Source organism: Erinaceus europaeus, chromosome 10, assembly GCF_950295315.1.
Source record: "Erinaceus europaeus chromosome 10, mEriEur2.1, whole genome shotgun sequence".
Taxonomy (NCBI): Eukaryota; Metazoa; Chordata; class Mammalia; order Eulipotyphla; family Erinaceidae; genus Erinaceus; species Erinaceus europaeus.
Window position 1 is genome coordinate 80,043,037 of NC_080171.1, and position 72,089 is coordinate 80,115,125.

The 72,089-nt window shown below is 39.2% G+C and overlaps 2 protein-coding genes and 1 long non-coding RNA gene across 3 annotated transcripts in view; 1 reads left to right on the top strand and 2 right to left on the bottom strand.

Annotated features, from left to right (window-relative positions):
* Positions 1-17,486: 17,486 nt before the first annotated feature.
* On the top strand, positions 17,487-60,466 carry UGCG (UDP-glucose ceramide glucosyltransferase). Its single transcript, XM_007529509.3, has 9 exons — positions 17,487-18,112; positions 46,468-46,609; positions 49,978-50,080; positions 50,746-50,847; positions 51,070-51,182; positions 53,985-54,163; positions 55,796-55,882; positions 56,881-57,070; positions 58,072-60,466. The coding sequence occupies exons 1-9, from the start codon at positions 18,015-18,017 to the stop codon at positions 58,240-58,242; spliced, it is 1,185 nt and encodes a 394-aa protein (XP_007529571.1). The 5' UTR covers positions 17,487-18,014; the 3' UTR covers positions 58,243-60,466.
* Positions 26,957-28,923, bottom strand: LOC132540906 (uncharacterized). Its single transcript, XR_009552078.1, has 2 exons — positions 28,202-28,923; positions 26,957-27,606 (listed from the first exon to the last, which is right to left on the bottom strand). It is a non-coding gene; the product is annotated as an uncharacterized LOC132540906 (long non-coding RNA).
* An 11,139-nt stretch (positions 60,467-71,605) lies between the features above and the next one.
* The window catches only part of SUSD1 (sushi domain containing 1), a 325,163-nt gene continuing 324,679 nt past the window's right edge, over positions 71,606-72,089 (bottom strand). The window contains exon 16 of the mRNA XM_060199941.1: positions 71,606-71,878. Within this exon, the coding sequence (XP_060055924.1) occupies positions 71,711-71,878 (168 nt within the window). The 3' untranslated portion in view covers positions 71,606-71,710. The remainder of the gene's footprint in view (positions 71,879-72,089) is intronic.

The window sequence follows — 72,089 nt, forward strand, 5'->3', positions numbered from 1 at the left end:
ATTAACTGTAAACCCCATCAATAAATGAAATACCACCTCAACCCTGTGAGAATGTCATACATCAAAAACAATAGCAGCAACAAATGCTGGAGAGGTTGTGGGGACAAAGGAACCACCCTGCACCACTGGTGGCAATGTAAATTGACCCAATCCCTGTGGAGAGTAGTCTGGAGAACCCTCACAAGGCTAGAAATGGACCCAATAATTTCTCTCCTAGGGATATATCCTGTATAAGTACCGTGACTAACGGATTGTGTCACTGGAGCTTCGAGATATATCCTAAGAACTTCATAACACCCTTCCAAAAAAGATATGTGTACACCTATGTTCATAGCAGCACAATTCTTAATAGCCAAACGCTGGAAGCAACCTGAGTGCCCAACTACAGATGAATGGCTGAGCAAGTTGTGGTATATATAACACAATGGAATACTACTCAGCTATTAAGAATAATGAAACCAGGAGTTGGGCAGTGGCGCAAAGCGCAAGGACCGGTGTAACGATCCCTGTTCAAGCCCCCGACTGCCCACCTGTAGGAGAGTTGCTTCATAGGCAGTGAAGCAGGTCTGCAGGTGTCTATCTTTCTCTCCTCCTCTCTCCATTTCTCTCTGTCTTATCTAACAACAATGACATCAACAACAATAACAATAATAACTACAACAATGAAAAACAGCAAGGGCAACAAAAGGGAAAATAAATAAATAAAAAAATAATAATGAAACCACCTTCTCTAACCCATTTTGGATGGAACTAGAAGGAATTATGTTAAGCTATAAAAGCATGGAATGATCCTACTAATAAACAGAAGTTGAGAAAGAAGAACAGAAAGGGAAACACAAAGCAGATTTAAACAAGTTTGGAGTATTTCATCGGGGTAAAAACTCTGGGGAGAGGGTAGGTTAGATTTTTAGCTCCACTACAGGCAGTAGGGACACAAACCTTTGATGACTAGGAATGGTGTTAATATATAATCCTATTAATATATAGTCTTAAGTATCACTAATCAATATGATACAGGAAAAATTGAAAGAATGCCTTGAACTTTTTAATGAATTGACTTCAGCTCAAAATATATATTCCTTCAATCTAAGCACTTACGGCTTCAAGTTAGTAAGCTGGTTGAATATCAACACTGGACTTAAGTTGCTAATGCATTTCTAACAATAGCTTTTTTTAATATTTATTTATTCCCTTTTTTTGCCCTTGTTGTTTTATTGTTGTAGTTATTATTGTTGTTCCTGTTGTCCTCGTTGTTGGATAGGACAGAGAGAAATGGAAAGAGGAGGGGAAGACGGGGAGAGAAAGATAGACACCTGCAGACCTGCTTCATCACCTGTGAAGTGACTCCCCTGCAGGTGGGGAGCTGGGGGCTCAAACTGGGATCCTTACATTGGCCCTTGCGCTTTAAGCCACCTGCGCTTAACCTGCAGCGCTAATGCCCGACTCCCACCTTTTTAAAAAATAATATTAAATCACCTACAATTTTAGACCAGGGAGATTAGAAGCAACTGGTCTTGTCAGTATATGAGATACAATTATCTGTAAATAGCATTAAATGACATAAATCACGTTAAGATCTTGTATGGAACCTTTGCTTATTTTCCTTCATGCTTTTTTTGATCCATACCATTTGATATGCTGATCTCAACCAAATCAATGCAACCAGTGCCACCTCAACATGTTTCACTTCAGATTGTATCCAGGGACACCAGGCCTGGGATGTCAACCCTACAGCTCCAATACTTGGGTGAGACCTTTCCTAGCTCACAGGACTCCTTAGTTCCATTTTGGGTGGCACACCTCCTAATAAAGTTATAAAACCTAGATATAGACGAGGGCCCATGAGATAGGGCACATCTGCATATGTGTCCATAAGTTAAGGGAAAATATACACCTTAAAGTAAAAGAACACAATAGTCTACAGTGACTCAGTAAGTATAGCAAGCAAATAAAAAGACCTAAAAAAGACAATATAAAGTACTTAATCAAATATTTTCTACTAAGACCTAGATACCCCCATCACCTATGTCCTATTGCACTTCCCTCAATCACTCTAAGATTAACCCTTTCAAATAAAGTAAGAACTACAAAAACAGGTTAAAGGCAAGAGACCAGCATACTCTTAATGATGACCCTTTTGGTCACTACCAGGCCACCCCATCATCTGGGGCCCCAGTCAGGGAATCCTGAGATTCCCACAAAGAGATGATGAGCCTCAACCTCTAACAGATCCCTCTTTCCATTACTGGTTATATCCAACAAGAGAAACATCATACACCCTCTTGTGGGCCTTGCCCTCAATATAGAATAACAGTGGCTACAATTGCCCCACTCTCTGCCACTTGAGGAAAACTGGTCCTGAAATGAGTGCAGCTTAGAATGTTTCTAGCTATGATCATGGAATATGAGCTCAGCCTGACAAGCATGAAGAGGTTACACAGGGCCCTATGCTGAATATGAATAGATATGGGCTCCAGGTAAGATTTTTATCTTTTAATTCTACTTCCCATCCTGAAATGTTGAAACCTTTCACATCTATATTAAAAGTTGAACTAAAATTAGTTAAGTTTTAATTAATCTAGCTGTAATTTATTGCTCTAATGCACACTGGACCAATTTTATCTCTATGTCACAAAACATAGATAATAGTTATGACAATAAAAAATGATAAAGTATTGGAGTCAGGCAGTAGTGCACCTGGTTAAATGCACACATTACACTGTGCAAGGACCCACATTCAAGTCCGTGGTCCCCACCTGCAGGGGGAAAGCTTCATGAGTGGTGAAGCAGGTCTGCAGGTCTCTCTCCCTCTCTATTTCCTCCTCCCCTGTCTCTATCCAATAATAAATAAATAAAAATATTTTTAAATGATAAAGTATTATAATTGTGATCTGGTCAGGAATCCTTTTGCATTTGGTCTAAGGATTATGTGTTAGATTTATTTATTCAACATTTGCCAACTTTCTAAATGTCCATTGGTTATTTCTTTCACTTACTCCATCAGTAAATATGTGTACCCTGTTGGGCAGTTTTAAATTTGGAATCAATAGTACTAAATAAAATATACATAGGCTTCTAAGCTAAATATGGTTAATATTAATCAATGGGGCTTATAGTCAACAGTATTTATACGCCTTCCCCATATTTGGGAGCTACTTTCTTCCCTGATTCAGCTTTCTAGCCCTTTTTCCAGCCAAGACATCATCTTCACAGACAACAACTTCGGTCCACCTGCATATCACATGTCAGGCTCAGCAAAAAACTTGTGTAGTCATGGGCATTTTGGAATATAACTAAAATAAGTCTACTAGCTATCTTCAAAACGGAGACCCCAAATCTTTACCTGTAATATTCCAGCCTTTAGGTTTATGATTAGTCAACAACTTGTCTGGCTTTATATGTTAACTCTTTTTTCAGCCACTAGGTTCCAGATGCTACCATGATGCCAACTGGATGGACTTCCCTGGGCAGACAACCCCACCAATGTGTCCGGGATCCCCACTTCCCCAGAGCCGTGCCCCACTAAGGAAAGAGAGAGAGAGGCTGGTAGTCTGGATTGACCTGTCAATGCCCATGTTCAGTGGGGTAGCAATTACAGAAGCCAGACCCTCCACCTTCTGTACCCCATAATAACCCTGGCTCCATATTCCCAGAGGGATAAAGAATAGGAAAGTTATCAGGGAAGGGGATGGCATATGGAGTTCTGGTGGTGGGAATTGTGTGGACTTGTACCCCACTTATCCTATAGTTTTGTCAGTGTTTCCTTTTTATAAATAAAAATTTTACAAAAAGAAAATATAATGGCCTCTATGTCCATGGTATAAAGCTTTCATTATGAAGTGAGAAAACAGAAAATAAAGACATAATTCCATATATATTTTGAAAAATCAGGGGAGTCGGACTGTAGCGCAGTGGGTTAAGCGCAGGTGGCGCAAAGCACAAGGACCGGCATAAGGATCCCGGTTCGAACCCCGGTTCCCCACCTGCAGGGGAGTCGCTTCACAGGCGGTGAAGCAGGTCTGCAGGTGTCTATCTTTCTCTCCTCCTCTCTGTCTTCCCCTCCTCTCTCCATTTCTCTCTGTCCTATCCAACAACGACGACAACAACAATAATAACTACAATAATAAAACAACAAGGGCAATAAAAGGGAATAAATAAATAAAATAAATAAATTTTAAAAAATAAAAATCAGATATAATTAGTACTTGGCAGAAAATGAAAACTATGTAACTTAAGATTAAGTGTCTGTTAAAGGGAAATATCTGTGGATTCCAGAATTTAAAATCCTCCAGGCAAGCAGTCAGGGTTCATTACTCACTTGAGGTAGAGAAAGATAAAGACTGAAATGAACTCATAAGATATATAGTCATGGGGGGTACACGGTAATGCAGCGGGTTAAGCACACATGGGAAGGGCAAGGACTGGAGTAAGGATCCCAGTTGGAGCCCCTTGCTCCCCACCTGTGGGGGGGGGTCACTTCAAAAGCAGTGAAGCAGGTCTGCAGGTGTCTTTCTCTCCCCTTCTGTGTCTTTCCCTCCTTTCTCGATTTCTCTCTGTCCTATCCAACAGCAGTAGTAACAACAATAACAAGGGCAACAAAATGGGAAAAATGGCCTCCAGGAGCAGTGGATTCATAGTGCAGGTGCTGAGCCCCAGTAATAACCCTGGAGGCTATATATATATATATATATATATATATGCAATTGGAAGTAAACAAATTTAATTTTAATGGAAATATTGAGGGCTTGGTCACTGGTCACTTCCATATCACCAAAGCTCTTGCAGGCTTTCTCAGGACCTTGCCCTCACTCAAAGTAGTGATGGTAGGGACCACCCCAGTCTCCAAAGGGAAGCTAAGGTATCATGCCTACCACTCAAGTAAGACTGATCCCGAAATGAATGCAGCCTGCAATGTTTCCACCTGTGACTATGAGCTACAAGCTCAAACCAACAAGGACTCAGGTTACATAGGTTCCTGTGCTAAATATGAATATATATATGAGCCCTGGGTCAGGTGGATGGGGCAAAGAGTCATTTTTTTTCAAGAATGGAAACTATTCTCATCCCTAAACCAATTTTCTAGCCCTTTTCTCTACTCTTGACAGTATCTTTTCAGACAATAATTTTAAATTTTAAAATATTTTATTTATTCCCTTTTGTTGCCCTTGTTGTTTTTTTGTTGTAGTTATTATTGTTGTTGTTGATGTCATCATTGTTGGATAAGACAGAGAGAAATAGAGAGAGGAGGGGAAGACAGAGAAGGGGAGAGAAAGATAGACACCTGCAGACCTGCTTCATCGATTGTGAAGCAACTCCCCTGAAGGTGGGGAGCCGGGGGCTCGAACCGGGATCCTTATGCCAGCCTTTGCGCTTTGCACCACTTGCGCTTAACCTGCTGTGCTACCGCCCAACTTCCCAGACAATATTTTTATCCAACTCTGTCGTATGCTTTACATTGGTTTGTTCTAGCCCTCCCCCGCCAAGAGAATTGGATCAGTCCTGCTAATTTCACGGGCCCGCTTGGCCCTGCCCCAAGGAAACCCGCCAGAGTTCCAGAGTTTCAGAGGGTTCCCGAGTACGAGAGTTCCTGCGTTCCTGAGTTCGAGAGTTTTAGGGTTACAGAGTAAGAGAGAGTTCCACAGTGGAAGAGTTTCAGAGGGTTCCCCAGTACGAGAGTTCCAGAGTTCCAGAGTTGGAGAGTTCCTGAGTTCAAGAGTAAGAGAGAGTGTTTGTGCCGCCGCAAAGAGACAGCAGAGTTCTGTTTGTTGATTAGTTTGTCTTAGTTTATGAATCGTTGTTCCTGAATAAAGAAATACAGCTTCCCTGCCCAGCCGTTGTCTCCGCATCTCTGTTACCCACCGTGAAGCTAGCCAGCCCGGCCAGAGCTTCCGAAAATTTTAACAACACAACTCCATGTTAGCCATCAAACTCAAGCAAAAATTTATGATAGTTTTGGGCTCCTAGGAACATGCCTAAAATGTACATCCTAGATTCCTTCCACCCTAAGATCTCTATTCTCATTTCTCTGTTCCTACTTTTTGGTTGCTGTCCATTAATCATTTTTTCCTGCTTTATATCTTTCGCCTTTCAACCACCATGTTGCAGATGCTATCATGATTCCATCCTGACCTCTCCAATGTGTCCTGGAACCTCACCCCCCAGAGCTCTACCCCACTAGGGAAAGACAGAAACAGGCTGGGAGTATGGATCAACCTGCCAATGCCCATGTCCAGTGGAGAAGCAATTATAGAAGCCAGACCTTCCATCTTCTGCACTCCAAAAAGAATTTGACTCATACTTCCAATGGGGGACAAATTACATGGGTGATAGCAGGAAGATGACCAGAGGGCTCTGAACTCTAACTCTATCAGGACCCAGAGAAAAAAAGAAATAGGGAGAGACATTTGGATGTGTGTGTTTGACTTGGAAGAGAGATGGGACCATGGGGGAGGGGAAGGGTCAATATATACAAATAGACAGATGCAGAAATAATAATTAACTCATATCTACAGTCATAAGAGAACTGCTGTATCTTACAATGGAGGGGTTGGGAGTTCATAACTCTTGTGGTGGAAACCATTCAGAGTTGTATGCATAATATTATAATTCTGCAAATCAATATTAAAGCACTAAAAAAAACTTTGTAGTCAAAAGTAGTTCAATAATAATAATAATAATCAAAAGGAGAAATATGTAAATTTGAGGCATGCCAGTACCACAATAAAAAATAAATTTCTTAGGAGTCAGGTGGTAGCAAGGCGGTTTAAGCGCAGGTGGTGCAAAGCGCAAGGGCCAGCATAAGGATCTGGGTTTGAGACCCCGGCTCCCCACCTGCAGGGGCGTCGCCTCACAAGCAGTAAAGCAGGTCTGCAGGTGTCTGTCTTTCTCTCCCCCTCTGTCTTCCCTTCCTCTCTCCATTTCTCTCCCTCCTATCCAACAATGATGACATCAATAACAACAACAATATAACTACAACAATAAAAAACAAGGGCAACAAAAAAGGGGAATAAATAAATATTAAAAAATAAATAAAATAAATTTGTCTTAAAGGTTCTGCATTTGGTTTGTAATTATATGGTATGGTTCTTTCCTTGTATTTGAAGTTAATCACTGAAGCTGGGAAGATAGTTTAGCAGTAGAACACAGGGCCTGCATATATGAGTTCTCAGTTTTGATCCCCAGCTCTGTACATGAAGAGCTGAATGTACTCTAGTTTTTTTCTCCCCTCCCACCAAAAAAATAAACTAAAAAAATTTTTTTTACAAAGGAAGAAAATCCCTTACATGCACAGACATGATGCCTCTATAGGGATATAGTAAGTTATATTTTTGTTAACCCAGTCAGCAATTAAGTATGCAATATACTATGTCTAACTGTGAAAAGCTCTTAGCATAGCATATACATAACCACATAGCATACACATAACCACATTCAACATGTGTAAACTGGTGGGAGGGGTGACTGGGTCATGCTGTTCTTTTGTTCCTCTTTCAGAGAAGTACATCCTCTTATTTCATAAAATCCCTTTTCTTGGTTTTCCCTTTCCAAGGCATTTCCTCCCTCCAAGACTATACTAGATAGACATGCTCAGTGATAAGCAACTTGATTCCAAATCATCACTTACAATTTTTGAACATCTTTTGCTACTTACACAATGAATGAAACAAAAATGTGTTGGGAACTTTGAAAAGGTTTGAAAACATTTTGGTAAAATTTTTACTCCCCTCTGCTCCCCCAGAGCCCTGCCCCACTAGGGAAAGAGAGAGGCAGGCTGGGAGTATGGATCGACCTGTCAACACCCATGTTCAGCGGGGAAACAATTACAAAAGCCAGACCTTCCAACTTCTGCATCCCACAATAACCTTGGGTCCATAGTCCCAGTGGGATAAAGAATAAGAAAGCTATCAGGGAAGGGAATGGGATACAGAGTTCTGGTGGTAGGAACTATGTGGAGTTGTACCCCTTTTATCCTATGGTTTTGTCATTGTTTCCTTTTTATAAATAAAATTTTAAAAATAATATATTAATACAAAAAAATTTGCTCCCATGCATCCATAAAAGGAAAAAGCCTACATCAGCCACATCCATAATTTCAAAATACAGCAAATGAACATCTTGATCCTTCTTTTAATTAATTTGTTAATTAATTTCCTGTCAGCACTGGAACATCATCACTCTGGGTTGACTTTTATGGATACAGAGAGAGAGAGACAGAAAGGGAAAGGCACCAGTGCTACAAAACTCCCCCTAGTGTGGTGGGTTCTGAGCTTATGTTCAAAGCTAAATTGGGTAAAAAGCAGCACAGGACAGGCACCCTCCCTCTTTACTTTCTCATATGTTCGAACATAAAATTATGGTAAAATTTCAAAATGTCCTATCTTCTATATCAATCAACTAGGCCTTAGCTAAAATTAATGCTTTATTAATACTTACCAAACCCCCTTTTCTTTTTCTTTTTTTTCTTAATTTATTTATATTTTTAAGAAAGGACAAATTAACAAAACCATAGGGTAGGAGGGGTACAACTCCACACAATTCCCACCACCCAATCTCCATATCCCACCCCATCCCCGATAGCTTTCCCACTCTCTATCCCCCTGGGAGCATGGACCCAGGGTCATTGTGGGTTGCAGAAGGTGGAAGGTCTGGCTTCTGTAATTGCTTCCCCATGAACATGGATGTTGACTGGTCGGTCCATACTCCCAGTCTGCCTCTCTCTTTCCCTAGTAGGGTGGGTCTGTGGGGAAGCTGAGCTCCAGGACACATTGGTGGGGTCTTCAGTCCAGGGAAGCCTGGCCGGCATCCTGATGACATCTGGAACCTGGTGACTGAAAAGAGAGTTAACATACAAAGCCAAACAAATTGTTGAGCAATCATGGACCCAAAGGTTGGAATAGTGGAGAGGAAGTGTTAGGGGGGTAACTCATTGCAAACTCTAGTGTACTTCTGTTTTCAGGTATATATTTTGCACTAGTTTATGGATACGTGTGAACATGTGCTCTCTCTCACAGAACCTGGTCTATATCTAGGTTTTGGGACTTTGTTTAGAAAGTGAACCACCGGGGATGGAATTAGAGAACACTATGAAAGGAAAGGTCTCACCTGAGTAATGAAGCTGAAGGGTTGTCATTCCACACATGAAGTCTCTGGACACAGTCTGAGCTGAGGCATGTTGAGGTGGCAATCGTTGCATTGATTAGGTTGCGATCGGCAGATGCAATATTATTTGATATGGATTGGGAGAGGCATGCGGGAAAGTGGGCCCCATCCTAAGGTTCCAGGACTGGGGGAAATATAGGCTCTATAGTGGAGATGTGAGGTCCCTGCTGTCTTAGGGTTCTAAAAAGACAACGGATAGTTAATGTTATCATCACATTATTTGGTAATTGGGTTAACTTTGAAAAGTCCTTTTGTTAGGGTTTGCTGTATAGTACCCAGTATCTTGTATGTAGCTGTGCCATTGGTTGCTTCTGATCTACTTGATCTAGGCTTTTGAGGGAGTCCGCGTATCAAATACACAGCCTATATATTAGAAAGACTCAGTCTGTGTTTTAAAAACTTCGAGACATACAATTAAATTTTCCCCCTCTCATATTAACTAGTGATTTATATGACCCACTTTAATAGGAGTGTACATAAACACCATTCCCACTACCAAAAGACTGTGTCCCATCCCACCCACCCACCCCCACCCGTCACCGGCCCAGGAAGCTGCATGTCTACCCCTCACCACAGGGTTTTTACTTTGGTGCCCTACTTTCAATGTAATCAGATCCTGCTTTTAGTTTCCCTTTCAGATCTTCTTTCTCAACTTCTGTTGATGAATGGGATCATCCCATACTCATCTTTATCTTTCTGACTTAGCTCACTTAACATAATTCCTTCTAGCTCTGTCCAAGATGGGTCAGAGAAGGCGGTTTCATTGTTCATGATAGCTGTAACCAAACCCCCTTTTCAAGCTAAGAGGCAAGATGACAATTTTTTTTGTCTCCTGTTTCTATGATATAAGGCAATCAAGTGATAAAAAGTTAAACAACATTCTCCCTAAAAAAACAAAGTTCTACCTTATTTTCAGTTTCAAAAGATGACTGTGAAACCAAAACATGTTTATTTCATTTTAGCATCCTGATTTTTACAATTTCTAAAATCACATTACCTGACCAGGAGTTGTGATTTTTTTAAAAAAATTTTATTTGTAAAATGGAAATATTGACAAGACTATAGTATAAGAGGGGTACACTTCCACACAATACCCACCACCAGAACTCTATATCCAATCTCCTCCCTTGAAAACTTTCCGATTCTTTATCCCTCTGGGAGTATGGACCCAGGATCACTATGAAGTGCAGAAGGTGGAAGGTCTGGCTCTGTAATAGCTTCCCTGCTGAACATGGGCATTGGGAGGTTGACCCATACTCCTAGCCTGCCTCTCTCTTTTCCTAGTAGGGCAGGAATCTGGGGAGGTGGGGCTCCAGGACACACTGGTGGGGTCATCTGTTGGGAAGTCAGGTTGGCATCACCTGGAACCTGGTGGCTGAAAAAGCGTTATGATATAAAGCAGAACAGATTGTTCGACTAACCATGAACCTAAAGGCAAGAAATTGCAGGTGAAGACTTGGGGCCTCCATTTTGGAAAAGGCTAGTAGGTCTATTTTAGGTATATTCCAAGGGGCCCACAACTTTACTAGTTTTTGCCTGAGCCTGACATCTAATATGCAAGTTATTGTCTGGGGAGATGGTATCATAGTTGGAAAAAGGACTAGAAACCTGGATCAGGGAAGATAGTAGCTCCCAAATACAGGGAAAGTATGTAAATATTGTTGACTATAAACCCCATCGATTAATCTGGGGCCCATATTCAACACAGGAGGCTATGAAACTCCTGTGTCCCTGTAGGTCTGAGCTCACATTCTGTGGTCACAGCTACGAACATACAGGCTGCACTACTTTCAGGATCCATCTTCCTTAGGTAGAAGGTAGAGTATGTTGTCCAACCTCCCGTTCGAGAATTCCCTACCATTGTTGATCCACATTGAGGGCAAGGTCCTATAGGGGCCCACAAAGGGGTCATTATGTTGTTCTTGATGGAGATGACCAGTGACAGTGGAGAGAGGGATCTGTTAGAGGTCTAGGTCCATCATGTCTGTATGGGAATCCCACAACTCCCTGACCAGGACCCCAGGTGAACTAAAGATTCATCACTAAAGTATGCCAGTCTAAGCTAAATATATATATTTCATATAGACTAGATTCTGAAAACTTTGCCTTATGTTAATTATGATATCATGATGAATTTTATTCTGAGTATTTTAAAATAATAAAAATAAATTGGCATTTATTCTTGATCTTTTTTATATGACAGAAAGCTCCACTTACACCTTGAATGATATATGTATGTAAATTACCTTTCTAATCTTACACTTTGTAAAGAATATATTATTTCAAGATATGAAATTAATATATATATATTTTTAATATTTATTTATTTATTCCCTTTTGTTGCCCTTGTTGTTTTATTGTTGTGATTATTATTATTGTTGTCGTCATTGTTGGATAGGACAGAGAGAAATGGAGAAAGGAGGGGAAGACAGAGAGGGGGATTGAAAGATAGACACCTGCAGATCTGCTTCACCGCCTGTGAAGTGACTCTCCTGCAGGTGGGGAGCCAGGGCTCAAACCGGGATCCTTACTCTGGTCCTTTCGCTTTGCACCACCTGCGCTTAACCCCTGCGCTACAACCTGACTCCCCTGAAATTAATATTTTTTTAAACATTTTTTATTTACTGGGGGATTAATGTTTTATAGTCACCAGTAAATACAGTAGTTTGTACATGCATAACATTTCTGTTTTCCACATTACAATACAACTCCCACTGGGTCCTCTGCCATCCTGTACTCTCCCCCCCAACCCATCCCAGAATCCTTTACTTTGGTGCAATACACAAACTCCAGTCTAATTCTGCTTAGTGCTTTCCCTTCTGATCTTGTTTTTCAACTTCTGCCTATGAATGAAATCATCCCATATTCATCCTTCTGTCTCTGACTTATTTCACTTACCATCATTTCTTCAAGCTCTATCCCAGATGGGCTCAAAATGGTGAAATAACCATTTTTAATACCTGAGTAGTATTCCATTGTGTATTAATATTTCCAAGGAGGTAAAGGTATCTTCACTTTCTCTTTATTATTTATCTTTCTCCTTTTGCCATACTTTTCTAATTTTTATTTTATTATGATTTTTACTGGGGCACTGCTCAGTTCTGGCTTATTGTGGTGCTAAGGACTGAATCTAGAACCTCAAAGTTACAGGCTTTTTGCTTAGCCATTTTGCTATCTCTCCTGCCCCTGTACAATTATTATTTAACTTCATTTATTTCTGATTGACTAAACCATTTATGTAGAAATATTTTATCTATAGAATATTACAGTTTGTGTAAAAACCAAAAGTGGTAGAGTATCATATACTTCTGTGAAAGTGTGGTGACTTGTAAAATAATTCTTATGCATATGGTTACTTTTATATACATAGAACTAAGAAAACAAAGTGATCTAAATGAAATTGAGTAGATGAACTCTATTAAGGACTAACAAAACTTTCATAGAATTTACATTAAGTCTTCAACTTGTTTACTGTCTTAGATTATTTTGAAATAATATAGTTCATGGAATCCCTCTTAATTGAAACTAAAGATGTAAGAAAAAGAAAGAACAATGTTTGTTGTGTGTCTTAGCAGAAAAATACATGATTTTGATTTATCTCTAAACTTTTTTGTGTTTATTAGTAGTTTAACATTGTTTTACAAAATTATTTTCACGTTTTATGCGTGTAAGTTACCAGTACTTTTTTTTTTTTAACTAGAAAAGCAAGGGTGAGGGAGAGAGACTAAGGTCACAGCACTAAACATTCCTTCAATGCAGTGGGGACCAGGTTTGAATTTGGTTAGCAACCATGGCAAAGCAGGTGCACTACCCAAGTGAGCTATTTTGCTGAACTTACATATATCCATGTACCAGGGTTAGGGGCTTGAGGCCAAAACTATAAATCCACTGCTCCCAGTGGCCTTTTATTTTTTTTCTTTATTTCTATTTTATTTGATAGGATAGAGAGGTATTGAGATGGGAGGGGGAGACAGAGAGGATGAGAGATAGACAGAAACCTGCAGACCTGCTTTACCAGTCCTGAAGCATTCCCCCTGCAGGTGGGAAGCAGGGGGTCAAACCAGGGTCCTGTGCATGGTAATGTACATGTTCAAATGGGTACGTACCATCCAGTTCCCATATATTATATATATTTCTTAAATATTTATTTATTTATTCCCTTTTGTTGCCTTTGTTGTTTTATTGTTGTAGTTATTATTGTTGTCGTCATTATTGGATAGGACAGAGAGAAATGGAGAGAGGAGGGGAAGACAGAGAGGGGGAGAGAAAGATAGACACCTGCAGACCTGCTTCACCACCTGTGAAGAGACCAGATCCCCCTGTAGGTGGGGAGCTGGGTAAGCCACCTTTACTTAACCTGCTGCGGTACCGCCCGACTCCCTACATTGTATATTCTTAATAGACTTTCCTACCTCTCACTTGGTAAAATTCATTAATACAGAACACTGGCTACTAAACCAAGTAGTACTAGTTACATATTGATAATCTATATAATATTTAAATAGTCTCAATACCATACTAACTTATACAGGAACATTGACTTTGGAATCTGACAGACCTGGCTCTAAACTCTGGCTCTCTAGCTAATCAGGTCATTTGTGTAGTTAGATTTACCTTTTGGAGTCTACAGCCATACCATACTGAACACGCCTGATCTCACCTGATTCACCTTTTTGACTTCTAGTTTTACATCTCATGACTTCTGTGAAAATCAAAACAGTATTTTAATTTTTTTGCCTGGCACATAACTTATGTTCTTATGTTTAGTAAGTATTAGAGTCTCAGTTTATCTTTACCGTGTCAGTAAACCAGTCAAATTTGTTTACACACACACACACACACACACACACACACACACACACACACACACACAGTAAAGGTTTTAACATTATAATCTCTAGTAAATAGCCTGAATTGTACTACTAGATAAAAAGAAAGCAATTTCAAAAAAGTTTAAAGGAAAATTATTGGTATATTTATATGGAGCATATTTGGAACTTATTTAAATTTAGTTTCCCTTAGAGATGAGCATTATTGCCTCAAGCTAGAACATTGCGGATTTAAAAAAAAAAAGGAAAATGGTGGGTTAAAAATATGAAATTTGGATATAAAAATGAGTACAAGATGAAGCATTTTAATTAGTCATTTGGATATGAGTTAGCAAAACAGCTGAGAATTAAATGAACTTTAGTGAACTTTAGGCACTCCCCTGGACCACACCCACACATACAAACACTCTTCAGTTTATTTAGACCAGGCCCCTGAACAGACAGTCTGGCTTGAACCTTTGTATTATTTAAACAGTATTCACAGTAATATAGTATCATAGGACCTGAAGACCTTTAAGAAGTTACCATTTCATGAGTAACAAAATGAAAGTAAGTTAAGCAGCTGGATTGATATGTAGACAATGTTTCTCTTCTAATTTTCTAACAGTTGGGAATTGGAGAGGGGCAAAGATTATGTTGTGTCATTTTGGTATTAGCATCACACATTTCGGGTTAACTGATTCTCAATTTTGTTTTTTGAAACCTCAAGTTTACCCAATTTCTGGAAGATGATCTTTTTTTAAAATATATTTTTTATTATTAGATAGAGACAGAAATTGAGAGGGGTGGGGCAGATAGGGAGAGAGACTGAGAGACACCTTCAGCCCTGCTTTACTACTCATGAAACTTTCCCTCTGCAGGTGGGGAACAGGGGTTTTAGGGTCTTTGTGCACTGTAAAATATACATTTAACAAGTACTCCAGCTCCTGGCCCTGAATATGATCTTTTTATTAAGAAAAAAATGTATAGGATTTACAATATACAGTATATCTTAGAAAATACACATTTGGCAGAGGAGGTGGCTCAGCAGTAGAGCACAAGACTTGCAAGCCTGTGTCCCCATGTTCCACCCTGGGTACTGCATATGCCGAAGTGGTGCTATGATCTTTCTCAGTCTTTCTCTTTTCTGAAACAAATACATCTTTTCAAAATAATAAAATAGTAGCACATCAATCAATCAAAATTATAATATTTGAAGTGCCTATGGAAGATTCTCTGTAATAAGATGATGGGAAATATTGAGTATGACAAGTAGACTACAGGCTTTGGAACAGGTCTTAGGCTGTAATTTGGTGAAATAACATATAGCTACTCTCACTTTAATTTTGTATTATAATAGAGGGAGTCTGGTATATTTTTTTTCCATAAAAGAAAAAAAATTCTCTATTTGCAAAAGAGAACATTCAGCATTTTTCCCAGTGACATTTCATTGTGGATTGTTTTATTTTTAACATACTCAATAAACATTTGCATGCCTGTAAGGTATGTGGGGTCTGATAAACTAATTTATTTCACTTATTCATACCATATACATTTATGGGGTCTTTCTATTTGTTTTTTAGTTTTTTTTTTTTAAGTTTTTTTTAAATTTATTTATTTATTCCCTTTTGTTGCCCTTGTTGCTTTATTGTTGTAATAATTATTGTTGTCTGTCTTCATTGTTGGATAGGACAGAGAGAAATGGAGAGAGGAGGGGAAAGAAAGACACCTGCAGACCTGCTTCACCGCCTGCGAAGGGACTCCCCTGCAGGTGGGGAGACAGGGGCTTGAACCGGGATCCTTACGCCGGTCCTTGCGCTTTGCACCACATGCGCTTAAGCCACTGTGCCACCACCTGACCCCGTTTTTTAGTTTTTTTAAAAAAATTTTTAGTATTTACTTATTCCTTTCTGTTGCCCCCCTTTTTATTATTGTAGTTATTAATGTCGTTGTTGTTGGATAGGACAGAGAGAAATGGAGAGAGGAGGGGAAGACAGACAGAAGGAGAGAAAGAGACACCTGCAGACCTGCTTCACCGCCTGTGAAGTGACTCCCCTACAGGTGGGGAGCAGGGGGCTTGAACCAGGATCCTTCCACGGGTCCTTGCGCTTTGCGCCACGTGCGCTTAACCCGCTGCGCTACCGCCCGACCCCCTATTTTATCTTTTTTTAATGAGAGTGGGCAAAGCATTGCTCCATTGTTCATGGAATTTACTTGCTATAGTCTTTATTACATGCGGTGCCCAGGATTTAATAAAACACAAAACATTCCTTTCTGGAAACTTTTCCCTCCTGCAGCAGACTATATATATATTATAATTTAACTAATTAATTAGTGTAGTGAGAAAAATCAGAACACCCACTCAAATGCCTTGCAGGGGGTCTCATGCATGCAAGTCTTGTACTGTCCTGCAGTATGCAGACCTACTAAACTTTCTGAATGTAGTTTATCATTTAATTATAGCTTGAGGTAGCTCATTCACTCAATATTAACTAATAAATAGCACTGGTAAAATAAACAACTTCTTTTCAAAGCTGAATTCAGCTTTGAAATCTCTCAAGGGAAGTCAGGGATTACTTAAAAGGAAATCATTTAGAAATAATAAACATTACTCAAGCATAAAACAATCAAAAATAATATAAACTTATCTAGGCTAAAAAACAAATAGAAGCACTTAGTACCTGATTAAAACATTTCCCTGGACCGATGTGAAATTAAGTTATCTTACTAGTCTAAGAACTTTCCATTTGTGAGCAAGGCCATATTCATGGATCAACATTCAACTTTCTGGTGTCTAGTTATCTCACATTTAAAAGAAGAAAACAAGAGTAGAGAAACTGATGTAATAATTTGTCTTTTTAACCCAGTGTATACAAATATCGTCGTTTCAACATGTAGTCAAAATAAAATTGGAGTTCGCCTTTGACAACTAGTGTATGGTTTACACTCATGGCACACCTCAATTTATATTAGATACATTTCGACGCTCAACAGTTCGCATATGGTTACCTTACTGGACAGTAGTAATCATATGGGGCTTCAGTATTAATTGTTCCTTACATCTTGAGAATTTCCTTTATATTACATGTTGTACCTAGTGCACTTAGAGATCCGGAGATGATTTACTCTTTTGTCTGCCGTCACCCAAGAAGCCACAGCAGTGAGAAGGGAAGGGCAGGGGACGTCCATGCAACCGGATCCTGGCCTGGAGGAAGGCTCGAGCCGCTCTGAGACTAGCCAGGCGGAGAGACTGAGGAATACCGTATTGAGAACGGGATTGCGAAAACAAATTTGGGCATTTGTCTGCAATCCATGTCTTTTTTCTGGGGCGCCCTGGAACTCCCTGTCTCAGGAAAAGCAGACTCCGTCCGCGTCGGGTCCTTGCGCGCCATCGCGCCGAGGAAGTACTGCCCGGGACTGCAGTGCTGGAGTCCCGCAGTGCGTCCAGGGGGCACCTGGAACTGAAGGATGCAGTGGCGGTAGCGGAAGTCTGGAGCTCCCGGGAAGTCCAGCCAAGTTAAGCGGGAGTTGTCGCCCAGGGGTGCGCCTGCGACGGCGACGTACAGGAGCGCCGGCAACCCGGTGGGCGGGCAGCAAAGGCGCGCACCACCCCTCGGAGGGGCGGGCGGCAGGGCGGGGCGCGCCGGGGAGTCGAGGCGCTAGCTGCTGGTTTCGATTAGTACGCGGAGCTGTGGCGGTGAGCAGGGAGCTGTGTTACGCGGCTCGGAGACCAGAGGGGTGGCGGCGGCAGTGGGGGCGCGGGCTCGAAGGGTCCGACCGGCGGTTGTGAAAGTGTGCTGGGGCGAGCCAGGACGCGAGGCTACGCTCGGGGTCCACGGAGCCCGGCCACCGCAGCGCCTACAGCCGCGAACGCGCCTCGGGCAGCGCGCGGGCGGGAGCGCGCCATTCCTGCCCGCCCCTTCCGTCTCCACCCTCCTCCGCCTCTTCCTCTCCCCACTTTCTTCTCCCTTCTTGTGTCCCCGCGTCGGCGCCCACCCAGTCCTCCTCCCACTGGAGCGCTTTCCGTGGCGGCGGCCGGGCCAGGGGATGGCGCTACTGGACCTGGCCCTGGAGGGAATGGCCGTCTTCGGATTCATCCTCTTCTTGGTGCTATGGCTGATGCATTTCATGGCCATCATCTACACGTGAGTGACTGGCAGTCGGAGGAGTCGGTGGCCGGGATCTGGACCTCCGGGGATTGGGTGGTGGTAATATGTGCAGGAGGGAATGAAAAGGATTGGGCTTCGGAAGGGACTAGGCTCCGATAATGCGAAGAATGCTACGTTGTGGATTATTTCTCCCATCCGCTTGTCCCTTGGACCAGGTGATGCTGCCAGGGGTCCTTGGGAAGAAAGAGTGGCGAGAGAGGGGGGATGGGGAGAGTGGGAGGGAGTGTGTGTATTGAGCTGCACAGTCAGGAGAAAGGAGACTATGCTTTTACGTGTCGAGGCTGATGGTTGCTTGCTTCGTTACATGGTGTAGAGAATTCGTGTGATTTTTTTTTTCCATCGGAGCCACGATGTATAAATATATTGTTTATTCTCTGGACATGGACCACAGTTCTTAGATGGTGGGTGATTGGTGGTCATTTACATCTTTCTGGAAGCTACACACAGCTTCACGGAGCCCTCCTTGTGTGTTTTCTTTCTAGAAGAGCTCTGTGCCCTTAGATGTGAAGCACCTATCCACCTTAAAAAATGTCCACCAAACCTCTGAGACCTGGTGTTAAGTCATGTACATTTCGATGTTCTTTTCTTTTTGCGAATTCCCTCTTTCGTGTGTGTCTGTGTGTGTGTGTAATGTCCCCCTCTGCGCACACGTATTTACATTTAACAAGTAATTCTGGAGGTCTGCTTTATACTGGGGACACATGATGAGCAAGGTGCTTCCTATTTTAGATAGTGGTAAAGTCTATGATTAAAATAAAGCAGGATGATGAGATTAATCTGACAAGGATTAGTATGTGGCTGTTTATGAGTCTTTAAGTGTCTTTAAAATAAAATCAGCCTTTATAAAGAGTAAGACTTGTGTAGGGTGTGTTACTGGTATGAATTCACTGACTTTTTAATCCTGAAGGAAAACAAAACTACAATATTCTTTACCATCACCTAGAATAGACTGTATGTTAGTAAAGGAGAAGTTAGGACTTTAGGACTTTTAAGAAATTAGTCATGCTCCCCCCACCCTTTTTCTATAGAAAATGTGTGTTTTCCCTTTCAAAGCTGTTGCATTTTATTAGTATTTGGCATTTTCTGGTACTGGAGAAGTATGCTACTTTGTACAAGATGTATTATTGATAGTTCTTTGAATATTAAAAAAAAAGATGTCATTTGGGTATTGCTGATCTTGGTTTTTGGAGTTCATGAGCTCTAATTATTGAACACATTCTGGAGTTTATTTTAAATATGAGTTCTTAAAAGCATTCCAGTACTGGGACAGTCAGTTTCCTCTTTGCCCCCTTTAAAGCTGCCTCACTTTTGGCATTTGATTCTTTACTGTCCACCTATCACATCCCTTGGTAACTATTTCTCGGCTTGTCTATTCTGATAAACTTTCTGCAACTTTGAAAAAAAGGTCGTGTTACTATTATATTCATTTACAACAATACATACATACTGTGTAGGGAATTTTAGTAATATAGAGAGAAATAAAGAAATTTGAATACACTCACCAAAACACTATTACTTAGTCAGGCTTTTTTCATTGTCTTTCTATTATATTTGTGTATGTGAGAAAAAGGAGGGGGATGTAGAAAGGAAAATAGTAGGAAGAGGAAGAAGGAGAAAAAAGCCATATTATGATTATTGTTCTGCAACTAGCTTTAAAATTTCACATATTTAATAAATTCTTTCATACAAGTGTTCTAGGTGCTAGAGAAAAGATTGACATCAGATTTAACATGGAGGGAACTTCCATGTGAAAATATCATGACCATTTTCTTTTCACATCAGTAAGTGATGTAATCAGTAGTTCTCGTGTGTGTGTGTGTGTGTGTGTGTGTGTGTGTGTGTGTGTGTGTGTGTGTGGTGTGTGTGTGTGTGTGTGTGTGTGTGTGTGTGTGTGTGTGTGTGTACAAGCTGCTGGGGCCTCACATATGTGTGAATTCACTACTCCCTATTGACTTTTGCATTCCTTTTACTTCAGCCAGAGACAGAGATTGGGACAGACACTACAACACTGGGGGAGTACCCCGTCTGTGGCACTCCCATGTGGTGCTGACCTCAAACTTGGACTGCATATATGGCAAGGCAGGTGCCTCTGAGCTGCCCCTCAGCCCCATTCACCATCCTTTTACATATATACATGATGTTTCTTATTATGATGAGCTAGTATGTTTTCATATTTATTATGGATGGGCATTTAATTTGTTTCCAATTTGTCTAGATTGCAAACAACACTTATGAATTAATCTATATGCCTCTTTGAGAGATGATTTCCTTAGTTTTCATTTCTGAAACAGGTAGTATTAGGCCAGAAATGGTGTATATTTTAACTATGATACATATTACCCTTTTGAAGGTTGTATCTATTCATAGTCTGAGAACACTGAATGATCACCTCCATTTTCCTTTACTAAGTATCAGGCTTTCTTTTCTTTCTTTTTTAATTTTCATTTCTCTAATTAATAGTTCCATGTTACACTTTTCGTGTGTGTGTGTTACGTGTGGTAGTAAATTACATATTCATAATCCTTTGCTGCATTATACTGTTCTATTGATCTCTTTAATATGGAAGTGCTTTTTCTGATGTTGCAGTTTCTACCCCAATCTGTTTTCTATTTTTCATCTTTGTCCATGCAGTAGACATGAAATGTGCCTTCTCACTTGTTTTGGGTACTCTGTTTATGTTTACTGTCTGCTATAATTTTTATATCTTTATCCCACATTGTTATATAGTTAGTAGCTGCTATCTTTTAGTATTTTTTATTTTGTTTTATATTATATTTATTTATTTATTTTAATGAGTGAGAAAGAAATACAGAGAGAAGAGACCAGAGCACAACTCAGCTCTGGCTTTTGGTGGTACAGGGGATGGAACCTGAGACTTTGGATCCTCAGGTGAGAAAGTCTTTTTGTATAAACACTATACCAACTCCTCCACCCTTCTTTTAGTACTTTGAGTATATAGTTTTAAAACTGTTATCCTTTAATGTCCTCAGTATTTTTTTTGTTATGTGATGAAATTTAGGCCATTAGTTTTAGATTCACCTAATACTGATATGTAGTCACTTATCCCAAAACTGTATATTGAATGCTTACTTGGCAAGTTCATGGTTTTAAATTCTTATGTATTCTTGTGTATGTTTCAAGATCATCAATGCTATTTTACTATTCTATTACTTTTTTTTTTTCCCAGAGAACTGCTCAGCTCTGGCTTAAGGTGGTGTAGTGATGCTGGAGATTGAACCTGGGATGTAGTAGCCTCAGGCATTAAAGTATTTTTTTTTTATTTTCTAAAATATTTATTTATTCCCTTTTGTTGCCCTTGTTGTTTTATTGTTGTAGCTATTACTGTTGTTTTTGTTATTGATGTCGTTGTTGGATAGGACAGAGAGAAATGGAGAGAGGAGGGGAAGACAGAGAGGGGGAGAGAAAGATAGACACCTGCAGACCTGCTTCACTGCCTGTGAAGCGACTCCCCTGCAGGTGGGGAGCCAGGGCCTCAAACTGGGATCCTTACTCTGGTCCTTTAGCTTTGTTCCACCTGTGCTTACCCCGCTGCGCTACTGCCCGACTCCCTTAAAGTTTTTTGTTTTATATCACTGTTATACTGTCTCCTTAGCTCTAATTTGTTGCTTCTTATATATGTAATTTCTGTTTGGCTCTCAATATCAATGTATTCTACATCCACATATTCAAATAATATTCAAGTTAGACCTACCATATGTTTCTGTTTTATATGGACGCAATCTTTTTTCCTTGTAACTGTTTCTTAAGCAATACAGTGTAGCAATTATGTACATAGCATTTATAGTTTACTAAGCATCACCCTACTTATAATAATATAGCAATTTGGAGATGACTGAATATATGCTATGGAGAATGTACCTATGTATGTGCAAATTATATTATATGCTATTTATTAATAAGGAATTTGATCATCTGTATACTATGGTGTCCTCAGGGCTTCTGAGGGAAGTTATAATGATGTTTTATTTTATTTTTATTCTTTTTTAAGTTATCTATTAATGAGAAGGAATAAGAGAATGAGAGAAGAACTAAAGCTTCTATGTTGAACATGTAATGTCAGGGATCAAACTGGGGATCCCTACTTCCAAGTCCAAAGTGTTATCCATTGCAGTACCTCCTGAGCCACTTAATGAAGTTTTATTACTTGTATACTTTCCTTTCTTTCTTTCTTTCTTTCTTTCTTTCTTTCTTTCTTTCTTTCTTTTTCCTTCCCTTTTACCAGAGCACTGCTTAACTGGTTTATGGTGGTGCAAAGAATTGAGCCTTGGATCTTGTAGCCTCAGGCAGGCAGGAGTCTTTTTTTTTTCTCCTCCCTCAAGGGCTATTGCTGGGGCTCAGTGCCAGCTCTATGAATCTACTGCTTCTGGTGGCCACCCCCCTTTTTTTCTCCTATTTTATTTAATAGGACAGAGAAATTGAGAGGGGAAGCAGAGATAAAGAGTGAGAGAGACACCATCAGACCTCTTTCACTGCTTGTGAAGCATACCCCCTGCAGGAGGGGAGCTGGGGTTTGAACCTGGGTCCTTGAGCACAGTACTATGTGCACATAATTGGGCGCACCACCGCCTAGCCTCAGGAATGAGTCTTTTTGCATAACCATTATGCTATTTTCCCTGCTCCCCGTATTACATTATTTCTGGAGAGGAAAGCCCTCCTAATTCTTTTGCAAACTGTCTTTTTAACATGTTATTTTATTTTATTTTTTTAATCTTACATTTATTTATTTATGTATAAAAAGGAAACATTGACAAAACCATAGGGTAAGAGGGGTACAACTCCACACAGTTCCCACCACCAGAATTCCATATACCATCCCCTCCCATGATAGCTTTCTTATTCTTTAGCCCTCTGGGAGTATGGACCCAAGGTCATTGTGGATTGCAGAAGGTGGAAGGTCTGGCTTCTGTAATTGCTTCCTCGCTGAACATGGATGTTGACAGGTCGATCCGTATTCCCAGCCTGTCTCTTTCCCTAGTGGAGAAGGGCTCTGGGGAAGCAGAGCTCCAGGACACATTGGTCAGGGTGTCTGTCTAGGGAAGTCTGGTTGGCATCATGATTGGCTCTGGAACCTGGTGGCTGAAAAGAGAGTTAACATATAAAGCCAAAAAAGTTGTTGACTAATCATGAACCTAAAGGCTGGAATAGTGTAGATGAAGAGTTGGGGGGTCCTCCATTTTGTAGATAGCTAGTAGGCATATTTTAGTTATATTCCACAGGGCCTGTGGCTATACTACTTTTTTTTTTTCCCCTGAGCCTGAAATCTGATATGCAAATAGGTCCAAGTTATTGTCTGGAGAGATGATGTCTGGGATGATGATGGTTGGGAAAAGGACCAGAGAGCTGTATCAGGGAAGAGAGTAGTTCCCAAATATGGGAAATGGGTATAAATATTGTTGACTGTAAACCCCATTGATTTTGATTATGGGCACTGGGCCCCATAATCAGCTTAGGAGCCTATGTAACCTCTGCATCCCAGTTCTGAGCTCACATTCTGTAGTCATGAGTAGGAACGTTTCAAGCTGCCCAATATCAGGACCCATCTTCCTCAGGTGTAGAATAGAATATGTTGTCCATCCTCCCTTCGGGGGATGGAACATTCTCTACCGTTGTTGATCCAAGTTGAGGGCAAGGTCCTATGGGGGCCCACAAAGGGGTTTATTGTGTTGTTCCTGATACAGATGACCAGTAACAATGGAGATGGATTTATTTGAGGTCTAGGCCCATCATGTCTGGTTGGGAATCTCAGGACTCCCCGACTAGGGCACCAGCTGATAGGTAGCAGCATCTGTGGGATTTCTACCTCTATGGTATTCAGATGACATTAAGATCAGAGGATTTACAACATTCAGACGAAAGGATCTGTAACTCAAGGTACCTATTACCAAGGATTTTTACTTCACCCAAATAATTATTAATTACAACCTTATCTTTTCTCCTTTTTCTTTTCTTTTATTTCCAAGTGCTAGCATGATTTGATAGAGTATGAGCTGTGATGAAGTCACATGAAAGTCTGGAACCAGTTCTTTTTCTTTTTCATCTTCCTTCTTATTTATTTATTTATTTACTTATTTATGTCTCTAGGGTTGTCTCTGGGATTCGGTGCCTGCATGACAAATCTACCACTCCTAGTGACCATTCTCCGTTTCTCTTTCTCTGCCTCTGTCTCTTTCTTTCTTTTTGATAGAGATCAGAATTGAGAAGGAAGGGAGAAGGAAAGAAAGAGAGATAACTGTAGCATCACTTTACGACTCAACGCTTCCCCTTGCACGTGGGTACCTGGGAACCTGGGTGTGTGTCTTACCAAGTGTGCTACCGCCCAGCTCATCCTGTCTCTTTCCTGTATACTCCCCTTCCTTAGATTATCAGTGCTCCTCTATACGTAATGCCTTTACATTTAGTGCTGACTTTGCTTTTTCTGTTGACTTGAGGTGCCATGCTAATGAAAATACTGTTTGTAGCCATAAATATTAATGGCACTCTACTAAGGCAAAGGTCTTTCCACAAAAGATCTTTTTCAAGTTAATTCTGCTTTATTTACTGCTGGTACAACATCTTTTATACCTGTTGCATAGTATTTGGATGGAATTTAACACTCATTCTATGAGCTTAATCAATAAACTACCTGTGAGACGATTAATTGTATTTAACTGTGATTTTCAGCACTCAAATATTACTTTCAGGTATTAGGATTTTTGCTGTAAATGTGTTAATAATTCCAAACCTTAGTGGAATGTAATAAAAAGCTTCTTTTCTATGTTTAGTCTAGAACTTTGTTCATATATTGTTCAGTTGGTTTTAAGTTCAGTTGTTTGATCAGTTCAGATGGTTTCCAGACCTTTTTTGGGTGAATGAATGAGACAATTTACCCCCTTTATCTTGAACCTGGGAAGATACAAAATTGGACAATAGCGTGGTAGATTTGAAAAGCAAAATGAAAATTATGATTATATAAATGTCCAGTATGGGTTCTGTTAACTAGCCCTCCTTTTTCATCATTAATTCAGTACACTGTGTTCCTTCTCTCGATATTTTGAAACTATGTCTATTCTTTGGTATCTCTACCTTCAACTTTGCTTCCTTTCTATTTCCTTCAATTTTTTTTTTCTTATTGCAGTCTTACCCTTTTTGAGCACTGATCCTACTTAAAGTCTATTACTTTCTCTTTTGCCTTCAGGTTAAAATTTACCTCCTTAAGAGAGGATATGCAAAGAATACAAATAGGCCTTCCTACTTCTGACCTTGTTCTTAAATGCCTGAGTTCTGATCAGTTACAGCATGTCACAGACTTGTTTGTAGTCTTTGCTTTGGGTGTGGCAATTTATTGGTCTGTAAAGTTGAATAAAGTATCTTCTGGAATCCCTTAAACTTCCATGCCAGAAGAGGTAGCACTACTTGGATTACACATTAACCAGTAGTTTATTTTCTTCTTCAAGGAGCTGAGCTCTCCTTGTATTGTACATATTCAGTAACATTGAATTACTGGCATTTTATTGAATGGGTTAGTTATACTTTCTGTATAACTATCTTTTTCTTTCTTTTCTTGCTTCCTCTTCCATTTTTGTTTAATTAGTGCCTACTTATTTATTATTGGGATAGAGCTACCCATGTTATGTATTTTCACCCTTTAACCCTTTAAAGCTCCTTCCTTTAACCCACGTAGATTATAAATGTGTGTTTACTTGTTTCACCAATTAAATTGTAAGCTTCTGAGAGTAAGGAAGGTGTCTTATTTACTCTTATGTTTCTGGTGTGTACTAGGTACTCTTATTGTTAAATGATGTTTGGATTTTTTTTTCTCCTAGTACTAATGGTGCAGTTTTGCTTGTTGACTAATTCAGTGTCATTTAGCCATTGTAACTTTGAGGCAGATGGCTAGAATTTGGGATACTTCCAGTGGCCATATAGACTTCAAGGAGATGAATTAAATCAGATGGAATCAGTGCCTCACTATTTCTAACTAGACATTTCAAGGTAAAATATATTAATAACTTGCTTCTCTACAAAGTCCTTTTTAAATCTTAGCCCTTCTTCCAAGGTTTTCAAAGGGAAAATTACCTTACCTTCAGCAATCTTTATACTTCGATCTGTCCTGAGAATTCAGAGCCCAGGCTATCTTGAGTTCGTGGACATGCAAATCATAACTAGTACACACCATGTTTCCTTTAGCCACAGAATTTTACTTTATACACACATATATCAAAAACTTAAGAATTACCTTCACCTTTAAAAGGGATAGCTTTAGGACTTTGTGTAGAAAATCATAGAGAAAAACCCCTTTAGTTTCCTTTTGATGTGAAAAGAATGGGTTTTGAGTTTATGGTATAGTAAGGCCTTGTGATTTTTGAGCACTATCTGCTGGGGCCATATAGCCTATCTTACATAGTTGCTATTAGCAAAATGCTATGTTGTATCCATTTCCACACACTAACACTAGTTCTCTTGTTAACAAAGTATTAATAGTGGATTATTGTTTTGGGGGGGGCTGATTAGAAGGGTTGAAATTAATAAAGAGCTCTTAAATTTTTTTCTGTGGTGACAGAATCTTTTGTATCCTATAGTATGTAATTCGATAGTCCTGGTGGTAATAGTTTATGTTTTCCTATAAGTTAACTCATTCTGGTTGTTTTATATTCCCCAGGGAGTCTTGTATCTGCAGTAAGGTTGCCCTTGGGAGGTATGCTTTGTGTAGCTATTCTTTGTATACATCAGAATAGGTGTAGTGCCATTTTGAAACAATGAGTGCTAAATGGAAGTGGTACATGGTGATCATAAACACAGTAACAGTCTTCCAGAGCATGGTCAAGTAACAACAAAACCTATAATCATTGGTAATTACTGACAGGGACTACATGACATCAAGAACTGCTGCAGAGACCAAGTAGTAGTGCACCTGGTTGATCACAGACATTTCCATACTCAAAGACCTGGGTTTCATTCCCCACTCCCCACTTGCAAGGGGTACACTTCAGGAGAGGAAGCAGTTCTGGAGGCTTGTCTTTCCCTATCTCCCCTTCTCAAGTTCTGTCTGTCCTATCGAATAAAATAGGGAAAGAAAAGAAAGAAAATGGCTTCCAGGAGTAGTGGTTTCATAGTGCTGGCAACAAGCCTCAGCCATAACCATGGTGGCAATAGAAATAAAGAACTGCTCCTGAAGCAACTGTTATATGAAGTTTTAACAAACTTGGTGGCATGAAGCAGAGGTGAAAAATTCCTACGAATCAGATAAATTGACTAGCACAGCAGAACACAGCTCAATCTGGAAACAAGTGAACGTTGCCCCAAAGCATACACATTCACCCTAAGAGATAGATGCCTCACTCTGAGGAGGTATAGGATGGTATTAAGTTTGCTGATGAAGCTGCTTCCAATCGACCAAGGAGGAAAGAGTCCACCCTTTATTGTCTGCATTGTCTCCAACAGGTTTTCTTTTATGTAGAACATGTGTCCTGCTAAAAATAAACACATAACTGAAAAAGAGCCATGTAAAAATGGCATAAACCATTAAATAAACTGGAGAGAGAGAAGAAAGGGGGGTGTGCAAATCAAAAGGATAAAATTCCTAAGATGATGAAAAAGACATGTTGTAAATTACATCCGATTAAAATTACTTGTCAGGAATCAGGCGGTACCACAGCGGGTTAAGCGCACATGGCGCAAAGCGCAAGGACTGGTGTAAGGATCCCTGTTTGAGCCCCCGGCTCCCCACCTTCAGGGGAGTTGTCTTTCTCTCCCCCTCTGTCTTCCCTTCCTCTCTCCATTTCTCTCTGTCCTAACAATGACGACATCAATAACAACAATAATAACTACAACAATAGCGTGCCCTCCTCAGCCATCTCCCTTTTTAAAAAATTTTTTTTATTAACTTTATTTTTTAGAGAGATGCAGAGAGAGAGACACACACAGAGAGAGATAAACACCAGAGCACTACTCAGCTCTGGCTTATGGTGGTGCGGGGGGATTGAACCTGGGATTTAGGAGCCTCAGGCATGAGAGTCTGCATAACCATTATACTATCTCCCCCGCCCCATCTCTCATTTTTTATACCTGATGCAGAACTGTCTCTTCCATCCCTGAGCTGGGCTTCAGATCTTACAATCTCCCCGTTGCCTAAATAAGGAAAGGAAGAAGAGAGTCTGAGGGTCTCTGCTGGAGGATTAGCAAGCACTGCAAGGAGCTGACCTAAAAATATAAAACTACTGGCCACAGGTGGTCATAGATAACAATTTATAAAAAGAGTTTTTGTACTAAACAGTTGTTCTGTTTATGTTCTTTTGAAGAGAAGACCTAATCATCTCTCACAGACAGTAGCAGTTTGAGAGAGAGAGAGATACTGGAGGTAAAAATCAGGACAAAACAAGGCTATCTCACACGCTCAAGACTTGAAAACCCTTGTGAAGAGAGGTATTAGGATTCAGTAAAAGAGCTATCAAATCCAGCAGAATCCCTGAGTGTTCCTCCCTGTCTCTTGGAGTTCTTTGAAGTGCTCCCTGAATAGATGTCCTTCTAACTCGCAGTGGAAAGAACCCTGAAGGCCTGTCTTTTGCTTGTGATTCATCATCCTTCACAAACTTTTGGATTTAAATTACTCTGAGAAAGCACTCCAGATGCTTTCTGTCTGCTACTAGGAAGGATAGCCCTGAAACAATGTTGTGTACACTCTCCACTCCTGTGTCTTTGAAAGGGACAGACCTTAATCACATGAACGTGTGTGTGTATATTCAATCTCAGAGGGCAACTCTAACTCTGATTTAAAATTTAATTTAGAGGGGCCACCTGTTGAGTGCACACATTATCATGCCCAAGGACCAGATTCAAGCCCTTGCTCCCCCAGGGAGGGAGCTTTGTGAGTGGTGAAGCAGATCTATAGGTGTCTGTCTTTCTATCTCCCTCCTCTCTCAATTTTTCTCTGTCCTATCAAATAAAATAGAAAAGGAAACAGACAGAAAGGAAGGAAGGAAGGAAAGAAGGAAGGAAGGAGACAAAAGGAAATAATGGCCACTGAGAGTGGTGGACTTGTAGTGCTGGCACTGAGCTCCAACAATAACACTAGTAGCAATAATTTTTTTTATTATTTAGAAATAATTTCTTGAGTCAGTGCTTTCACGTCCTTTGGATATATGTCTTTGGGTGATTTATTCATTTCTGTTTGAGTACTCACAAGCATTCCCACTAACAGTTTTCTTTTTCTCTGCATCCTCACCAATACTTGTCATCTCATGTTTTGTTGATGTAGGCCACTTTCACAGGTGACTTTAATTTAATTGCATTTCCCTAATAAGTGAAAATGGGCTCCATATATATGGAGAGAAAGAGAGAGGGAGGGTGCCTATGCGTGTGTGCGTGTGTAAAGGACCACAGCACCAATGCCTGCATGGAGCTACGTTATACACATGGCAAAGCAGCACACTAATCAATTGATCTATTTTGCCAGTCCCTTGTGAATCTTTAGAGTACTGTCTGCTAGATCTATTTATTTATTTCCTTTTTGTTGCCCTTGTTGTTTCTGTTGTAGTTATTGTTGTTGATGTCATTGTTGGATAGGACAGAGAGAAATGGAGAGAGGAGGGTAAGACAGAAGGGGAGAGAAAGATAGACATGCAGACCTGCCTGTGAAGCGACTCCCCTGCAGGTGGGGAGCCTTGGCTCTAACCGGCATCCTTATGCAGGTCCTTGCGCTTTGCTCCACGTGCGCTTAACCCGCTGCGCTACCGCCCGACTCCCCGCTCAGATCTTTTACTTACTGTTTTTTTAAAACTGGGTTGTTTGTTGTTTTTGAACTGTATAGTTCCTTTATAAATTTTTGATAACAGGGAGTCGGGTGGTAGCGCAGCGGGTTAAGCGCACGTGGCGCAAAGTGCAAAGACCTGCATAAGGATCCCGGCATGAGCCCCTGAAGTAGGTCTGCAGGTGTCTGTCTTTCTCTCCCCTCTCTGTCTTACCCACCTCACTCCATTTCTCTCTGTCCTATCCAACAACGACGACATCAACAACAACAATAACTACAACAACAATAAAAAGACAGCAAGGGCAACAAAAGGGAAAATAAATAAAAGTTTTTAAAAATCTTAAAAAAAATTTTTTGATAACAAATCTCTTGTCAGATGTGTGACATGGAGGTTGTTGGGTAGGGGTGTCAGGCACAGAACTCTGGTAAAAAGTTTGGTGTCATATCATGTGTGGGCATGACATTTTACACCTATAATCTTACAATTTTGTCAAACACTGTTTAATCATTAATAAAAAATGAGGGGGGGCAGAGTATAGGAAAATAGAATTATTTGGTAAAATGACACATTGACATTTTTACTGTATTTTCTAGCTTCCCAAAATTGCTCCTCTGCTCTTCAGGATCATTTTATGTTTTTAAGATGAAGCAAATCAAGGACTTGGAGTGTATTAATAGTTAAGTAGTCAAGCACATTTCTCACATGTTTAAGGCCCTGGGTTTGATCCTATTTCAAGAGAACCCAAATATTGTTAAAATACCAGATATTGGCCTTGTGCCTGTCACTGATCAGAGCTTTTCAGCTTTCCCCCAGCACCTGGTGGGGGTTGAGAAGGCTATTTGTAGTTTCTGCTTTGCAAACTGCTAGGGTGTGACAGTTTAATGTTGAACAGAATAAAGTGTCCTTTGGAATTCCTCTAATCACCATACTAGAAGACCTGGTATTGCTTGGAATAGAGAGTAGTTACTTTGTATGGTGTGTCTGTTGTAATGTGGAAATTATCTTATCTTTTCCTCTTGGCTCATAGAGTGACCAACAAGGGTTATTAATAGGGCTCAGTGCCCGCACTATGAATCCACTGTTCCTGGAGGCTACTTTCCCTTTTGTTGCCTTTGTTGTTTATTGTTGTTGTTATTATCATTGTTGTTGTTGCTATTGTTGGATAGGACAGAGAGAAATCGAGAGAAAAGGAGAAGACAGAGGGGGAGAGAAAGACTCCTGAAAACCTGCTTCACAGCTTGTGAAATGACCCCCCTGCAGGTGGGGAGCTGGAGTCTCAAACTGGAATCCTTATGCCAGTCCTTGCGCTTTGCGCCACGTGCGCTTAACCCACTGCACTACCTGGCCCCCAACAACCCCCTTTTAACCAAGTGAATGGAGATTCTTGAGTCAGACTGAGGATGCAGCATTAAGAAAAATCAGGACTATGTAGCACCTCTGCCTGAGAATCCATCTAAAACTAGGGGCAGATAACAGTAAATGGATAATAATTTGTGATATTTGATGTTCATTGCTCCCATCATTGCATTACTTTTAGATTTTTTATTTTGATAATATGTATTTATTTTGGATAGAGACAGAGAAATTGAGAGGGAAAGAGGCTAGAGAGAGACAGAAAAATACCTGTAGCACCACTTCACTGATTGTGAAGCTTCCCCACTGCAGGTGGAGACCATGGACTTGAACCAAGGTCCTTGTGCATTACAGTGTGCACTCAACTAAGTGTGCCACCTCCCAGCTCCCATAATTGCATTCTTTTCTTTTCTTTTCTTTTCTTTTCTTTTCTTTTCTTTTCTTTTCTTTTCTTTTCTTTTTTGCCTCCAGGGTTATTGCTGGGGCTCAGTAACCACACTACAAATCCACTGCTCCTGGAGGCCATTTTTTCCCATTTTGTTGCCCTTGTTGTCATTATTATTATTGTTGTCATTGCTGTTCTTGTTGTTATATAGGACAGAGAAATCAAGAGAGGGGGAGAGAAAGAGACACCTGCGGACCTGCTTCACCGCCTGTGAAGTGACCTCTCCCCCCCCCCCCCAAGTAGGGAGCCGGGGCCTCGAACTGGGATCCTTACGCCGGTCCTTGCACTTTGAGTCATGTGTGCTTAACCCGCCGCGCTGCCGCCCGACTCCCTAAAAATTATATTCTAGGCTAGAACTTAAATCAAAGCGTGAAAATAATGAAATTGGGGTGGGGCGGCAGTTTAAGCGCGCATGGCACAAAGCGCAAGAACCGGCATAAGAATCCTGGTTCGGGGAGTCCGGCGGTAGCGCAGCGGGTTAAGCACAGGTGGTGCAAAGCACAAGGACCAGCGTAAAGATCCCAGTTCGAGCCCCCGGCTCCCCACCTGCAAGGGAGTCGCTTCACAGGCAGTGAAGCAGGTCTGCAGGTGTCTTATCTCTCCCCCTCTCTATCTTCCCCTCCTCTTTCCATTTCTCTCTGTCCTATCCAACAACAACATAAAAAAAATAACTACAACAATAAAAACAACAAGGACAACAAAAGGGAATAAATAAATAAAATAAAAAATTAAAAAAAAAAAAGAATCCTGGTTTGAGCCCCTGGCTCCCCACCTGCAGGGGAGTCGCTCCCCTTCTCTGTCTTCCCCTCCCGTCTCCATTTCTCTCTGTCCTATCCAGCAACGACGACATCAATAATAGCTACAACGATATAAATAATTTTTAGTTTAAGTGTTGAATATAACATAAACATTTTACTGGTGTATTTTATGCCATATTTTTTTAAATTTTTATTTAAGAAAGGAGACATTAACAAAATCATAGGATAGGGGGTTACAACTCCACACAATTCCCGCCACCCAATCTCCATATCCCATCCCCTCCCCAATAGCTTTCCCATTCTCTATCCCTCTGGGAGCATGGGCCCAGGGTCATTGTGGGTTGCAGAAGGTGGAAGGTCTGGCTTCTGTAATTGCTTCCCCGCTGAACATGGGCATTGACTGGTCAATGGGCATTGATCCATACTCCCAGTCTGCCTCTCTCTTTATGTAGTAGGGTGAGTCTTTGGGGAAGCTGAGCTCCAGGACGTATTGGTGGGGTCTTCAGTCCAGGGAAGCCTGGCCGGATTTATGCCATAGCTTTTTTTTTTGCCTCCAGGGTTATCACTGGGGCTCAGTGCCTGCGCTACAAATCCACTGCTCCTGGAGGCCATTTTTCCCATTTTGTTGTCCTTGTTATTGCTGCTGTTGTTCTTGGCTAGGACAGAGAGAAATCAAGAGGAGGAGGGAAGACAGAGAGGGATAAATACCTGTAGACATACTTCACAGCCTGTGAAGCCATCCCCACCCCCCCACAGGTGGGGAGCCAGGGATTCTAAACCGGATCCATAACACTTAACCCTCTGCACCACCTGCCATCCCTTCTAGTCTTTCTTAACCCAAACATTGTAATGATCTAGTATTTAAAAACAAACAACTTACATGATTTTTTTCTATTTTGGGGGGATTAGTGAATGGTTTACAGTTAACAGTAATGAATTTTTAAATGTATACATTTCTAGTCTTTTCATTTTGGCATATCAAACTCATCAGTGTGATATCTCTAAACCTCGCCAGGAGAGAGGCTACTTTGGGTGGAAAATAGTATTTTAAATTATCAATATTATCATGGAATGTTTACCTTCTAGCTTTATCCCTTCTATTTTTCACAACTACTTTATGACAAAAAAAAAATACTGTTACTTACACATTACACATATAAACAAAGAAATCCCTGAGATAAAGTGGCAACTTGCCCAAGGGTACAGAGCTAGTTAGCTGTGCACTTGGTATAAAAATCAACCCAGGAGGGGAGTCGGGCAGTGGCGCAGTGGGTTAAGCGCACGTGGCGCAAAGCGCAGGGACCGGCGTAAGGATCCCGGTTCGAGCCACCGGCTCCTCACCTGCAGGGGAGTCGCTTCACGGGCGGTGAAGCAGGTCTGCAGGTGTCTATCTTTCTCTCTCTGTCTTCCCCTCCTCTCTCCATTTTTCTCTATCCTATCCAACAACAAAGCAACGTGAACATGGCAATAATAACCGCAACGAGGCTGCAACAACTAGGGCAACAAAAAGGGGGAAAAATGGCCTCCAGGAGCGGTGGATTCATGGTGCAGGAACCGAGCCCAGCAATAACCCTGGAGGGAAAAAAAAAAAAATTCAACCCAGGTCCTTAAACCTAGATGCCTTAGATTACTAGTGATAACCTAAAAATAACCTCAGACACAATCCACTGACATAAGGTATCTGAATGAGAATGTCTCCAGTTGCTATGAATCTTAAGTTTGTGATTTATGAGACAGTTGTCATATGAATATAGTTTTTTGTCTCTCCATGGTAGGTGCCTGTGCACCACACACACCACCAACTGAAATCTTCCATCATCATGCATTGGGTTCTCCCCCACCCCCACTTGCCCCACTTTCCCCACTTTAGAGTCCTTGACTCTGCTATAATAGACTACAGTTAGTCTAAGTTTCACTCTGTATTTTCACTCGGTATTGATTAGGTACAGCAAAATAGGCATTATATAAACAGGGATATATGCTAGGCCAGGTTCATGAGTCCATAAGTTAGTTACCAGAGTTCAGCTACATGTGTTTAGTCTCCTTGAAAGGTTGCATGGCGGAGTTCATGGGGAAGAAATGTACACAGGAAGAGAAAGCTGCAGCTGAGTTTGCAGGAACAGCAATCAGGAGCAGTGCCTAGTAGGAGCAGAACAAACACCTCATCACAGACCCCTGCAAGCGTCAACCCGGCTTTGACCTAGCACGTTATGATTGGGCCCTCCTCAATCGCTATGAACAGGCCATGGCCGGTGCGCAGCTATGTTCCATCGCTGGGGAGCCAGAGACGACCCGAACTGCCCCTGTGGCTACAGACAGACTATGACCCACATAGTCAATGACTGCCACCTCTCCAGATTCAAAGGAGGTCTTGAAACTTTACATCAGGCTCAACCTGATGCTGTTGACTGGCTACGGAAGAAGGGCAAACGCTAGAAGAAGAAGCAATAAGAGAAGATTTTGTAATTTCTTACAGTCAAGAAGTATTCCATTGTGTATATACCACAGCTTTCTTTTTTTTTTTTTTAATATTTATTTTATTTATTTATTCCCTTTTGTTGCCCTTGTTGTCTTATTGTTGTAGTTATTATTATTGTCGTTGTTGGATAGGACAGAGAGAAATGGAGAGAGGAGGGGAAGACAGAGAGGAGGAGAGAAAGACACCTACAGACCTGCTTCACCGCCTGTGAAGCGACTCCTCTGCAGGTGGGGAGCCGGGTTCGAACCAGGATCCTTATGCCGGTCCTTGTGCTTAACCCGCTGCGCTACAGCCCGACTCCCCACCACAGCTTTCTTAAAAACTCATCAGTCTTTATTGTCTTGATTTATATTTCTCTGATAATCAATGACTTTGAGCATTTGACCATCTGGATTGTTTGTGTGTTTATTATTTTTACCAGAGCACTGCTCAGCTCTGCTTTATTGTGGTGCTGGGGATTGAACCTGGGACATTTGGTAGCCTGGGGCATGAAAGTTATCTGTGTAACCACTGTGTATTTCCCCAGCCTTTATTTATCTTCTTTAGTTAAGATTCTGTTCATAGGAGGTCAAGTGGTAGCACAGTGGGTTCAGTGCACGTGGCACCAAGCACAAGGACCAGAGTAAGGATCCCGGTTTGAGCCCCAGCTCCCCACCTGCAGGGGAGTCGCTTCACAGGCGTCGAAGCAGGTCTGCAGGTGTCTCTCTTTCTTTCCCCCTCTCTGTCTTCCCCTCTTCTCTCTCTATTTCTCGCTGTCCTATCCAACAACAATGACATCAGTAACAATGATAATAACCACAAAATGGTAAAAACAACCAGAGAACAAAAGGAAAAAATGGCCTCCAGGAGCAGTGGATTCATGGTGCAGGCACCGAGCCCTGGCAATAATCCTGGAGGCAAAAAGAGAGAGAGAAGAGAGAGAGAGATTTTGTTCATGTCTTCTCCCCATTTTCAGTGGGGTTGGTTTTTGTTTGTCTTGTTCTTGCAGAGTATTGTGAACTATGTTTTATTAGCCCTTTATCTGATCTTCAGTGTTGTAAAGATCTCTCATTCAGTAGGGTGACTTTTTATTTTGGTAATGATTCCTTTTCTGACACAGAAGCTTTTTAGTTTGATGTAATCCCATTGGTTTCCTTTTCCATTTGTTTTCATTACTGCTAGGCTCAAGACTCTGAAAATATTTTTGAAGTAAACACTGTGGAACATCCTGCTAATGTTTTATCTAGTTTTTGCTTTCTGGTCTGACATCCAAATCTTTAATCTGTTTGGAGTTGACGTTTCTGCAAGGTGATATGTAGTGTTCCTGCTTCATTCCTTAGCATGTTCAGTTTCTTAGAGGTCTATGATTCTTTTTCTTATTTTTATTTTTTATTTATAAAAAGGAAACATTGACAAAACCATAGGACAAGAGGGCTACAACTCCACACAATTCCCACCATCAGAACTCTGTATCCAATCCCCTCCCCTGATAGCTTTCCTATTCTTTATCCCTCTGGGAATATGGACCCAGCATCATTATGCTGTGCAGGTCTGGCTTCTGTAATTGCTTCCCTCTGAGCATAGGCATTGGCAGGTCAATCCATAGATTTTTTTTTTTAATTTCTTTATTGGGGGATTAATGTTTTACATTCAACAGTAAATACAATAGTTTGTACATGCATAACATTCCCAGTTTTCTACATAACAATACAACCCCCACTAGGTCCTCTGTCGTCCTTTTTGGACCTGTATTCTACCCCCCACCCCACCCAACCCAGAGTCTTTTACTTTGGTGCATACAGTAATTCCAGTTCAGGTTCTACTTGTGTTTTCTCTTCTGATCTTGTTTTTTAACTTCTGCCTGAGTGGATCATCCTATATTCATTCTTCTGTTCCTGACTCATTTCACTTAACGTGATTTTTTTCAAGGTCCATCCAAGATCGGCTGAGAACTGTGAAGTCACCATTTTTAATAGCTGAGTAGTATTCCATTGTGTATATATACCACAACTTGCTCAGCCATTCATCTGTTGTTGAACACCTGGATTGCTTTCAAGTTTTGGCTATTACAAATTGTGTTGCTAAAAGCATAGGTATACACAGATCTTCTTGGATGGTGTGTTAAGTCCCTTAGGATATATCCCGAGGAGAGGAATTGCAGGGTCATAGGGTAAGTCCATTTCTAGCCTTCTGAGAGTTCTCCAGACTGTTCTCCACAGAGGTTGGACCAATTTACATTCCCACCAGTAGTGCAGGAAGGTTCCTTTGACCCCACAAAGAGGTCTGTGATTCTTAATAGCATTTTGAAGTTATAAAGAGGCCTTTTTAAAAACACTACTGCCTGGATCTCTACCCTAGAGATTGTGATTTAATCTGAGCAGGAATATTTTTTAAATTCCCCAGGTAATGTTTATATGCAGTTAAGGTTGAGAACAACTCCACTAGACTACTTATGCACAGTTCTGGCCTCCACCTGCTACTTCCTGGCTTATTTTTTTCTCCATCTGACCCAGAACACATAATTCTTCACTTTATTATTTTACCCCCTTGCTTTTCCTCATATTAGTCTGCCCTGTTAGCCTAAGTTCATCTCATCATTTATAGCTTTATCCATTCTAGGCAGAATCTTCTAAACCTTTACTATTCGGGTAGTGTCACACCCAGTTAAGCGCACACATTGCCTTTACTACTCTACCTTTTCATCAGATTTCCTGAATTCCTGCTTCTCTATCATGTCTTTAACTGTATTTTATTTTCTCTTTAACCTTTAACAAGCTCTTTCTCATAACACATGTACTCAGTCTTTATTTTATTCTTAGTTTTATTAATTTATTACTTATTTTACAGAGCTCTGACTTGTAGTGAGTGGTGTGGGGGATTGAACCTGGAACCTTGGAACTTCAGGCTTTAAAGTCTGTTTGCAAAATTATTATGCTCTCTTTCCTGCCTCTCTTAATCTTTAAAAATTAAACTAAAAAACTTTTTTTTTGTTATCTTTATTTTACAAAATTACATGTCAGCAGGGGTTTAAATCCACACCATTCCCACCACCAGAGTTCTGAATCTTCAGTCTCTCCACTTCAGTCCACCACAGTTCCCCTATGGCTGTAGACATGGGCCAACCATCATCTCTACAACTATCTGACCACATTTATACATAATGGCCCCCCTCCTTTTTTTTTTTTCTGATTCAATCATCTCTTCCCCTCCAAACCACTCATGACAACATTACTACCTCCATGTGTCCCTCTCCTTTTCCTTCTCTCTCTCTGGGTGCTGATGGATGAGTTCAGAGCCCAATTATCTTCATCCTATCACTTCTCCCCTACAGGGATTATGGATCCAGGTTGTTTTGGGGGTGCAGAAGTTAGGAGCTCTGACCTCTGTAATTGCTTCTCTGCTAAACATGGGCATTGACAGGTCGATCCATACCCCCAGCCTGTTTCCATCTTTCCCCAGTGAAACAGAACTCTTGAGGTGCAAGGTTGCAGGACACATTGATGAGGTCGTCTACCCACAGAAGTGTCAGGATGGAGTCATGGTAGCATCTGTAACTTGGGTCTGAAGGTGGCATGACCTAAGTTGAGACAAAATGATTAATGAAGAGGAACCAAAAAGTAGGACCAGAGCAGATGAGATTAGGGATCTTAGGGTAGAAGAAATAAAGGAAATCCATTTTAGGCATGATCCTGGGGGCACACAACTATGGTAGTTTTGCTTGTGTTTGATAGCTAGTCTGAAGTTGGATAAGAATATTGTCTGAGAGAATGGTGTTAGAGTCGAGAAAAGGGCTAGGAAGTTGGATTAGGGCAGAGTAGCTCCCATTCTTGGGAAAAAAAAAAATCTGTGCCTAAAATTAACTATTTACCTCTACCTACCTGATCCAGGACCCATATATGTATATTTAGCTCCAGAGCCTGTGTAACCTCTAAGTCCCTGTTTGTCTGAGTTCGCAGCTCATGGTCACAGCTGTGAACATTGCAGGATGCACTCATTTCAGGACCAGTCTTTTTCGAGTGGCAGGGCAGGATATCCCCAGCCACCCTTTGAAGACTGGGACTATCTTCTGCTGTTGTTGCTTTATGGTGAGGACAAGGTACTGGGAGAAAAGCCTTTTTTTCTATCAGGTCATTCTTTAACCCTTTTATTCATGGTCAGGATTCAGGAGAACCTAGTGTTTATTCATTATTATCACATCTCACCTCCTATTCATTTACTTCCTAGGCTGTTTTGATCTATTTGTCCTGCCCAAAATGCTGTGAGGTCACCAGGTACACAAGTTAGAGGGCATCTTATTTTGTCTTGACCTCTTAATGTTCTTAATCCCAAAAAAAAAACAAAAACAAAACTCAGCCAAGTGACCTCTTCAGTGCCCTTTCTTCTTCTTCTTTTTAAATTAGTGATTTAATAATGATTGACAAGATTATAAGATAACAGGGGTACAGTACTATACAGTTCCTACCACCAGAGTTATGTGTCTCATCTCCTCCATTGGGAGCTTCACTATTCTTAATCCTTCTGGGAATATGGACCAAAAATCTTTTTTTATTATTATTTTTTCAGTATCTTTATTTATTTATTGGATAGAGATAGCCAGAAATTGAGAGGAAGGGGAAGATAGAGAAGAGGAGAGACAGAGAGACACCTGCAGCACTGCTTCACCACTTGTGAAGCTTGAACCTGGGTCCTTGTGCACTGTAACATGTGCACTCAACCAAGTGTGCCACCACCTGGCCCCGCCAAAATTCTTTATGGGGTGCCGAAAATGGAAGGTCTGACTTTTGTAATTGCTTTTCTGCTGGACATGGAGGTTGGCAGGTCTATCCGTACTCCCAGCCTGGCTACTTTTCTACTTTGGTTACTTACTCTTAAGTCTCTTTCATACACTGCTGACTCTACAGTAGTGTTCATATTTATTCCTGGCTAAACTGCTTACAGCACACTCTGCCTGGGAAAGCTGTATATGTTTACCAAAATGTGGATGGTTCCTACTCTTTTATATCTAGATCAGTCTTACTTTCTGAGCTCTATAATTGCTTGCTTATTTACTCTATGTTCGATTTTTAAAATGGGTGCACACATGCTACTATTTTTGCTGGAAGCTGAAGAATTTGTCTACTGTACTGTATTTCCAGGTGTGACTCATGACTACCCTGAAGCAGAATCAGTTGGGATTCTTACAAAATTCAGATTCCCCAGCTGGGTCATATGTATACTAAATTGAAAAAAAAAAATCACTCATCTGGTTAAGAGACAGTGAGTGATCCTTGATGTGTTTGTTAAGAGAAAATTTAAGCATTCATGTGTTTAGAATAATGTTCATTGTTCTTATCTTGTGTCCAGATCTTACAAAAGGCACCATTAATTATCTAGGCCTGAATCTAGGAGATGTCAATCATAATTTATTCTTCATTCTCCCTCACAGCTTCCTCAGTGCCGACTGACCAAACCCATGAATTCTGAATTCCTTTTCTCTTCATTCCTATATTTCTTTATACTTCTTTAACTTGTGCATCGATTTCTTTTGGATTTAGAGTATTTTCTCTTGTTTTCCATCTCTCCTACATATATTTTCTTAACATTTCTGAATAAGTACGAAAATGTTCCTTTGGTTCCTTTGATTCCTTGTCATCTACCACCATCAAATCTTGTATTTGGGATGAGCTACAGGCCTTTTCAGCATTGTCATTAGAGTTAAGGAAGAGTTTATAGCAGAGATGGGTCTTAAAACAGTGCTTTCCAAGCCTGAGTTTGCCTGTGAGACATATGGAGATCTTGTTAGAAGTGCAAATTCTGTTTAATAGTTCTGGGCATAGGGCCTAAGATGCGGAATTTCTAGCAAGCTCTCAGGCATTGCCCAGTATGCCCAGGCTGGTCAGTGAAGCACACTTGGATTATAACAGTCTTTTTTTTTTAATATTTATTTTATTTATTTATTCCCTTTTGTTGCCCTTGTTGTTTTATTGTTGTAGTTATTATCGTTGTTGTCATTGTTGGATAGGACAGAGAGAAATGGAGAGAGGAGAGGAGGAGAGAAAGATAAGACACCTGCAGACCTGCTTCACCGCCTGTGAAGCGACTCCCCTGCAGGTGGGGAGCCGGGGTTCGAACCGGGATCCTTATGCCGGTCCTTATGCTTTGCGCCACCTGCGCTTAACCCGCTGTGCTACAGCCTGGATTATAACAGTCTTAAAGGATCACTCCAATGAAAAATTAGATACTCCCTGTTCTCCCTTTTCAGTGTGTTCTAAGCATACCTTTACTTAGTCTATATACCACACTGCTAATCAGGCTTTTCCAATGTGGTGTGAGAATCATTTTTCTTAGTCTAAATATATGGAAACCATGTGTAAATTCTACACACATGTGTCTGTTGAAAGTAGAGGGGAGATCTTCAGTTTCTAGAAATGAAGAGATAATATTGCAAAGCATTGTACTGGGATTTTGTTTGTTTTGCTAATTTTAGTCCCAGTAACAGTTTTGGGTTGCTTCCTAATTAACTGATTTCTCCCCTCACTGCTAGTTATATTTTCCTGGCTCTTTGCATGCCTAGTAATTTTTTTCATTAGATGCCAGATATTTTGGCTTTTGTTTTGTTGGATGCAGGATATTTCTGAACTCTGTACTCATCTTAATCCAGAAGAGTCTACTGGATCTGGCTGGGTTTTGCTTCCCTGTGCCATGGTCTGGAAATCATCTTAAAGCAATGTGACGTAGCATTTGGGGAAGTGGACCTCATTTATTTTCCATGTCCCAGGAATCACTGTCTTTATTTTACCTGATTATTATCTTAAAATATGTTTGGGCTTTTTAATTGTTCTTTGTTGTTACTGTTGTTTTCTAGTTGGAAGACTAAATCCATTCTATGATTTTCCATCTTATCCAAAAGTTGAAAGTGCTGAATGGTAGAAGGATTGTGGAGGAGACCAGTGTTTTTGATTCTTGTCTAGGAGCAGAGACAAGGTTGCTGACTATTTGAATTGAGTCAAAACAGCAATCAAGCAAAGTAACCCTGAATAGAAAGTTGATGAAGTGTGATGTATTTAACACAAAGATGCTATATTGTAATGAGACTTTAACTGTAACTGAATTAACAAGGATGAGTTTTCCAAACATGTGCAACAAAAAATTCCGGACACATAGGAGTATATCCCAGGGTGTTCCATGTAAAGAGAAAAAATTACATACATACACACACACACACACACACACACACACACACACACAGAGAGAAAGAGAAGCAAAAGTAGTCCATGGATTTAGAACTCAGGGTAGTAGTTACTCTTAAGGGAAGGGTAATAAGAAGAGGGCTTGCTGTGAAGCTTCATTCTTGATCTGGATACTAGTTACATAAGTATCCTATTTTGAGAAATGTTATTATGCCATATACTAACGTGTAACTTCACTGCATGTATGGTCTACATCAATAAAAAGATATTCCCCCCTCCAAAAAATATGACAAGGCTATATATAACTCAAATGCATGTTACGAAAATAAACTGGATTCCAAGTATAGAACCTGAAACTGAGCAAGTATTATGCCTAGAGTCCTGGAAAAAAGCAGATCATCTGTTTCAGGCTAAGTGTGGGTACCCATAAAAAATTCTGTGTTGAAGATTTAAGCTTATATTATTATCTAGGTAGTGAAAAAACACCAATAAGATGTATTAGTGGCTAAGATTTCTCTGTAACTGGACATCACATCATGTACATGTTTTGAAACCATATTATAACACTTAATGGCCATAAACTGGAACCAAATGAAAAAAAAAATTCCTGGAGTTCTGTGCATTATTTAACAGTTCTCTTTGTCTCAATCTCTTTCATGAGTTCAATGTCTCTGCCACATTTATTCTTGCTGGATTCTGGATAATTTTTTGCAAGTCTGTATTTCAGCTCTGTTTAAACCTGTGTGTTTATAGTCTTCTGCCCATTGAGTTTCTAATGTTGTTGATCATAATTTTCATTTCTAGGTAGTGGTTATTTTTGTATTGTTAATGGCCACATATGATAGTCTGTCCTTTCATCTCTTGGGCTTTGTTCAGGCAACACAAGAATTTTGCATACTGGCTTCCATACCCATGTGGTTAGGTGTTTTTGAGGGACTTTTTCTTTTTGTTCCACTTCACTTAGTGTCAAATTCAAGATAGGCAGTATTCCCACTTTCCTTTTATGGGTCAGAATTGTCCTACTTTGCCTTCAGGGATTCTGTATTTATACAAGGTCCTTGGAGCAGATTTCCTATAATTCTTAGGCTGACTATAACTTCTGGGTCGTGAGGAACCAATAAATGACTGTGGGACTTCAGCATCATTACATGCTAAGGGGTTTCTTACATGCTAAGGGGTTTCTTATTTTTGACCTGAGAGACATTTGTTTAGCTTCCTAACAGGTCAGTCATATACTAAAAGATGTGTATTTAGTACATATGTATATTTTGAAGATGTACAAAGTGATAAAATATATAATTTTATGTAAAATTTATGTAAATTCATATACTTGTGATGGTGTATGCATTTTAAAGGCCCTTGTAAGAGTAAGAAACTAAGAATGCTGGAGGAGTGGTGATAGGAATGAGACAGGTGAAGGACAGAGAGGACAAGGAAACCTGTGGAATTCCTAACGCTTTTAGTGCTTGAATCATGTAACTATAATATTAGTTCAGTCAAATGTATAGCACCCCTCCTCCCCCAACAGTCTGGATGACCTACAGAGTATGTCTCCAGACACATTCATTGATTTGCATAACAGGGACCTTGTCCACACACAATTTCACTGCTTCTGGACCAACTTCTTCATTCAGAGGAGATAAATAAGGAGAGCTGTCTTAGCACCACAAGTATTAGAGCACTCCCATGTGCTGGCACTGGGGTGACATACATGACAAGGCACACACCCTACCATATAAGCTGTCTCTTTCAACTATCCTGCTATTTTTTTTCCCATAAGAAATAGAGTAGTAGCCACTTTTATGATAAAAATATTAGATTGTGGTTTTTACCTCTGTGTAGCCATCTAGATGAACTCTTCTAGATCAGTATTTGCCAAACTATCTGTGGCAAAGGATCAGGCCTTTAAATTTTTTCAATCTATAATGGGCTGATACTTTGGTAAAAGCCAAAATAAAAATAAATTACTGATTATGTGCTTGGATATTATGGCATTGGTAAATTATTATAAAATTTTCTAAATGTTTTCCTTGATTTCTACTCACTGTGGACCAGTAAAGAACAACTTGGGGGGGGAAGGGGGCAGTGCAGATGGTGATACACCTGCTTAAGCACACATGTTACCATGTGCAAGGATTCAGGTTTGAGCACCCCCCCAACCCCCCACTCACATGGGGGAATAAGCTTTATGAGCAGTGAAGCAAGTACTGTCTCAGTCTCTCTCCCTGTTTTCCCCGCCCCTCTTAATTTCTCTCTGTTCTATCAAAGGGAAAAGTGCCCTGTCAACAATGGTGGATTTGCGATGCTGGCACAAGCTAGCAACAATCCTGGTGGCAATAAAAAAAGAAAGAAAACTACTCATGGACTCACCATACAGAGCAGCACTAGTATAAATTTGTTTCTTGGTCTTATTTTTAAATTTTCTGACATTTGGTTTTGTGGTTCAGAAGTTGATACCACATTATTCTTTGAATTTCTTGTTGGTTTTGAAGTTTTTTTTTAATAGTTTAACTTTCTTTCCATTCTATTCTATCGTATTTTATTTTTTTATTTAAGAAAGGAGACATTAACAAAACCATAGAATAAGAGGGGTACAATTCCGCGCAGTTCCCATAACCCGATCTCCATACCCCATCCCCTCCCCTGATAGCCTTCCCATTCTCTATCTCTCTGGGAGTATGGATCCAGGGTGGTTGTGGGTTGCAGAGGGTGGAAGGTCTGGCTTCTGTAGTTGCTTTCCCGCTGTGGTTTAAAGTTTTTACATTGTGGGGTCAGGTGGTGGTACACTTGGTTGAACACATTTAACCATGTGCAAGGACGGAGGTTCAAACCCCTGTTCCTCACCTGCAGGGGGAAAACTTCACAAGTGGTGAGACAGTTCTGCAGATGTCTCACTCTCTTTCCCTCTTTACTTCCTCCTTCCATCTCAGTTTCTGTCAGTCTCTATCCAATAAATGAATAAATAAAGTTTTTCTATTGTGGGTATTGTTTCTTTCTGTGAAGATATTTATATTGTCTTATATGAAATGTTTAGTGTTTCTGTAGCACTCTCTTGCCTACATCAAGGGAGCAAGTCTTTGGTTAACTACTATGGGTGCTAGTACTGGTTTACTTTCAGAAGTCATTCACAAATTAATAAATAGTGTTTTACATTGAATTTAAAATGCCTGAATGTTGGCATTAGCTCACTTGGATAGTGTGCTGCTTTGCCATGTGCATGACCCAAGTTCAAGCTTGGCCCCTATCCCATTGAAGGAAGCTTCGATGTTGTGGTGTTCATCCTAGCCCCTCTCTTTGTCCCTCTGTCTCTCTGTCTTTATCTAAAATGAAAAATGAAAAGCCTAAATGTTGATGTTTTTAATCTTCTAGAAAAGTTTTGTTTGTTGGTCTTCATGTTGCTAAATCAGCATTGCTCTCTGGCTACCAGCAATTTGTAAGTTACCATTGATTTCAGGAATGTTAAAATGTAAAGAATTTATGTCTTAAAAGATCTTGTAGCATGTTCTATGATTGTTCTAGTCTCTAGTTACTATGAGTGCTTGGATACTTGCTTATGAGAATAGTCTTTGTTGACTTTCTTTAGTAACTTCACTCTGCTGAACAGTGTCTCAACTTTTTGTTGCAAAGGCCTGACATTAACTGAGGAAAAGCCTTTCTTCATTAATTGCTTTTACTTCCCTCATGAGTTGTAGTAGTACTCTTGGGATGAACCAACATTGAGAACCTTGGCCAGCTTGCATGTGGATTAGCAGCACTGTTGTATCTTTCAGTGCCACTAATAAACATTTTCCTCTCATTGAGCCCTCTGATAGTCTCTATATTCCAGCCTTACCATCCTGAGCTTGTGATTCTGCTAGCTAACCTGTTTTCTTGCTTTTCATACCAGCAGCTTAGTAATTCTTTCAATCCTGTGTTTTCTGGATTATTTATTATAGAAAAGTATCAGGTTTTTCTCTAGTTACTCTCCCATATTATTTTGGTGCAAGTAGGATTTCTTCCCATGTCCTACCATTTTTTATAAATTTGGGGACCATTTTGATGACAGATCAACAAGAGCAGTTAATGTGCAGGCTGGCACTGCCATTAACTTATTGAATGTCTGGCATAATTCTGTGTACTAAGAGTATAGCATTAGCCAACAGTCTTTCATTCTGACTTTCAATGGAACATTTATTTTGCTTGGTTCTCATTTTCCTAAATTGGAGGCTCTCCTACTTATATGTTCCTTCATTTTCATATATCCCCTTACATACTAGCCTTAAAATAAAATAAAACCCAAAACTTAATTAATCTAGTGGCTTATTGATAGTTTGATTATATATAGTGTCAATTTGGCAGGGCTATTTTCTCCAGAAATAATGTGTATGTCTTTTATTTGATTTTATTATTTTTTTTTTTTAGGCGATTACATCTCAACAAGAAGGCCACAGACAAACAGCCATATAGCAAGCTCCCAGGGGTCTCTCTTCTGAAACCACTGAAAGGAGTAGACCCTAACCTAATCAACAACTTGGAAACATTCTTTGAATTAGATTACCCTAAAGTAAGTACAGTGTTGTGTTAATTACAAATAGGTCAGCCCAGGAGCCAGGTGATGGTGTACTCAGTTGATTACTCATTATCACGTGCAAGGGCCTAGGTTCAAACCCCTGGTCCCCACATGCAGTCGGCAGTTTTACAAGCAATGGTGCAGATCTTTCTGTCTCTCTCCCTTTCTACCTCCCCTTTTGTCTCTCTCCTAAATAAATCAAAAAGAAAAGGATCAGCTCATATCTTTTTTAATGCTTGAGGAATATTAACTCTATATGGTAACAATATTAAAAATTCACAGTGATGTCAGTCCTGTGAAATTTATGCTTTTATGGTAGTTCAGTGTAGAAATAGAGTAGAGTAAGAGTATAAACTCCTTTTCTCACAACACAGATGCTTATTGGGTTTTAGAAGTCCCTGAGTAAACCTGCTGACATTTAAGACATAGTTAAATGCCAGTAGTTGGAGTATAAATATCTTTTCTCATAAGAATCTTGTGTCAACGATAGGAAAAAAAAGCAAGGAGCAGAAAAAAAAAAGTGTTCAGTGATATTAAATGAGTATGAACTATGTTTTGTAGATACTGTCAAGCATATAAGCATATGGAGTTGCTTATTAGTCATTTAAGATATGCCTACTTGATATAATTCACTAGTAAACATTTTTGTATTTTAAGAGTATAATATCATGCTTGCTGTAGTAAAACTTGTATTTGTAATATTTATGTAGTAGCATCAGTAAGATTTTGAAATATAATTTATATATCTAAATCTAGTAGTATATGCATCTAAGTGTATTCATAAAATTAAAAAATAACATTCATGCTTATTGTAGTTTCAGGTATTTTGATTTTTCTTTTTTTAAATATTTTGTTTGTTTATTTATTATTGGATAGAGACAGAAATTGAGAGGAGAGACAGAGAGATAACCTACAGCCCTGTTTCACCACTCATGAAGCTTTCCCCCTGCAGGTAGGGACCAAGAGCTTGAACACTAATGTGAGTCCTTGTGCATTGCAATGTGAGCACTTAACCAAGTGCACCACTGCCTGGCCTCAACAGTTTTTTTTTTTTTTTTTTTTGGTAACCAGAGCACTGCTCAGCTCTGGTTTATGGTGGTGCTGGGAATTGAACCTGAGACTTTGGAGCCTGAGGCATGAGAATCTCTTTGCATAACCGTTATGCTGTCTCCCCTCAACCCTGATTTTTTCATTGGCCCAAGGATTGAGTCCCAGCTTGTGTTTTTGTTTGTTTGTTTTGGTTTGTTTGTTTCACTTTTGGCTCCAGGGTTATTGCTCCAGCTCAGTGCTCAGTGCTCGCACTGCAAATTCACTACTCCTACAGCCAATTTATTTATTTATTCGTTTGTTTGTTTGTTTTTGGATAGGACAGAGAGAAATTGAGAGGAGAGGGGAAGATAGGGAGAGAAAAAGATAAAGACACCTGTTTCACTGCTTCTGAAGCAAACCCCCTAACCCCTGCAAGTGGGGAGCTGGGCTTGAACCGAGATCCTTGAGCAGGTCTTTGCACTTCCTACTGTGTGCGCTTAACCGGGTGTGCCAACACCTGGCCCCCTTGTGTGTGTTTGTTTGTTTATTTTCCTACCATGGTTATTGCTGGAGCTTGGTGCCTACATAGTAAATCCACCCCTTGGCTTTACCCCTCCCCCACCCGTCTTTTTATTTTATTTTGGCAGGACAGAGAGAAATTGAGAGGGAAGGGAAGATAGGGAGGGGAAAAGAAAGAGACACCTGCAATCCTACTTCACTGCTTATGAAGTTCTCCCCTGTAGGTGGGCACCAGGAACTCACACCCAGGTCCATGTGCATGATAGCATGTGAGCTTCACACGGTGCACCATTGCATGGCCCCCTGCTTGTGTATTTTCTTAGTAATTTCAGTTAAAGGAAAAAGGAAGAAAAAGCTGGTTTGGTATAGCCACCTTACTAAAGGTTTGATGGAGACTACTTTCATCTAAAGCATTCTGTGATTTATTTTTAGATACTATACCTACTCATAATTTACTATACATGTTTCTGTGCTCAACCCTAGCCAAGAGCAGCTTAGGGGTCATATCTTGAGCCTTAGTTATCCAAATCCTAAACTATACTGCTGAACTATCTCCCAAGCCCTTTCTTGAATGTTTTAATTAATACTGTATCATTGGATAAATATATACTTATGTTTAGTCCTTTAGGTAGGTTAATAATGGTTAAAAATTTTAGGGGCCGGGTCACCACCTGCACCTGGTTGAGTGCACATTACAATGCTCAAGAACCCAGGTTCAAGCCCCCGGTCCCCACCTGCAGGGGGAAAGCTTTGTGAGTGATGAAGCAGGTGTCTTTCTATCACCCCACCCCTATTACCCCTTCCCTCTTGATTTCTGGTTGTCTCTATCCAGTAAATAAATAAAGAAAAATTGAAATAAAGATTCCAGAAAAGAGAGATTTTTATTTTTGTGTTACCTAAGAAAACCTCTTAAGAAAACATTCATTTTATAAATCTGGAAGAGGCACATGTATAGAAAATCCAGGAAAGTAATTTCAGAGACAGAACTTCTAGAGAACAGTGGTGGTATTTTCTCACTTTTTGTTATGTTTATACTGCTAAGCATTCTGTCAGCACTTATTAAATGTTCAGTGATTAAAGCCAAGGAGAATCTTGAGATTTAGTTTAATTCCTAGGTCATACTTATGTGAGAATGCCAAAATTGCAACTATAAGTTATACTTTTTCTACCTTTACTTTTTAAAAAATATTTTATTTACTTATTTATTAATGAGAAAGAGAAAGAACCAGACATCACTCTGGTACATGTGTTACCGGGAATTGAACTCAGGACCTTATGCTCAAGAGTCCAATGCTTTATCCATTGCGCCACCTCCCAGGCCACATACTTTTTTTTAAAGAGGTTATTTACTAATGAGAGAGAGAAAAAACCAGAACAGAGCATTAGAGAGAGGGAAAGAGAACAACACTGGTATATGTGTTGCCAGGGATGGTTTTTCTTGTATTTGATAGGGATTATTTTCCTGTATTTGATAGGGAAAAAAGAAAGAAGATACCTGCAGACCTGCTTCACCACTTCTGAAGCTTCCCTCCTGTGGGTGGGGGTCAGGGGCTTGACCCTGGGTCCTTATCCTTGGTAATGTGTGTGCTCAACCAAGTGTTCTACCACTCAGCCCCCTGGTTTCTGTTCTTGAGAAACTGCATTCAGTTTAAGTACTTGCTATCCTAGTGTTTGCATCCATTATGAATACGCTGTTAACTTTTTAACTTTGTGTATGCAACTGCTTATTTTTTCTTCTGAGTGCTCAATAAATGCTTTTATCAGATAACTGCTTTTAAGAATGTTGATTTAGATAAAATCTGTTCTTTAACTAGTATGAAGTACTCCTTTGTGTACAAGATCATGATGATCCAGCCATTGATGTATGTAAGAAACTTCTTGGAAAATATCCAAATGTTGATGCTAGATTGTTTATAGGTAAGTAACAAATGTCATTCTATGATAGCCATTTTGCTTTTATAGTATTGTATATTGCAATCTTCGCATTAAATTGTACATTATGTTGCCTGTCAGTCACTGGAGTTATTTTATTACATATGTTTGCTGAAATAATGAAAGATGTTTATTTCTTTTTAAGAAGAAAACATAAGTTCTTAAAAGCAAAGATTGCTTTTTCATATCTGAGAGTAACAAAATAATCCAAAGAGTACTTACTTCAAATTGTGTTTTATTCACTAATCACATGATGAACATCTAATTATTTTGTTCTTTAATATTTTAAATGTATGACATTTTCTACATTTTATTGTAGTTGGGAAGAGGTAGAACTCAATAAAGTTACAGCTCCCCAATGTATACATGCTTATTTTAAAGATTTGTAGAGGTGTATTTGCCATTAAAAATTGATTTATACTTGTAAAAGTTTAAGAATTAGAAAATTAAAACTACTAAATTTCATAAACATTAAAATTCTGATTTAAAGGGTAGACTGATATATTGTTATAAGGAATGGGAGAAATAATGTTCTAACATGCTCTCTCAAATTAGTATACTTACAAATGATTTCTCTCCACCGTGTATGTGTACTGTAGATATTTTCTTTTTCTTATGAGATTTTTATGGCTGTACCTTTAAATTTGTAGGTGGCAGAAAGGTTGGCATTAATCCTAAAATTAATAATTTAATGCCAGGATATGAAGTTGCAAAATATGACCTTATATGGATTTGTGATAGTGGTATAAGAGGTGAGCTTTTTGAAATTTATTTCCTAAAACTATTATTTGACTATAAAATGCTAAAAGCAATCTGAAGATAAATTTGTCAATCCTCTTTTCTAACAATTTCATCATTATTTGATAATAGATAAGAGTTCATTTTTTTATGCCAACCTAGAGCATTGCATGTCTAAGAATATTTTCATGTTTTTCTTACCCTTCCCTCTCCACCTGTTTTCTTTTTCATTATAGTAGTTCCAGACACTCTCACTGACATGGTTAACCAAATGACAGATAAAGTGGGCTTGGTTCATGGGCTGCCTTATGTAGCAGACAGACAGGGCTTTGCTGCCACATTAGAACAGGTGAGTATGGTACTCTTACATCATATTCATTTTATCAGATCTCTAGTTTCCCAGAAGCTTGAGAGTATTCTAAGTCTGAGAGTTGGGATGAGTTTCCTGAAGTTAGCTACATTAAATCTGTTTTAACCTGCCAGGTATCTGACTCCATTAAGTAGTTGTTTTCATTTGGGAGAACATTCTTGGACCCCTGGAATCACTCACCCCTGAAGTTGGACGGTAAATGATATGCATAGGAAACTATACAGGACCAGCTGTATAGTGTTTTTGTTTTTCTTGTCATCTTTGCTTTCTTTCTGGAGTTCAATTTTGGACTTGTTGACTTAACTCATAAAAGTTCAAGTTGGCCCCAGATGATAGGGTGGCTTGGTAATGACCAAGAGAGCCATCATTGAAGTATGCTGGGCTCTTGCCCGTATCCAGCTTTTGTAGTCATTACAAGCTGCGAGTATGCATTTATCTGCCAATGACCATGTTTAGTGAAGAAGCAATTGCAGAAGCCAGACCTTCCACCTTCTGCACCCCCCATAGTGATCCAATGGAGGGGATGGGATGCAGAACTCTGATGGTGGGAATTGTGTAGAATTGCACCCCTCTTATCCTATGGTCTTGTCGATCATAATTAAATTTAAAAAACTTTTTTGTTCAAGTTGTATAGTTCTTCCAAAGAGTCAATGTAAAAAGAACATTTTTTAAAGATTACAAAGTTTTTCAAATAACAAAGAAAAACTTTATTCAAATCACTATAAAATCTATTTGATTTCTTTTAAAAGCATTTCTAATAATTGTCATAGTCATTGTCATAATTTAGTTTTTTTCTTTATTTTCTTTAGTTTATAACCTAAATGTAAACTTGTGAAGGAAACTGTAAATGGGGAAAATATAAGAAACAAAAACACCAAGTTGCACATGACCCTAATAATTAGAGACAGTTTCTGATTTTAAAAATTAAAGTTATGAGGGTTGGGTGGTAGTGCAGCTGGTTAAGTGCACGTGGCGCAAAGCACAAGGACCGTCAGAAGGATTCCAGTTCGAGCCTTCGAGCCCCGGCTCCACACCTGCAGGGGAGATGCTTCACAGGCGGTGAAGCAGGTCTGCGGGTGTTTGTCTTTCTTTCCCCCTCTCTGTTTCCCCCTCCTCTCTCCATTTCTCTCTGTCCTATCTGACAACAACATCAATAACAACTACAACAATAAAACAGCAAAGACAACAAAAGGGAAAATAAGTAAAAAAAAAAAATGTAAACTTGTGTGCACAACTGAATCTTATATGTTATGATACATTGCAACTTCAATATAATTTTTTTTAATTTTATTTATTTTGCCTTTTGTTGCCCTTGTTGTCTTTTTATTGTTGTTTTAGTTATTATTGTTGTTATTGATGTCGTTGTTAGATAGGACAGAGAGAAATGGAGAGAGGAGGGGAAGACAGAGAAGGTGAGAGAAAGACACCTACAGACCTGCTTCACCGCCTGTGGAACGACTACCCTATAGGTTGGGAGCTGGGGGCTTGAACTGGGATCCTTACGCCTACCGCCGGACTCCCTCAATGTAAAATTTTTAAAAGAAAAACACTAACTTCAAAAAAATTTTTTTAATTTATTCTAGTATTTTTGATATGTATACCATATGTATACCAAAACCAAAAATGAGGTAATTCTTAAGTCAATTTGTCTTTTTTCACTTCATAAGCTTTTCCGCATATTATCAATAAGTTGATTTTATTGGTTATATCATAGTCTATCATATGGATGTCCTATAGTTGATTTAATCATTTCTGGACTGTTAAAACATTTGGGAAAAGTTTGTTTTATTGTTACATGGGAAGTATATGATAAACTGGCTTTTAACATACCTGCATTTAGTTTATAGTCTTTCGATCTATAATCTTAATGCCACAGTATAAAGTACATTGTGGAATTAACCTGTGGCAACTTGAACCATAATAAGTTACATAGTTGTCATCTTAACCTACCAATAATTTATTAACTTGCATGCCTTAAATCTTCAAAGACTATCTAGGGCAAGGTAGTAATTTGAGAGGTAGAATGTTAATGTTTATCCTGCTTATGAAGAAATATATTAAGACTAGGGATGTGGCTCAGTAGTAGAGTGCATGCTTTATATTTATGAGTCCCAGGGTTCAATCCCTGGTACCACAACCCCCCAGACAAAACAAAATTTAAAAATAAGTTGGTGTTAAAATAGCGCTTCTTTAAGAGAGAGAGAGAGAGAGAGAGTGTGTGTGTGTGTGTGTGTGTGTGTGTGTGAAGTAGCTCAGCAACTTAAGGGCAAAAAAAAATAAAATAAACAACTATGAAAAAGTAAAATACATTAAGAAGAGATTGCCCTTTGGGCTGATATTCCTATAAGGAGTGTGCATATGTTCATGCATGTATATATATCCATTGTCCTTTCATATGAACATTCTGAAAGCAGAATCCCATTTGTTAATATATTTAAATGAGTTACATTTTTACCATCTTATTTTATATCCACATCATATTCTTTTAGATTTATCTGTTAATCTTAGAAATTTAGGGAAGACTATTTGAAAATAAAATACACTTATTTTTCCTGGAAGTAAATGTTTCTTTGTAATAGTGATAATAGCAAGAATAGTTAGCCAAGTAAACCATATATTTAGACACAACTTTACACACCATTTTTATTCAGATAGTTCATGTACGAATAATCAGATTTTTCACTCAGTCATGCTTAAAGAAAATTCACTAGAGAAAAGTCATAAATACCATGTGCTTAACATAAAATTTTAATTTTATGCATATGTCTTTTATTTTGGTAGGTATATTTTGGAACTTCCCATCCAAGGTCCTATATCTCTGCCAATGTAACTGGTTTCAAATGTGTGACAGGGATGTCTTGTTTAATGAGAAAGGATGTGTTAGATCAAGCAGGAGGACTGATAGCATTTGCTCAGTACATTGCTGAAGATTACTTTATGGCCAAAGCAATAGCTGACCGGTAAGAGAATGAAATTAAACTATAGTTTTATTATTACCTAACTTCTTTTTAAAATTTTTTTAATATATTTATTTATTTTCCCTTTTGTTGCCCTTGTTTTTTTATTGTTATTGTAGTTATTATTGGTGTTGATGTCGTCATTGTTAGATAGGACAGAGAGAAATGGGGAAGACACAGAGGGTGAGAGTAAGATAGACACCTGCAAACCTGCTTCACTGCCTGTGAAGGGACTCCCCTGCAGGTGGGGAGCCAGGGCCTGGCACCGGGATCCTTATACCAGTTCTTGCGCTTTGTGCCACGTGCGCTTAACCCGCTGTGCTACTGCCCGACTCCCAACTTCTTTTGTTTTACACTATTTGTTAGACTTTTAGATCATCGGCTCATTTATTTTTGGCCAGTGAGTATGGTTAACAGTTCCAGAAAGCAATTTATAATACTCACTCACAGATATGCACTAATGAAATAAATGAATGTTCTGATTATATTCCTCAAACTGTTTAGTCTGAAGTGATTAAAAGGATGTTTCTCTATATTTATGATATTTTATTATTATTAATATAAATTTGTTTTAGAAGAAATATCAGAAGGTAAAAATTTAAAGAGTATGATTTCAGATTTTGAAATTTTTCTCTTTTTTGTCAGAACACTGCTCAGCTCTGACTTACGGTTGTGTGAGGGATTGAGTCTGGGACCTGGGAGCCTCAGGCATGAGAGTCTGTTTGCATAACTATTATGCTATCTCCCTTACGCCAGATTTTGAAATTTATTAGTGGATTATTTCATGCTCTGCTAGTACTAATGATTCACATGATTAACTTAACACCTATCTATTCCAAATGATACTTTTGTTTGTTTGTTCTGTATGAGGCAAGTTTAATTTTCTTTTTTAAAAGGGTTATCACTGGGGCTTGTTGCTTGCATGACAAATCCACTGCTCCTAGTGGCCTTTACTTTTACTTTCTTTTTGATAAAGACAGAAACAGATGTGGTAAAGGCAGGGGGGAGAGAAAGACATCAGCAGCACTGCTTTACTGCTTCGGAAGTTTCCCCCCTGCATGTGGGGACTAGGCTTGAATCCAGGTCCTCACACATGTTAACGTGCACTCAAACAGGTGTGCTGCCTGGCTCCAGTACTTGTTTTTAAAGGAGACCATTACTTGTGTGATCATTTGCTTAAAATGTACTTTTTAAAATGAAAGTATATTGTAAAAATTATGTCATGATGCTGCTTATCTGGTTCATGGTTTCATACATACATATTGCTACCTTTTGTTTATGTTCCTTGTACTTGACTATATTAATATCAACACATTTCCCTTCTCTTGGAAAAAATTTTAATCAGTTATGATCTATTAAATATAATACCCTCTTCAATTAGTACCCCCAGAATGCCTATAGTTTTAAGCTTCTTAAACTATAAAGTGAGATGTAGTTTCTTCCAGCTCTTAGCATGTACTCTTACAGGCTGTGTGTAATTGTTAAGTATCTATGATAAACCCTAAGTAGGGTACTAATCCTGAGACTAGAGTTGCCTTGAACCCTGCTACTCACTCTTTACAGTGATGAGTATAGCCATTCATGCTTGCATGTGGTCATCGCTGTAGTTCATTTTATAATTGTCTTTATTTTCAGAGGTTGGAGGTTTGCGATGTCCACTCAAGTTGCAATGCAAAACTCTGGTTCATACTCAATTTCTCAGTTTCAGTCCAGAATGATCAGGTAAGTCAGCTGACAGTCTTCTTTTTATACTTAGTTAAACTAAGTAACCTGTCTAAGAAAGGTATAATTTTTACATGATCTAACTTGCTTTAAAGAAAATCTCATGGTCAGATTTTAGTTTAGTTCTAGCAAAGGAAGTTTAATTTCTGTATTAAAATAAATTTAATACCACAGTGTTTTCATGTAACACTGAAAACAATCAAAACATAGCTAACACAAATATCGCACCAAAGTAAAAGACTCTGGGGTGGGTGGGTGGGGAAAATACAGGTCCATGAAGGATGATAAATGACATAGTGGGGGTTGTGTTGTTAAGTGGGAAACTGGGGAATGTTATGCATGTACAAACTATTGTATTTACTGTTGAATGTAAAACATTAATTCCCCAATAAAGAAAGAAAGAAAAAAAAAACATAGTTAACACAAACTGAATTTTTTTCTTTTTCTTTTTTTATACATACCAACCTGTTTTCTAACTTTCTACACTTTGGATTTTATAATCATCTGTCAGAGTTATGCCATACAAATGAATATGTAGGCTTTTTTCTTGTATAAGCTAAATGAAAATAAATGAAGTTTTTTTTAATTATTTTATTTATTTATTCCCTTTTGTTGCCCTTGTTGTTTTATTGTTGTAGTTATTATTGATGTTGTTGTTGTGGGATAGGACAGAGAGAAATGGAGAGAGGAGGGGAAGACAGAGAGGGGGAGAGAAAGACAGACACCTGCAGACCTGCTTCACCACCTGTGAAGGGACCTGCCTGCAGGTGGGGAGCCGGGGGCTCAAACTGGGATCCTGATGCCGGTTCTTGAGCTTAGCGCCACCTGCGCTTAACCCGCTGCGCTACAGCCCGACTCCCAAATGAAGATTTATTAAGTACTAAGTATTAATTCATATAACAGAGTGGAAAGTTGATTATTTTTATAAAAAAAAAAAAAAAGACTAATCTTGAAACCAGTCTGCTATTATTAAAAGACAGTTTTGTTTTGTTTTTAAGGTGGACCAAATTGCGAATCAACATGCTTCCTGCTACAATAATTTGTGAGCCTATTTCAGAATGCTTTGTTGCCAGTTTAATTATTGGATGGGCAGCCCACCATGTATTCAGATGGGATATTATGGTGTTTTTCATGTGTCATTGCCTTGCATGGTTTATATTTGACTACATTCAACTCAGGGGTGTCCAGGTATGTGGATAAACATGAATAGATAACAGTAGTTTGGTGGAACTAAAACTATCTCAGTTTAATCAGGGTCAAGGGGGTGGGTGGTTTAGTGCACACATTACAGTGTGAAAGAACCTGGGTTCAAACCCCAAGTCCCCACCTTCAGGGGCAAAGCTTCATGGGCAAAGCAGGCTCCTCTATCTCTCCCTCTCTGTTCCCCTTCCATCTAAGTTTCTCTCTGTCCTATTAAATAAAATAAATAAGGCTTTTTTTTTTTTTTTAAGAAAAGATTGAAAAAAAATCTGAACCACTCTTCAGTTTCCCATTGGAGCTTATAAAGTTGAAATCTTCCTTTCCTTAGTGGAATATGAATACAAAGCTTAACTTGACTTTCAGCTTTCATTTGGTTTTACTAAGGTTCCTCCCAAAAATGTTAAGCAAATTGAACATTCAAACTAAAATGTGCTAGTATAGCAGTTATTGTATACTAATACATATAAGTATAGTAATTAGTATATTTATTTTACCAGACCCCTGCACAGCTCTGGTTTATGGTGGTATGGGAGATTGAACCTGGGAGATTTGTATAATCATTATGATATCTTCTTCACTATTATTATATATTCTATGCTCATTATCAACATAATGATAACATCATCTTTTTAAAAAAATTTTATAAAAAGGAAACATTGACAAAACTATCTTTTTAAAAGATCTATTTTATTTACTCAGTTAGATAGAGATACTGAGACAGAGAGAGGGGAGAGAGCAAGAGATCTGGCTTATGTGGTACTGGGAAATGGATTCATGTTTCCAAATCCAAAACTCTTAACACTGAGCCACTTCCCTGTCCCGTAACCAACATTTCTTAACCAATATAGGTTAGCAATTAAATTCTCTGAAGAAGCAGTCTTGCTTTTATATGGTCTGTTTTAATAATAGAGTTTCAGAGTTTCATTTATTAGCTATGTCTTGAGTCCAGCAGCTGGTAAATCAGATTTCTTTCCCTTTTTTACCCCTAGGGTGGTACACTGTGTTTTTCAAAACTTGATTATGCAGTAGCTTGGTTCATCCGTGAATCCATGACAATATACATTTTTTTGTCGGCATTATGGGACCCTACTATAAGCTGGAGAACTGGTCGCTATAGATTACGCTGTGGAGGCACAGCAGAGGAAATCCTAGATGTTTAACTACATCTTTGTGACTGTACATAAAGGACAAAAAGAGAAGTATTATAAATTGTTTATAAAACTGCTTTTAAAGATCTACCTTCAGTAGTTTTATCACATTTATGTTTTGATAACTGTTCTTTAATTTATTTTGCATGGATTTGCATCTGTGAAAAGAAAACACACCTGTAGTCTTGGCCAAATGGTACACTTTATTTTGTGGAGGTAGAGAATCAAGAGAATTGGTTCTAGAAACCTGGTTTTGGTTTTTGTTTCTAAAAAAGTACAAATAGATGTATAGATATAAATGCTCTGCAACAAGAACTATGACAGTATCCTTCAGTAGAGAAAGTTTCCTATTTGCAAGTACACTCTTTTTAGAACATTTATGGGACGGCAGCAGCTTTGTTTTGATGTTTAGAAAAAACTAGAAGGTAATCACTACTCATACCTAAAATGAACTGTATTATGCTATGGATAATCCACACTGTGGTACTGAGAAACTTTTTCATGCTTAATGCCTACCTCAAGTAGTTGTTGCAGAGCAAATATAAATTGTAATAGCTTAGCTAGGCCTCATAAAACTAAGTGGAAAATGTAAAAAAAAAAAATAATAAAAGAGATGGTGTAATGTATTTATATGAATTTGTGAGAGATAATGTCTTTTTGGTTTGTTTCACTGCAATGAACTAGAAGTGATTGGTTGCTAATTGTAGCCATGTATTGAAGGCATCCTTTTGACCAACTCTTGTTGGTTCTGTCTTGAACCATTGTTAATCACTGTGCTAGTAAACCTTTCCTTCCCCACTCTTTACCGCCTTTCCTTAACATTTTTTTCAGGGGGATGGAAGGTGGGGGTAATTTTGTTTTAGTGTGAGTGAATGTTTTGACAATTGTGAGGAAAAACGCATTTCAAACACATTTCACACATGAGCTGTTTTCTTACACAGTGTATCTTATTGTTAAAAAGAATGTAATTTCATGAAACAGGTATTTGATATCTTTTTTAAGTAAGTTGATACCCTAGCCATCAATAAATTGTAGTAGAGTATTAAGAGGGGACAGGATAAGTTTTACTCATAAATTTAATCAGTATCATATTAAGTCTTCTGTGTGTTTTTGTGTTTTGTTTTTATTTGTACTATAATGGGCTAGTCTTATTTAATTTTTTTTTTTTTGTATTTCAGTTTGTATGACAAGATAGACTATTTAAATGCTATTTGTAAATGCATGCTATCTCTCACTCTTCTCTACTTATCAGGCCACTAAACTTGCTTGTCAGGTTGTGCTTAACTTGTGGTGAACTGGACTTGTTTTTGTTTTAAAAAAATAAAATAAAAAGGCTAGAATGTTAAAGGACAGTGCGTAAGCCTTCTTGTAGTGGAATTTTTGCTTTGTCTTCAGGATTGGAAGACATGTTGTCCATATGAATGCCTAATGCTAGACTGACCCTGGCAATATGGCAGCTTTAAATTCTGAGTTCCTACACGTTCCATATCAAAGCATAATGTGTAGCATATTAGCAATAATATATTTATAGAAGTGGAACACTTTCTCACATCACTGAGCCAACTCAATTGTCTAATGACTAATAACATAGTTCAAATTGCAATATATCTGTAAATGTGTATATACTTTGTATACACATTATATATAAGCTTTTCTCTGGGCCAAACTGTTTTCTTGTTATTATTTTGCCTTATGATGAATTTGTTTGAAGGGCTTTTTTCCTCCCCATGACTAAAGGCTTTGGCTTTGACACATAGTCCTTTACATGTGAAATGGTACTATTGTTCCCTGAGGAAAGTTGCATAGAGAAAACCAGTCTGGTTGTGACCCACTTTATGTTTATTTTTAAGTCACTATTACAAAAGTTGAATTTTGCTGACTGTATTTGTTGGTTTGTATAATGAAGTGTGGTTGATGCCATCCTTTGCACTGCTGAAATGAAATCTTATTAGTGTTTTTGCTGATTTCAGTATGGGCAATGTATCAACAGGACTTGAAATGGCTGAACGTACTTCTTATGTTTTATAAATATAAAAATTGACTGTTCTGTATGTGTGGTTTATGTAGCTGTATGGACTACTTCCTTGAAATGAAGCTTCACTTAAGCAGACAGAGTGAGTCTTTGTTTGGCAAGTTTAAAGTGATGATAAAATGGTAAGAGATAATATAAATGTTGAAGCATCACAACAGAACTGTAGGAATCCAAAATTAATAAACTGTCTATTTAAAAAACCTACCATGTGTCTGGCTGATACCACATTTTTATTATTTAAAATAGTTGACTTTAAATTTTTGTTCAAAAAATAAAAAAATTGAATACAATAAAAAACATTAGCAGTTAATGTGTTTTTGCTTTCTCTCTTCAGTTGTGTAGAAGCAACTATTCTACCATTCACATCAGAACTGTAAAAAAAAAAAAAGTCGTCCAGCTTTGTTGTTGAAATCTTCCCACTTGTGCTATAAACAGACTTGTGATTTAAAGTTAGGCTTTTGTAAAGGTTGCACATTTGGAATCACCTGGAGAACATTTCTGAAAAAACAGATCTTGGGCTTTAGCTTGTGATTTAGTTATTATAAGATGCAGCATGTGCTTTTCTTGTTCTGTGCAAATTGACCTGAGAAGTACTGGTCTGTGTAACTAAGAAAAGACTCAGTGTGGTCCTTTTGGCCTCTTGTCAGCTGAGCTCACAACCTGAACCCATCCATCCTAGGTCTTGCCACTACAAAGGATAGGAAAAACAGTTCTAAAGATCTGAGTAAGGAATGAAATGATTTTACTGACTGAAATTCAGGTCTCTGAGTAACCACTCTGAGAAACAGAGTACTAATAACTGAAGAATAAGTTCTAGGAAGTAAGAATCCAAAAAGGCCTGCTAGAGTCTCCGTTCTGAATACCTTCACACAGTAAACAAGCTCTTCCCCTCAGTTTACAAAGTATATGTCTAACATTTAGGAAATGATCAACAAAGAGATGGGTAGAAGTCTGAGAAATTTATAACGAGGCAAGATTAAGAACTTGTATCCTTAATTAACATAAAGAATCTGTCTGGCTCACTATGAAAATAATGATCACAAATACAAGGCTTAGATACAGAGCCAGGGTTGGTAACCTGTATAAATCATATAACCAGGTTGTATATTCCACGAAGACCACAGAATTTTTATTTTTCTATGCAACAGTTTTAGAACCTGTTATATAAACTTTACATATTAAATACATATTTTAGTAAGCACCTTAAAAACAAGATTCAAACCAGCAGAATAAACATGTAAGTTAATAAAAAGCTAGATTAAAGTGAAATGCTTTACATAGATTATTTGACAGATGAGTAGGACATGCCATAAGACTGTGTTCACTTTTTATTCAAGCATTTCCTTCTGAAGTCTGTGAGGCTATACTGTTTGGATTATTTCAAGTTAACATTTATAACTCAATTTTGTTAAAAAGAAAGCAAATACAGCAAAATTATGAGCAATTATCCCTGCAGAGATCTATATTTGATTAATAAAAATATGGATGTCTGGGGAGTCCAGCAGTAGCACAACGGGTTAAGCGCAGGTGGCACAAAGCGCAAGGATCAGCATAAGGATCCCGATTCGAGCCCCACAAGCAGTGAAGCAGGTCTGCAGGTGTCTATCTTTTCCCCTCTGTCTTCCCCTCTCTCCATTTCTCTCTGTCCTATCCAACAATGACGACATCAATAACAATAGTAACTACAACGATAGAACAAGGGCAGCAAAAGGGAATAAATATTTAAAAGATACGGATGTCTGCAAGATAGTTTGTTATCTCAACACTTTGTAAAAACAGAATATATATCTTTTATCAGCTTCTTAAACAGCGAGTTGCCTAAGAATCTTACTGTTAAACTGTTTGCTTGGCCCCTTTCAGCTGGGAGGGGTCGGCAACAAAGACTCTGCAGAGAGGTTTCACATTGGTTCTGTTGTTTAGACTTAGTCATCCAGACCTCCATGCTAACATCATGGACCTTGGTGTTATCTAAACTATTTAAGGATTTTTTTTGTCCCCTTTATTGGGGGGAATTAATGATTAACAGTCAACAATAAAATATCTTAGTTTGTACATGTGTAACATTAGCTCAGTTTTCTTTTTTTTTTAATTTTTCTTTATTTAAGAAAGGATTAATTAACAAAACCATAGGGTAGGAGGGGTACAACTCCACACAATTCCCACCGCCCAATCTCCATATCCCACCCCCTCCCCAGTAGCTTTCCCATTCTCTATCCCTCTGGGAGCATGGACCCAGGGTCATTGAGGGTTGCAGAAGGTAGAAGGTCTGGCTTCTGTAATTGCTTCCCTGCTGAACATGGGCTTTGACTGGTCGGTCCATACTCCCAGTCTGCCTCTCTCTTTCCCTAGTAGGGTGGGTCTCTGGGGAAGCTGAGCTCCAGGACACATTGGTGGGGTCTTCAATCCAGGGCAGTCTGGCTAGCATCCTGATGGCATCTGGAACCTGGTGACTGAAAAGAGAGTTAACATACGAAGCCAAACAAATTGTTGAGCAATCATGGACCCAAAGCTTGGAATAGTGGAGAGGAAGTGTTAGGGAGGGTACTCACTGCAAACTCTAGTGTACTTCTGCTTTTTTATTTTGGTGCCATACTCCAAACTCAGTCAATTTTTGCTTTGCGTTTCTACTTTTTTTTTTACATGCATAATATTCCCCAGATTCCCATTTAACAATACAACCCCCACTATTTCATTCATCATTTTTCATGGACCTGTATTCTCCCCACCCATCCACCCACTCCAGAGTCTTTTACTTTGGTGTAATACTCCAATTCCATTTCAGGTTCGACTTGTGTTTTCTTTTCTAATCTTGTTTTTCAACTTCGGCCTGAGAGTGAGATCATCCCATATTCATCCTTCTGTTTCTGACTTATTTCACTCAACATGATTTTTTCAAGGTCCATCCAAGATCGGCTGAAAACGGTGAAGTCACCATTTTTTACAGCTGAGTAGTATTCCATTGTGTATATACCACAACTTGCTCAGCCACTCATCTGTTGTTGGACACCTGGGTTGCTTCCAGGTTTTGGCTATTACAAATTGTGCTGCCAAGAACATATGTGTACACAGATCTTTTTGGATCAATGTGTTGGGTTCCTTAGGATATATCCCCAGGAGGGGAATTGCAGGGTCATAGGGTAGGTCCATTTCTAGCCTTCTGAGAGTTCTCCAGACTGTTCTCCACAGAGGCTGGACCAATTGACATTCCCACCAGCAGTGCAGGAGGGTTCCTTTGACCCCACACCCTCTCCAGCATTTGCTGCTGTTACCTTTTCTGATGTATGACATTCTCACAGGAGTGAAGTGATATCTCATTGTTGTCTTGATTTGCATTTCTCTGACAATCAGAGACTTGGAGCATTTTTTCATGTGTTTCTCGGCCTTTTGGATCTCTTCTGTGGTGAATATTCTGTCCAAGTCCTCCCCCCATTTTTGGATGGGGTCATTTGTTGTCTTGTTGTTGAGTCTGGCAAGCTCTTTATATATGTTGGTTATTAAACTCTTATCTGATGTATGGCATGTAAAGATCTCCCATTCTGTGAGGGGTCTCTTGATTTGGGTAGTGGTTTCTTTTGCTGTGAAGAAGCTTTTTAATTTGATGTAGTCCCATAGGTTTATACTTGCCTTAGTCTTCCTTGTAATTGGATTCGTTTCATTGAAAATGTCTTTAAAATTTATGCGGAAAAAAGTTCTTCCAATATTTTCCTCTAAGTATCTGATAGTTTCTGGTCTAACATCCAAGTCCTTGATCCACTTGGAATTTACTTTTGTATTTGGTGAAATACAGTGATTCAGTTTCATTCTTCTGCATGTTTCAACCCATTGTTTCCAACACCATTTGTTGAAGAGACTCTGCTTTCCCCATATAATAGTCTGAGCCCCTTTGTCAAAGATTAGATGCCCATACGTGTGGGGCCTCATTTCTGGGCTCTCAATTCTATTCCACTTGTCAGTGTGTCTGTTCATGTTCCAGTACCAAGCAGTTTTGATGACAATGGCTCTATAATACAGTTTGAGATCTGGCAGTGTGATGCCTCCGGTTCTGTTCTTTTTTCTCAAGATTGTTTTGGCAATTCTAGGTCTTTTCTGGTTCCAGATAAACATTTGTAAGCATTGTTTCTATTCTAAAAAATGTGCTTGGGATCTTGATGGGGATAGCATTAAATTTGTAGATGGTTCTGGGTAATATATTCATTTTGATGATGTTAATTCTTCCAACCCATGAACATGGAATATCTTTCCACTTCTTTGTGTCTTTTTCAATTTCTTTGAGTAGTGACTCATAATTTTCAGTATACAAGTCTTTCACTTCTTTGGTTAGGTTTACTCCTAGATATTTTATTGTTTTTATTGCTATAGAAAAAGGAACTGATTTCTGGATTTCAATTTCTTCTAACTTAGTGTTTGCATAGAGGAATGCCACTGACTTTTGAATGTTAATTTTATAGCCTGACACATTACTGTATTGCCTGATGATTTCCAAAAGCTTCTTGCTGGATTCCTTAGGTTTTTCCATGTATACTATCATGTCATCTGCAAATAAGGAGAGTTTGACTTCTTCTCTTCCAATCTGTATGCCTTGAATTCCTTGCTCCTGCCTGATTGCTATGGCAAGAACTTCCAACACTATGTTGAATAGTAATGGTGATAGTGGGCAGCCCTGTCTAGTACCTGATCTGAGGGGAAATGCTTCTAGTTTTTCTCCATTGAGTATGATGTTGGCTGTAGGTTTGCTATATAGAGACTCCACTATCTTCAGGAATTTTCCATCTATTCCCATTGTTTGTAGTGTTTTGATCATAAAGGGATGTTATATTTTGTCAAAGGCTTTCTCTGCATCTATTGATATGACCATGTGGTTTTTGGTCTTGCTTTTGTTGATGTGGTGGATCACATTGATTGATTGAGGTATATTAAACCAACCTTGCATACCTGGGATAAACCCCACTTGGTCATGATGAACAATCTTTTTGATATACTGCTGTATCCGGTTGGCTAGAATTTTGTTCAATATTTTCGCATCTATGTTCATCAGAGATATTGGTCTGTAGTTTTCTTTTTTGGTTGTGTCCCTGTCTGCTTTTGGTATCAGGGTGATGTTGGCTTCATAGAAGCTGGCAGGGAGTATTCCAGTGTCTTCAATCTTCTGGAAGACTTTTAAAAGTAGAGGTATTCGTTCTTCTTTGAAAGTTTTGTAGAATTCATTTGTAAAACCATCTGGTCCAGGACTTTTATTTTTGGGAAGATTTTTGATAACTGTTTCAATTTCATTAGCTGTGATGGGCCTGTTCATGTTATCCACTTCCTCTTGACTTAGTTTTGGAATTTGGTAGGTATCTAGGAAATCATTCATTTCTTCCAGGTTCTCTAGCTTGGTGGCATATAGTTGTTCATAGAAGCCTCGCATGATATGTTTAATTTCTGCAGTGTCTGTTGTGATATCTCCTCTTTTATTTACTATCCGATTTATTTGGGTCTTCTCCCTTTTTTGTTTTGTGAGTCTGGCTAAAGGTTTGTCGATTTTGTTTACTCTTTCGAAGAACCAACATTTACTTTCGTTGATCTTTTGTATGGTTTTCCTGTTCTCAATGTTACTTATTTCTGCCCTAACTTTAGTGATTTCTGTCCTTCTGGTTGCTTTAGGATTCCTTTGTTGTTCTTCTTCTAGGTCTTTGAGATGTGCAATCAGGCTGTTTATTTGTGCCTTTTCTTGTTTCCTAATGTGTGCTTGTATAGCTATGAACTTCCCTCTTAGGACTGCTTTAGCTGTGTCCCAAATATTTTGATAGCTTGTGTCTTCATTTTCATTGAACTCTCGAAACATTTTGATTTCTTCCTTGATTTCCTCTTTGACGCAGAAGTTGTTAAGAAGTGTACTGTTGAGCTTCCACATTTTGGGACTGTTACTAATCTTTTGTTGATTTTTAAGTGTTAGTTTCATTCCACTGTGGTCTGAGAAGATGCTTGGGATGATTTCAGTGCTCTTGAATAGGCTGATGCTGTCTTTGTGGCCTAACATATGGTCTATCCTTGAGAATGATCCATGTGGATTTGAGTAAAATGTGTATTCCAGTTTCTTGGGATGAATGACTCTGAAAATGTCCAATAGTTCTAGTTTATCTATCTCTTTATTTAGCTCCCTTATGTCTTTACTGATTTTCTTCCTGGATGATCTGTCAAGTTGAGATAGTGGGGTGTTGAAGTCCCCTACTATTATTGTGTTACTGTTAATATATTGCTGTAGCTCTTTCAGTAGAAGTTTGATGTATTTAGATGGCTTCTCATTGGGTGCATAGATATTAATAATTATTAAGTCCTCTTGATTGACTGATCCTCTGAGCATTAAGTAGTGTCCATTCCTATCTTTTTTAATCTTATCTATTTTAAAGTCTATCATGTCAGATATGAGAATTGCTGTTCCTGCCCTTTTTTGTGGGCCATTGGCTTGAATGATAGTTTTCCATCCTTTCACTTTAAGTCTGTGTTTGTCTTGTTGCGTTAGGTGAGTTTCCTGTAGACAACATATTGTTGGGTTGTGTTTTCTGATCCATCTTCCTATTCTGTGTCTTTTAATAGGTGAATTCAGGCCATTGACATTTATTGATATCAAAGATTGAAGATATTTTAACGCCATTCTTGTAGAGTTTTAGAGTGTTTTGATATATGTCCTATTTGTGGTGGTCTGGTTGTTTATAGGAGACCTTTCAGAACTTCTTTCAGGGCAGGCTTGGTGATGGTTGCTTCCTTCAACTGTTGCTTGTCTGAGAAGGTTTTGATGCTTCCATCTAGTCTGAATGACAATCTAGCAGGATATAGTATTCTTGGCTGAAAGCCTTTCTCATTGAGCACTCGATAAATATCTTGCCATTCTCTTCTGGCCTATAGTGTTTATATGGAGAAGTCTGCTAATCTTATGGGTTTTCCTTTGTAGGTGACTCTGTTTTTCTCTTGCAGCCTTGAGGATCCTTTCTTTATCCTTATTCCTTTCCATTCTAAGTATGACATGTCTTGGTGTCTTTAGGTCTGGTGGGTTAATTCTGTTTGGGACCCTCTGGGCTTCTTGAATCTTTATGTCTTTGGTGTTGTCTAGACTAGAGAAATTTTCAGCTATTATGGCCTGGAGAATGCTTTCTTCCTCTCCTTCTTTTTCTTCCTCTGGTAAGCCAATAATGCGTATATTGTTTCTTTTGAAGTCATCCCATAGGACTCTGTTGTTGTTTTCAGCATCTCTTAATCTCTTTTTGAGATCTCTTACTTCTTTTTTAGTTGTCTCTAATTCATCCTCAATCTTGCTAATTCTGTCTTCAGCCTCATAGATTCTATTCTCTCTGCCCTCTACTGCTTTCTGGAGTTCATCTATTTTGTTGCCCTGCTCTGATACTGTTTTAGCTTGTTCAACTAGTTGCCTTCTTAGCTCAGACATTTCAGCTTTCAGCTCTCTAATAACCATGAGATAATTAGAATTTTCTTCCATATTCTCATTTGTTGTTCCTGCATTTCTGATTACAATTTTTTCAAATTCTTTACTCACTCCTGTTATTATTTCCTTACTAATGTTTGGATGTTGAACTCGTTGTTTTGTGCTTCACCCTCTGGAGGACTTTTAGCTGGACTCTTGTCCTGGTTCGAGTCTCCAATATTTTTTCTTGTTGTTTTAACCATTTTATATATTATGTTATGAGTTCCCTTTATCAATACTTTTCAAATTATTGATTACTATTGCCTGGATTGACTTGTGTCTAAGTAATTTAATTAAAGGGTTTACCGTGGTGGAAGTTAACAGTTTTTTTTCAATCCCTGAGTTGGAGCTCAGTGGTGTAAAAGCCTCTTTTTTTTTTTTTCTTCCCTGTAGGCTATGGGTGCCTGAGGGCTTTTAAACTATCAATAGGCTTCTTCACTTAATCACTGACTCCTGACCAAGAGATAAAGCAGGGTGTGGCAGAGATAATCTAGTGGTTATGCAAAGAGACTTTCACAGCCCCTCAGCTATGCCACCGAGGTATAGGTCTTCTCCTGAGTTTCCCGGTTAGATCTCTGTCCCCTGGTGTCCCTCCCTGTTGCTGCTCCAGATTCTGAGGGTAGTAGCAATGGAGACTCAGAGTTGCACTTGGTGAGTCTCTGGGGAGTCCTCTCCTCCCTTCAGCTGTCCCCTTGTTGTGGAGCAGACTGGAGGTGGTGTCTCCACTGATAAACTGCTGAATGTTAGCAGTCACTTAATCTCTCCTTAGGCCCCTCTCTCCTCTCTGTCACCAGCCACACGTGTTTGTACTCACGGGTGATTTACTGGGTTCCTGTGGTCATTCTAGTCCTGTCTTGTTTCGGTCCGGGTGGTCTCCTTTGGTATTCCTAGTTGATCTGGGAGAGGAGAGGGGAGGGGAGGGGAGGGGAGGGGAGGGGAGGGGAGGGGAGTTGAGGGGAGGGGAGAGGAGAGGAGAGGAGAGGAGAGGAGAGGAGAGGAGAGGAGAGGAGAGGAGAGGAGAGGAGAGGAGAGGAGCGGAGAGGAGAGAAAGCGATCTGCTGCTCGTAGCTCTGCCTCAGCTCAGTTTTCTACATAACAATTCAGTCCTCTCTAGGTCCTCCTCTGCCATTATGTTTGAACCTGAATTCTCCCCCCACCCACCCCAAAGTCTTACTTTGGTGTAATACACCAACTCCAGTCCAGAATCTGCTTTGTGTTTTCCCTTCTGATCTTGTTTTTCAACTTCTATGAGTGGGATCATCCCATCCTACTCTTTCTGGCTTTTCTCAACATATCTTCAAGCTCCATCAAAGATGAGATGTAGAAGGTGAATCCACCATTTTTATTTATTTATTTATTTATTTATTCCCTTTTGTTGCCCTTGTTGTTTTATTGTTGTAGTTGTTGTTGATCTCGTTGTTGTTGGATAGGACAGAGAGAAATGGAGAGAGGAGGGGAAGACAAGGAAGGGGAGAGAAAGATAGACACCTGCAGTCCTGTTTCACCGCTTGTGAAGCGATTCCCCTGCAGGTGGGGAGCCGGGGGCTCGAACCAGGATCCTTACACTGGTCCTTGTGCTTAGCGCCACCTGTGCTTAACCCACTGTGCTACCGCCCGACTCCCTCATTATTTTAAATTTATTTATAAAATTAAAAAAATATATCAACAAGACCATAGGATAAAAGGGGTACAAGGTATAATGGCACTGCAAACCCTTAAATCCATAATATCAATAAATACCAATGGCTTAAACTCACCATTAAAAGGCACAGAGTGGGAGGATGGGTCAACTAACCATATGCTGCTTGCAAGAATCCTACCTGCCCCCACAAGACAAACACTGGTCACTATTGCCTTGATTGACTTGTGTTTAAGTAATGTACACAGTTCACTATTACGGAAATTAACAGTTGTTTTAATGTTATCTCAATCACTGAGCTGAAGCATAGTGGCTATTACAACCTCTTTTGTTATTTTTCTTCCCTATAGGCCATAGCCCATAGGAGGCTGAGAGTTTAACTATGTGGGTTTTTTAAGCTTAATCACTTACTGATGACCAAGAGTGGGGTGCACAGTGGTTATGCAGAAGAGATTCCCACACTGCAAGGGTACAAAGCTCATGGCCCAATTCAGCTTTGGGGTTCTGTAGGTATAATGCCATGTCTTCAGTAAGTAGTGATACTCTACTTTCTACTTTTCTAATCTGTATGCCTTTGAACTATGCTGAATAACATATTGTGGATATCCTTATATGGTTCCTGATTTTAGAGAGAAAGTTTTCAGTGTTTCCTCAGTGAGAAAGTTGTTAGCTGTGGGTTTCTCATAAGTGTTTTTTATTATATTGAGGAATGTTATTTCTGTGCCCCGATTCTGGAGGGTTTTATCATAACTGGGTGTAGGATCCTGTCAAATTTGGTATCAAATGTTATGACCATATGATTTTTATATTTCTTTTTGTTGATATGATAAATTGCATTGATGGATTTGTGGATGTTGAACCATCCCTGCTTCCCAGGGATGAATCCCACTTGGTTTTGCTAAATTATTCTCCTGATATGTTGTGGGATTCAATTTGGCAAGATCTTGTTCAGGTTTTTTGCATCAGTGTTCATCAGAGATAGAGGTCTATAGTTTTCTTTCCTGGTAGAGTCCCTACCTGCCCTGGGGATCAAAGTGATGTTCACATCTCATAAGTTGTTTGGTAATGTTTGTCCTTCTACTATTTTCTTGAATAGGTGTTCTTTTTTGAAAGCCTTTTAGAATTAATTAGTAAAGACATCTGGGCATGGGGTTTTGTTCTTGTGTAGATTTCTGGTAAATGATTCACCTTCTAAACTAATGACTGGTTTTTTTAAGCTCACTATTTCCTCTTGTGTTAGACTTGGCAGGTAGTATGCTTCTAGAAATGCACCCATCTCTTCAAGGTGTCTAAAAGGTATTCATAATATTCATGTATAATGATTCTTTGTATCTTCCCATTTTCAGTTACAATTTTATATCTCTCATTTCTGATTATTTTTATCATAGCTTTCTCTATTTTTCTTTTTGTGAGTCTAGCCAGTAGGCTTACCTATTTTATTTATTCTTTCAAAGAACCAGATTTTGGTTTCATCAATTTCTGAATCATCTTTCTTGATTCTGTTTCATTCATTTCTGCTCTGATTTTGACTATTTCCTTCCTCCTGATGACTTTTGGGTCTCTTTGTTGCCCCTTGCCTATTTGGCTCTGTTGTGATATTAGGTAGCTTATTTGAGATCTGCACTGTTTGTTGATATGGGCCTTTGTTGCAATAAACTTCTCTCTTAGGACAGCTTTTGCTGCATCCCACAGAGTCTGTTCACTTTAATTGTTCTCCAGGTAATTTTTATTTCTATTTTTTATTTCTTCAGTGACCCATGTATTGTTCCCTCTCCGTGGTTTGGGTGTATCTCTTTGTTTCTTTTTGTGGTTGATTTCTTTTTGTGTATGTGTGAACTATTTATTCTTTTAAAAAAATTTTTTTTATTTATAAAAAGGAAACATTAGGGAGTCAGGCAGTATCACAGCAGGTTAAGCACACATGGTGCAAAGCGCAAGAACCAGCATAAGGATCCCGGTTCGAGCCCCCGGCTCTCCACCTGCAGGGAAGTCGCTTCACAGGTGGTGAAGCAGGTCTGCAGGTGTCTATCTTTCATCTCCCCCTCTCTGTCTTCCCCTCCTCTATCCATTTCTCTCTGTCCTATCCAACAATGACGAAAACAATAATAACTACAACAATAAAACAACAAGGACAACAAAAAGGAATAAATAAATAAATAAATAAATAATTTTAAAAAAGGAAACATTGACCGAACCATAGGATAAGAGGGGTACAACTTCACACAATTCCCACCACCAGATCTCCGTATCCCCTCCCCTCCCCTCATAGCTTTCCTAGTCTTTATCCCTCCGAGAGTATGGACCTAAGGTCATTGTGGGTTGCAGAAGGTGGAAGGTCTGGCTTCTGTAATTAATTGCTTCCCCGCTGAACATGGGCATTGACTGTTCGATCCATACTCCCAGCCTGCGTCTCTCTTTCCCTAGTAGGGTAGGTCTCTGGGGAAGCGGAGCTCCAGTACACATTGGTGGGGTCGTGTGTCCAGGGAAGTCTGGTCAGTATCATGCCAGCATCTGGAACCTGGTGGTTGGAAAGAGAGTTAACATACAAAGCCAAACAAATTGTTGACCAATCATGGACCTAAAGGTTGGAATATTGCAGATGAAGTGTTGGGGGGGGGGGTCCTCCATTTTGTAGATAGCTAATAGGCATATTTTAGTTATATTCCAAAGGGCCTGTGGCTATACTAGTTTTTTTTTTTTCTTTTTTCCCCTGAGCCTAAAATCTGATA

Coding starts and splice junctions, on each gene's coding strand:
- UGCG (XM_007529509.3), top strand. CDS start 18,015: ATGGCGCTACTGGACCTGGCCCTGGAGGGAATGGCCGTCTTCGGATTC. Junction 50,081..50,745: donor TGATGCTAGATTGTTTATAG/GTAAGTAACAAA, acceptor TTAAATTTGTAG/GTGGCAGAAAGGTTGGCATT. Junction 50,848..51,069: donor TTGTGATAGTGGTATAAGAG/GTGAGCTTTTTG, acceptor TTTTCATTATAG/TAGTTCCAGACACTCTCACT.